This window comes from Numenius arquata, chromosome 16, assembly GCF_964106895.1.
Source record: "Numenius arquata chromosome 16, bNumArq3.hap1.1, whole genome shotgun sequence".
In the NCBI taxonomy this organism is placed as follows: domain Eukaryota; kingdom Metazoa; phylum Chordata; class Aves; order Charadriiformes; family Scolopacidae; genus Numenius; species Numenius arquata.
This window is the reverse complement of record NC_133591.1, coordinates 13,162,964-13,233,431: the sequence shown is the minus strand read 5'-3', so window position 1 is coordinate 13,233,431 and position 70,468 is coordinate 13,162,964. Positions and strand designations below refer to the sequence as shown.

General features: G+C 49.9%; 1 protein-coding gene across 1 annotated transcript; it reads left to right on the top strand.

The window, feature by feature from the left end:
* The first annotated feature begins 18,165 nt into the window (after positions 1-18,165).
* Positions 18,166-60,095, top strand: TBX5 (T-box transcription factor 5). Its single transcript, XM_074159380.1, has 9 exons — positions 18,166-18,799; positions 21,378-21,553; positions 23,304-23,398; positions 26,297-26,416; positions 27,321-27,468; positions 29,763-29,915; positions 39,244-39,335; positions 50,041-50,267; positions 58,982-60,095. Exons 1-9 carry the CDS (start codon positions 18,781-18,783, stop codon positions 59,563-59,565), a joined length of 1,614 nt encoding a protein of 537 aa, XP_074015481.1. The 5' UTR covers positions 18,166-18,780; the 3' UTR covers positions 59,566-60,095.
* Positions 60,096-70,468: the final 10,373 nt, after the last annotated feature.

The following is a 70,468-nucleotide window of genomic DNA, read 5'->3' as shown; positions in this document are numbered from 1 at the left end:
CTCAGGGAGGAAATTCCGCAAGACTGTAATGGTTGGTGACTCAACACAGCAAAATAATCTCCTAGTCAATGCTGTATTAGATTGATGGTTGTGTTTTACTTACTGCAGAAGCTCTGTGGTCTTGCTGAGACATGTAGATGTTAAGGCAGGTGGATGATAGCAGAGCCCAGTGGATGCTGCAGACTCAGGCTGGTGCTCAAGGCTTGTATTACCCCCAGACCACCTTTCTTAAAAAACGGTGACAAACAGATCTAGAGCTTGTCCTGCCAGAAAAAAAAAACTGCATTGCATCGCGTTCTGCCGAGACCAAGCCTTCGTAATGCACACAGAAAATCACTGCTGGGTAATTCCACCAGGAAACCGAAAAACGAAATCCAAACACGATGAACACCTCCAAAGCCCTTCGGCATTGATCTGCGCTGATCAGTAAGAGCTGATGAACGAGGTGTAAGAGAGGGGGCTAGAGAGCTCCACACCCTCTCCCGTGTGGTTCTCTGGACACGCATCGCTGAACTCGCTGTGTACAGGACTCTTTGAGAGGGGAACGCATTTGTGGATTTCATGCCTGTGAGCTTCATGGTTCCCCCAGTATGAGCAGAATAAAGGAGGCTTAGAAATGCTGATGAAGTTAGTTAGTATACTGGAACATTCCTGTAGATTTCTATAAGTTCAGAAAAAACTGTAGAAAATTATACTCTCTAGTAATTTCCAGGGCTTAAAGTCTGAGCTCACATCCAGTAGTGCAGCTGCTGTAAATTTATACTAATTAGCAGTAGTCTGAGTAATTTGGGGAGTAGTTAATGTTTTGGCATTTGTATGCTTGTTTGTTTTTCTCTTTGGAGGATTAGGGGGAAATATATCTGTGCTGCACATTGGATCTGGTAGCAGGAGAGGGGGGGTTTCTGTTGCCAATTTTGGACCAGATTTCCCGACTGTGCAGAGCGTGTTTGTAGAAGCAGAGCTCAGGACACAGCCGAGGACTGGAGCACACAGGCCCCCTTGATGCCAAGCAAGCCTCGTGGCTTAGTACCAGCAATGCTGTCCGTTGGGTATTTTGTGTTTCTGAAGGCAATCTTGGAGCTGTCTGTGTCCTCTCTGGGTGGGGAAGCGTAGGGGTCTAAAGGAACATGATGTGCTTTAAACAAAATCACTGCTGTCTGCGAGAGGCGGATGAGACAGGAGTAGCAGCAGCACCCAGATATGATGCCTCATCCATAAAGTATTCCTGATCCACAGGCATCCTTTTTGCCTGGGCTGAAATTTAGCAATTTAGGACTGAGTTGCCGTGTAAGATGTCTCTCATTTCTGTTACCTTCCACTCTTGGAAATGGCCAGGGCAACAGCATCTGTCCTACTCTTTCTGCACGGAGACCTTAATAACATAACCAGGGGTGAAATATATACCCAAATAGATACCCCTGGGTCACAGAGTGAGAGGTTTCAAAGGTCTTGCACTTAATGTGGATGGATCTGTTTGTAGGAGTAGGAGAGCTGGAGACCCAGCCAAGCTCAGACTCGTGGCGCTAAGCTCATCGAATGTATTAATCAGGGCTAAGAGATCCAAAAAGTAGATACTTAGTTTAACCTGGTTATTTAGGCTCTCTTCATTATTGGTAGATGCGTAGGGACAAGTCAACCCTACCGTTGCAGGAAGGTATCTTAGGACTAGACACAACACCTTTCTTTTGACTTCAGCGGGAGCCTGGGGTAACCAGCGCGGTCTAAATGCCCAATGGAGGGAGCGTGAAGGAGAAAAGGGTCCCACGTAATTGCTCTGTCAGCGAGACAGGAGCAGAGCCCAGGTTTCATAATTTCCCAGTCCCAGCACTTCCACCTTGTTTATTATCCTAATATCCCCTATCACCTTCGTTTATAAGCACCACACTTCGAACAAGAGAAAGGGGAGATGTCACACGTGACTACGCCGCGTGTGTAATTGCCAAGGTAGTTGGATGTCAGAGCCCTGCTACTGGAAGATAAGGGAGGGTTGACAGCGCATGAGAAGGGACCACCTGCCTCATCGAGTGCAGGCACTCACAATTACAGGTGACCATGTAATAGCCGCTTAATCCAGAGGGGTCCCCAGAACATCCACCGCATACGCTGCAGGCCGTAAAACACTTCCCAACACCCTATAACAAATTTAAGACCGCTAGTACAAAAGACCAAAAGCCACAAAAACTCCAACATGCAGGAGAGATCAAGGGCATTGCCAGTGTCCCGGGTCCCGGCAGTAGCAGGGAAATTGTTAGGTGAAAATGTCCAGATGATCTTAGGAAGTGGACCATGGCCCACCCTACAGAGGAAAGCAAGAAAACCTTACCAGTCCCTGCCAAATCTGACCCGAGGGGAAATTCTTTCCTGAATACAGGCCAAAACCCAAAGTAATTGCACATGTACTCTTTAAAAATGGATTTTATTTAGGAGAAACACATTGTCATCATCATCCTGTAAACTGCGCCAAATGTGTGCTAAGGACTTCCCATAGAAGTAGAAGTGGAAAAGCTATCGGGTTTTTTTGGAGAAATGCTGCAATGGGTGAGGTACCTCCATCCCACCACAACCTGATCAGTGCTAGATGGAGGACCCTCTGTAGATACTCCGGGTTTCTTGGGGAAAGAGGCATTTCCTCGTTGGAGCTGCTTTTTTTTTTCTTGCCGGAGTCCCCAGACAGCTGTGGTATATTGGATTTATGGCTTATAATCAATCTCTGTCTTTTGAAAGCAAGAAAAAGCCTTTTGGAGGGTTTACTCAAGGTCCTGGCCTGAGGAACCTTGCTCGGGGTTGGTACATCCATCGTGGGTGATTTAGCATAATGCAGCTACTCTCTGCCTCCGGTGAAATCCTCGCTGATGCACGGGGCTTGTAAAAGCCCTAAGTACCACTTAAATCCAGCTAACGGATACTGAAGGGCTTGTTCTCATGGCAAATTTGCTTCTGTTTCCTGCGGTCCCAACCCAGTTTCTCTCTTTTCCATCTCTGTTCCCTTTGACTCGACTTTCTGTTCTCGGTTACGGCAGCAGTTGCGGGGAGAGCTATATCGAGGCTGCAGTTTAACTGTGTCTGTAAGAAGCAGATGGATTTTAGAGCGTTTGCCAGTAAGACTTACCCAAATTAGAGGGCTGACGAGTTTCCAGCCTTACTAATGTAGCCAGCTCTATGCTCTGGATGGAATTAAGAGAGGGGCCGGGAGGGAATAAATAGGTGCTCGCTTGGTCTCTTACATCCTTTTGCAAAGTTGTGTGATGCTGAAGGCCCCCTATTTCCATGGCGGACGAGCCCACCACGGGATCTCAGAGTACTTGTCCTAGCCAAGACCATAATACTAAGTCACGCCATCATGAAAGGCATCAAACTACTCCACCGTTTTACAGATGGGCCCATCGTTGTCAAAAAAAAAGGCCCCAAATTGAGCAACTAGTCTTGGACTTTTCATGCTCCTGCCCAGTGTGTGAGGCCCAAAGATGTTGCTGTTACTGGGTGGGGGGGATCAGGGCTGACATGACCCATCTCCCCAGGGTACTGCTGTGGGACCATCTGTGAGCGTGGGACACGCTGCTGGCCCGGAGACCACGTGGTGTAATATGGACACTTATGCACTAGGGACTGCACAGACACCACCCAACCAGTTCAGAAGCTCCCAAAGGGGGTGAGCAACAGCTCTTACTCCCAGGGTTTCAAAAGCTGTCAGAAATGTAGGTATTTTGCATCCCACTGACGTTGAAGTGGACGCCTAACTCTCCTGCTCCGGTCCCATGGTTGTGTTGTGACAAGGAACTAATATTTCCAGCTCCATAGGGAGGAGAAGTTGGGGCAGGGAGGACCTCAGCTAGGGACTGCCTTAGAGTGAGGTCTTAGCCCTGTGACAGCGGTGCGTGCCATGGGTGGATCCATCCTCCCTGCTCCACCCCAATGACCGTGCCTCTGTTCTGGCTGTGCCGAGGAGCCTCGCTGGCCCCAGGAGGGTGGCTCATGGGCAGCCTGGTCAGTGGCTGCTGTTCGGAATCTGGCAATGTGCTGTTCCTCTGAAATCTGGTGGCAGAAAAGCCTTTGGCAGAGGGAGTGCTGTGAGATGTTTCCATCACACCTGGCTGACCGGCAGAGACAGTCCAAGACAATTGGTTCAAGCAGCTGCAACTTCACGCTTCTCCTTGGCCCTGAAACTCCTCTGGGTGGACATCCAGAGCCAGCCTCCCTCAGAATTCCCTCTCAGGAAGCTCAGGCTGATTTCTGAGCATGCCAAGCTTTCTGGCAACTTGGGTTTGACAGGAACCTTGCTGTAGGCTCCCTTCTCAGCCCCGGTGAGAGCCAGGAGGAGCGAGGTCCATGCTCAGAGCCGGGTGCCAGCCCTCCCAGCCAACAGAGCCCTGCCCAGTTCCCGCCAGCGTCCTCCACGTGAGCCCTTGCTCATCCAGTTGTCGTTGCAAAAAATAAAACAAGATTTAATGACAGCTAACCTGTTAAAGCTGAAGAGCCAAGTGTTGCTGAGAGACTGTTGGCATCTATTTTTTTTTAATAGAAGGATTTTATATAAATATATGTATTTGGAAGAAGCAGGTTAAAAGCAAAAGCCAGTGTTAAAGCGTGCATGAAAGAAATAAAAATAGCCCAGGTTGGAGTAAGTGAGGAGAAGAGGAGGTTGCACTAGTTCCATTAAAAATGACATTGAAGTGGAGAGTGAGCTTGAAATTTTGACAGGACTGTGTACATCCCCTTCGGAGCCTGCTCCCGTAGTGCAGGGGTTTTTGGCACTTCTTCTCAATGATTGCTTGCTGATTTGGGTGTAGGGAAAGTTCACTGAAAAGAGGGATCACGGGATATTTTCTGAAATGCTGGTATCAGAATCAGCTCCTACAGACGAACCACTCTCCTGCTGGGGATTTGATTTGGGAACTAACTGGTGAGCTCCTCGTTGAGAGGGGAAAAAAAGCATTAAAGGACGTGCTCGGGTGCCGCCCCTGTTTCTGAAGATCCATGAACAGAGCATGGGGCACTTGTCCGGACTTTAATAAAGCCCAGCTCCTCCACGCTTCAGCACCTGCTGAGCCTCAAGGCCAGGGCAGAGCATGTTCACTGGGATATTGGTCCTAAATCGCCGCATGGCAGGGCTGGGACTTTGCCTCTCCCCATGGAGCTTGGCTTTGCCCCACGCTCCCGGCTGCAGAGGCTCCAATGGGATGTGAGCAGATGCTTCTCCTTCCGAAACCACTCTAGGGAAACCATACCAAAAAAGTCATGGAAAGGCAAAAGGCACGAACACAAGGGGAGGGGGGGGGAAAGGCAAAACCCAAACTAAAACAAAAAAATTCCCACCCCCCTTCCTTCTCTCCATGACTTTAAATGGATGGTTTGAAGCGGTGAGACTTGTTTTGACTCAACCAAGCAGGACCATCCTGCTGATGTTGCCATAACGGGGCAGAGCCTGGTCCATCCCCACGGGCCCTGCACCCCAGGGTGGCTGAGGTGGCCGTAACCCCCACCCCACGGGTTCGGCCGGGACAGGCAGAGCCCTTGGCAGGCATTAATAACCCAGGGGAAGGTTCATGCTGCTCTGGCCAGAACAGGCCTCGCTGCGCACCGAGCCCCGAGCCAGTCGTAGGGGTCAAGCTAATGCTGACACTGGGGCCTTTGATTGTGTTTGATTCATGTGCGTACACCACTGGTAGGTCAGATGGGCCGTTAATCCCCTGGTCCCTTCCCCCTTCCTGAGCCAAAAAAAAAAAAAGGAAAATGAGAAATAAGTTTAGCAGGCGACTTCCCGGCTCGCTTCAAGGCTTGGGATGCGAGTTGGCTGCCAGGTCCGGGTGTTCAGAAATGTGTTTCCTCCGTGCTTTGGTGCGGTTTTTTTGGTAGCCTAGTGAATAAAATGCGTTGGAGGGGAAAAAAAAAATCTCAGCTGATGCATGGAGCAGGGCTGGGGCTGGCGGCAAGGTGGTCATAGTGCGTTTCAGGGGGATCCGGGCTCTCTGGGAAGCCATGGGAGAAAGGGGGTGACCCAGATTTGCTTTTTTTTTGTATTTAATCCCAGGGATTAAATTTCTATTTAATCTCGGCACTTGGTGGGTCAGAGGAGGCAGAGTAAGTGCAAAACTGTGTGTCTCCACCCGTTACCCGTCCGTAGGAGAGAGCTTTAGCCCTGCTCGAAGGTGTATTCGTACATGATGCAGAGGTTTTTTTCTAGTTGATAAAATGCATTTTTGTTGCAAAAATAGGGAGTTTGTAGGCGCTCTCAGACAAGACACGGAGGGTGGTTAGTGGAACCGGACTGCAGGGACAAACCCTCCTCGGTGGGCAGTCCCGAGGGAGTGATTCCTGAGGGGAAGATGGGGCTGGGAGACTCTCCCCCGAGGCTCGATGCCCCGGAGGGTCTCCCCCGGGGTGTGCGGGGGGCCGCGGCGGCGGCTCTGCCCTTGGCCAGGGATGAGGGTCTGCCCCGTCTGTTCCATCCTCAGCGTGTGCGCGTGGGTGGGAGTGAGGAGAAGCGATGTCGGAGGATTTAGGAAGGGAACAGCCCGGGGAGCAGCAACCGAACGGGGTCCCGGGGGCGCGACACCCCCCATTGGAGGCTGAAAATAGCGTCTGCCGGGCCCCGGGCTGGGGAAGCTGCTGTGGGCAAATGACCAATTAGGGAATCTTTGTCAGATTCGGGAAAGCCGAGATAAGTCTCTTTTATCAGCCTATAAAAATACCACTTTCACTTATCTGGAGCTACCTACGCCGCCCAGCTGCGGGAGCCGGGAGGGGGGAGCGGAGCCGCTCCGCAGACAGAGGAGGAGTTACGGATGTGCTTGACAGCGGAGGGGGGGTTTGGAAAACCATTTTCTGCTGAAGAACGAGCCTTCTCCCCTTTTCCCCCTGGAGCCCACCCGCTCCCCCGGCCGCAGGCTGCCCGTGGCGGGGAGCCCCGCACCCGTAGGGCCCCGCTCCTTCCCCAAACCTTGCCTTTCCCTTTTATTTTCCACCTTTTCTTCCCCCGGCATCGTGCCGAGTGGGGGGGGGGGGGGAGGGGGGGGGGGGTCGGCCAGGCGGCAGAGAAGCAGATGGGTTATTAGGGCAACGCCGATGGCCTGAGCGCAGAAGGAGCACCCACGGGCACGGGGGGGTGCTGTGCCCACGGGTCTGCCAGCATGAACCCACGGGGTGCAGATAAATACACCCATGGGAGTGGGTGGAAGTTGGCCCTGCGCCTATTTGTGCGCCTGTATTATCTGGACATCCTCAGATCCACACAGCTCTCCTCGCCCGTAGCTGCCACCCCGAGGCCCGTGGGGATCCCACGTCCGCGGGTCCGGGGGTGTTTTCTTGACACCCAAAGGCATTCTGCATCTGTGCAGGATCCGCCCTGATCCAGCATCTCCGGCTGGATACCCCCACACAAACAGCGGATCAAGACGTGGAGAGAGTGCTAACATGCATTCCTACTGTGGGAAAACATGCTGCACTTTGATTATTTTCTCTGTGGTTTCCAGTCTCTTCGGGCTGTAGGAAAACGATCAGATAGAGCATGGAGGGGGGGAAAAAAATCCCATTAGGCAACTCAAATCAAATCAATGCTTTCTAGGTTTTTGGTTTGGTTTTTTTTTTTGGAGGGGGGGGGGGGGGGAAGGAGGGTGTTGGTGGAGAGAAAAATGCGGGGGAAACTACGGTTTTGGTTAAAATACAGCAAGTAGGTTTGGTCAGGTGGGGCAGCGCGGAGAGGTGCCAGCTCTCCTTCCTCCCTCGTCCCCCCAAGGTCGAGGTCCACAGGACACCCCCCACCCCCCCGCATTATTTTTTTTTTTAAGGCGGAACGAGCAAATCTGGCTGGCACAAAGTTAAATCTTCTCTACGAAGCCTTAACCCACGCGGGATGAGGGCGTTTGCTAACCCTTGGCTGTGGTGCGTGGGGACAGACCGGGGTGAAGGTCTTCTCCTCGGGCTTGGGCAGGCGAAGGTTTGCACCAGAGTTTTTCTTGCGTCGTTTCTCTTTCGAGGAATAAACCCGCGGGTGGGGAGCAGGATGCTGCCACCGGGGCGGCCCTCGGGGGGGGGGAGACGGAGGAGGGTGCTCAGGGGAAGGGGCAGCCCCCGGGGCAGCCTCTCCCACCGGGTCCGGTACCTTTCGCACAGATTTGCTGGAAGGGTTTCCAAATTCTTTTCCAAATATAGCCCCGGGGCGACCGCCCGCCTCCCCCGTGTGCCCTTCACGGCTCTGAGCCGCAGCCGAGGGACAACCGTGACTTCCCCCCCCGCCCCTACCCCGAGCCGTGCCCGGCAGCCGGGAGGAAACCCGGTGCGGAGGGGGTACTCCCACGCAAAACACGCGTGGAAGCTGCGGGTCCGAGTCCGGGTCCCTCCCGCGGCTGCCCTCCACTTTCCCCGGGTTTCAAGCAGTTTTTTTGGGGAGGAAACGGGATATTTTGGTCCCTTGTCCCCTGCTGTCACCTCCGGTCCCTTCCCGGAGGAAGGGATCTTCCCTGGCTGCCCTGACGCGGAGACGAGGACAAGGGCCAAGGATTCCCGCTCCTGCCCACGCGGCCTAATAATCCAAACCTGGGCATTCCCACCCAAAACGCCTTGGAGGAAAGTTGGGGGGGGGGGGAGGGCACGAAGGAAGGGCTCAGCTCCCGCAGGAGACGCCCCCACCTTCCAGCATTCCCGTCCCCCAGTGGAACCTGGGCTGGGGGAAGAAGGCAAAGGCCGGGGGGCTGAATACCCCGACCGGCATCCGGGGGTGGCGGGGGGGGACACCCTGTGAGCCTTCAAAGACCATTTTAACAGCGATAAGCGTGATTTCCCCCCCCCCCTCCATACCCCCCTTTCCATTATAAAAGGCTCCGCCTGGGATATTTCTCCCCCATCACGGTTTTATAGCAAGATCAAGGACAAACTTGTTGCGTTGCGGTGGCGGGTCCTTGGGGTTTGATTTCTTTTTTTTTTTTTTTAATTTTCTTTTTTTTTTTTCTTTTATATGGTTTTTTTTTTTTTTTCTTTCCAAGTGCTCTTCAGGGTAAAGCTCGGCGAAGTTTGCAGTTCTCCCACTGCAATTAAGAGGGAGAGGGGAGCGAGATCTTGATTGCTTCTGCTCGTTCTGATCGCTTCGGAGGTGGAGAAGGGGGGGGGGGGGGGGGGGGGCGGACGACGGGCGGGAATTGATTTTAGATTTCTCTTTTATGTCGGGTCTGGTTTCTGGTGATTAAATTTCTCTCTTATGTGGACTGAACCTAGGGATAACTGATTAATAACATGCCACTTGGCGCCAACACGGGGTCTCGAGGCCTTTAATCGGCAAGATGCACAAGAGAACAGAGAGAAACACAGAGCAGGACAAAACTCCACCAACTATTTTAGCCTGCCGGTCTCTGCCTCGGCGGATTTTTTTTTTTTTTTCTTCATCTTTTCAGTATTTCCTGCTAAACTCGTAAACTTTATTTGATTTACAGCTATTTCATGAACCTGCTTAAACTAACATATGTTCCGTCTTGTCCAACTGAATCATAAAAAACAATCTTGGATCCAAACGAGAGGGGTTTTTTTCTTTTTTCTTTTTTTTTTTTTTTTTTTTTTTTTTAAGAAACGAGTTATTAATGACAGAAAATAGACATTGTCTTGAACGGCGGCTACTCCGGCCCCCGGAGCGGGGAGGTTTGCGGCCGGCAACCCGGGGGGGGGGGGTGAGGGGGGGAACCTGGCTCGGCTCCGCAGGTACCGCCCGGGCTCCGGGCTCTGCCGAGGGAAGGTTTTGCGCGGAGATTTCAGCGCTTTATTTTCCCCTAAAAAGAAGTATTCGTTGGAAACGAACGATTTCCAAGCGTACGGTATCCAAAATGTGCTGGCGAAGGCGTTAACCTGTAGCCCCCTGTGCTGGCAGCCTGCGGACACGCCACCGCAGCAGGTAAAGTGTATGTTTGTCTTCCCCCCCCCCCCCCCCCCCCCCCAAAAAGAAAAACCCCAGTCAGGCACGAAATGAGCTCCTCATAATTTCTCAAACGCGTGAAAAAAAAATAAAAAAAAAAAAAAATAAAAAGGATTTTCTGTACCCGCAACCGCTTCTCCATCTGGATCAAAACAGACGAGCACGCAGCCAGCGCGAACGCTTAATTTACGTGGAAAAGGTATAAATCGAGAGCGATAAATCGGATTCGCCAAACTGAGTTGCCAACACCGGCATTAACCCGCATCCAAACACTCAGCCCCGTCCCCGGCCTCTGTTTGCGTGGAAAAAACTCTTTGCGGGGAAAGCTACCTGCCCCCCCCTCCCTCCCCCCCCGGATTCGGAGGCAGCAGGATACGGCCGAGGCCCACCGCTGGCAAACACCGCTTTTTGTTTGTTTGTTTGTTTGTTTTTCCCCGCACACCCGTGGGTCTCTGCCCTTCGGAAACCGGTTTCCTTTCTGCCTCGGTTGCCGCGGCACCATCCGCGGCCGCGCAGCGCGGCAGGCCTTAAAATCTTCAACTTGCGGCCTCGTCCAGCCCTGGCACAAGGAGCGAAGGGGGGGGGGGGGGGGGAATGCTCTTCCCCCCCCCCCTTTTCTTTTCCTTCTGTGGATAGTTTTTGCACTGAATAATTTCTGAAGACGACAACGACAACAACAAAATAAAACTGTCTCCGGCTCTATTTAGGTGATTCCCATAATCCGTATTTTCCCCGCGCAGATAAAAGATGGTTTGTTTTTTTTTTTTTTTAGGACGCCCGTGACATCCGCACGAAGCGGGGTTAACGCGGTTCCCATCCGCGGAGCGGGGCTGGGGGGGCCTGCAGCCCTCCTCCGTCTTCCTGGGAGCTTCTCCGGCTCCCGAAATTTGTGGGTGTCCTGTGAATACAAAGGATAATGTGGTGACAAGGGATCGGCTGCGCTTTGGCTCCGCGTTATTTAGGGCAGGGGCAAAGAAACGGAACGGGGGAGCGGGAAAATGGGGGGGGGAGTGGGGGGGGAAGGGGGAAAAGGAAGAAAGAAGGCAAGATGCATTGAGAAGGAGGGAAGAGAGAAAAAGGAGTTGGAAAGAAAGGGGAGGAAGAAGGTTTGCTGGGGTGAAGGAGCTGTGCGGGTGCCCCGGGCCACCCCCTCTTTCCTCTCCGGGGGAGCCGGGGCACAAGCGGGGCCGCGGGCCCGTCCTGCCGGGTGCGGGGGTGGCTGGGGAGGAAGGGAAGAACCATTACAGGTGTCGCTTGTGCGGCCTTTTTTTTTCTTTTTTTTTTTTCCCCCCAGCTTTTTCAAAGCCTTTCGGTTCGGTCTCCTCTCCCCACACCCCTCACACCCACCCCCCCCCCCCCGGTCCATCCCGCCCCCCAGCTCCCCCTTCAAGGTCATTGCAAGATCACTTTCAGGGAAAGGCACGGGGCTCTGAGGACTTTCCCCCTCTTGCCCCCATTAGCTTTCTTCCCAGGGCGAGAGCGAAGGCCTTATCTGCTTTTATTTTCTCCTTCGGGCCGCGATAATGCCCTGATTGACACCCTGTTTGGCAAAGAGCAGATTAGCCTGGCTGTTCTGGCATCGATAACCCGCCCCCCCCCCTCCATCGGGAGCATCAGTCATTGATCGGCGCGGGGAGGGGGATCCCATGGGCGCCCCGTGCCAAAAAAATCACCCGGACTGGTTCCCTGAGATGGGGGAGAGAGAGAAACGCGACCTAATTCCCCCTTGCCCCGGTGCCCACAGGAAAATTTGGGAAGGGGGCCGAGCCCCGCAGTTAATTCCCGGGGAGATGCCTTTTTGGAGGCAGAGAGCGGAGAAAGAACAGGTCCCTCTTGCTCCAGGGATGCTCCTAGCCTGATTTTGGGACCCTCTCAGCCCTTCCCCGTTTATTATCTGGGAGAAAAAGGGACCTCCATCCCACGGGCACGCGTGGGGGGCTCCGAGGGACAGCGCTGTGCCCTCTCCACGCCGGGCTTTAAGCCCTGCCTCTGCCCGGCTGCTTATTTTTCATTTTCGTCACCGTTTTAAAGCCTGGAGTTCGCCTGGGAAATTAATGGGCTGAAGGTGGGGAGGGGGGGGGGACGGGGGGACGGTTTTTAATTGCAAACTTTTTTTTTTTTTTTTTTTATTTTTTCCCTGATGTAGCCAGAAGGGCGGGAAAAAAACCCGACCCGAAACCACAAACTTTAAAAGAAAAAACGCTGTTCACCTGTAAACGCGGAAAGGAAAGAAAAGAAAAGGTTCGAGCCAGGTATCTACCCCCGAAGGGTCTGAGCATAGAAATTCTAGACCCCTAAATGCAGGGGTTTGTAATGGAAACACTGGCACGAGGAGAGCTCCGTCGGCGTTACTTTGACACAAACATCTTGTTGATAAACCCTCAAATCAATGCAGTCAGTCACCGCTGCAGGAATTTAGGGAGAAAAAAGGAAAAAAAAAAAAAGAGAAAAAAAAAGAAAAAAAGAAAAAAGAAAAAAAGAAAAAAAAAAGAAAGAAAGAATAAAGCAAAAAAAAAAAAAAAGTGAATGGACCGAAATGCTTCCAGAGAGGATGATTATTTTAAATACTTGTTTTCTCCCAGGTGTGTACTTCGCCAGAGCGGGGATGCGGCCAACGAAAGGGAGTCAGAAATACAAGGAGAGAGAGAGAGAAGTGGTCGGAGAGGGAAAGAAAATTACCTAAAAGTGGAAAGGGGGAGGAAAAAAAAAAAAAAAGTTTCTGCTATGGGGAGCTAAATATCTCTGGGTAAAAAAAAAAAAAAAAGGAAGAAAAAAGAAAGGAAAAAAAATAGAGAGAGAGCTAGAAAGCCCAAAATGCCGAAGTATCTGTGTTTTCCAAGCAGGGGGCGGCCGGCGGTGCCCCGTCCCCGGGCAGGGTGGCTGCCGCGGAGCCGCCGGCTGCGGGCGGAAGGCAAAAGGCTTTTCGATTTGGTTAATCCGCCCCAAGAAGTGATTTTTAAAGGGTGTGCGTGGGGAAGTGTGTGTGTGTGTGTGTGTGTGAGAGAGAGAGAGTGAGTTCATGCTCGGCACTATTTCTTACTGCTGACACCTCGACCCCACTGCAAGCCAGCACCCCGGCCACCCCCCACCCCCCCTCCCTCTGCCTCTCCGGGGTAAAATCCGAGAGGAGAAACCTCCAGGGCGAGTGACACCCAGGGCAGAGGGGCTGCGCAGGGCTCCGGCCATGCCGTCCCCAAAAACGGGGGCTCCCCGCGGCCTGAAGCCCCCGGGCTGGGCGGCGGGGCCCGGGCTGCGCGGGCCTGATCCTGCGCTCCCCACCGCGGCGAGGAGCTGAGCGACAAGGGATCGAGCCCGGGCCGGGGGCTGCAGGGGGCCCCCCCCCCTCCGCCCTGCCACGCACCCCCACACCCACGTAGGTAAGTGCCCACGGTGTGGGTGTTGGGGTCCGTGGCTGCTGATGGGTGCTGTGGTATTTCTATGCATGCGGGAGCGCTTATATATATATATATATATAAAATACAGTGTATAGGCGCACGTTTATCCACTCGGCCGGGGGTTTTGGGTGCGCGTAGACTTGCGCACCCTCGCCCTGAGCTGTGCGGAGGGTGGGGGCAGGCTGATGCTTGCGGCCACCCAAAACCTGCGTGGAAACCGTAAGGAGAACTGTAAATATTCCCGCCTGCGCCTGCTGGAAGGGGGCACGGGTGGCTCAAAACTTGCAGAAACGCTGTGGTGCGAGGGTGCGTAACGCCCTCGTTTTACCCGCAAATCCACGCGCGCGGGATTGCGCGGTGGGCGCCGGTGTCTATATATATATATATATATATATATACACGTATATAAACGGGCGTACGTGTTGCACGCGTTATCTGTGTACTGCGCGTGTTTGTGTTGCGCGCTCAGCTTAATGATATAAAATTTACTGAGACGCTTGAGCAAGGAGAAGGCATCGCGTGTGTGTGTGTTTCCAGGCTTATATGTGCATGCACACCTATATTTTTATATATATATATATATATTACGCTTTTATATATATGTATATACACACACACACGGCTGCATAGATAGGTGTGCTGGCTTCCCCACCGCCTCTCTTCCCCCGGTGCCGGCCGGTGTTCGGGGGCCAGCAGCAGCAGGACACGGTGGTCCTGGGCTCGGCTGGTTCCCAGCCAGCGGTTCCCGGAGTCGGGGGGGGGAAGAGGTTCCCTCGGGGGGGAGGGGGGGACGGACACACACCTCAGGGGGCACTGGGGTGAGGGGTGTGGGATGCAGGGGGAGGCTTTTATTTCTGATTTGATTTTGATTTCTGCCTTGGGCAGGAAGGTCCTATCCTGTTGTGGCCGCGCCAGCGCCTCCGGGCAGGCAGTGCCAGGCTGGCTCCCCGCAGGAGAAGGCGTTGCAAAGCTCACCATCATCATCCTCCGTGGAGTCTTCCCCCCAAACCCGCTTATTTTGGGCGGTGGGGGGGGGAACGACGACGGGGACGACACCCCGAGCTGAGGAGGGCGGCCGGATCCAGCGCTGCACTGGGGCAAACTGGAGCAAGGGCGTCCCTCCCCACCCCCACTGTTTTTTGTTGGTTTGTTTTTTTAATTTTATTTTTTTCCTGGTGCTTTTCGCTAAGGGCCTGGCTTCCCCTGGGTGTCTCCAGAGCTTGGATGATGGTGGGGAGAGCCCAGCCTGGGGAAACTGGGTAAATCCAGGCAGGATTTTGCCGGCCGGGATGGAAAGGCTGCTTGTAGCCCCCTCGGCCGGAGCAGGGCTTGGGGGGGGTCCCTGCCTGGGAACACTCACCCTCTGCAGTGTCCAGCTCCTGCAGGAACGTCTCTCTCTTCCTTAGGTGTTGCTCTTTATTTTCTCTCTCCCTATTTCTCCTCCTCCTCTTCCTCCTCCTCTCTTTTTCTGTTGGAGGAAACAACGTTTTAGCATCTTTTTTTTTTTTTTTTTTTTTTTTAAGTGAAATCCTTCTGCAGCGCCCGCGAGTGCATCCCGAAATCCCTCCAGGTTGAGGGAGAACTGGGACGCGGAGAAGTGCCGGAGGCTCCTCTGCAGCCGCTGGCTGCACTTGGAGGGATTTTAGGGATTTTGGGTGGGTGTTTTTGTTGGGTTTTTTTTTTTTTTTTTTTGCTCCCTTGTCAATCTCATTTGGCAAATGATCGCCTCGATTTACTACTTTTTTTTTCTTTCTTTCTTTCTTTTTTTTTTTTTTTTTTTTTAATCAAAGCAAATAATTGGTTCCCGAAGCACACTTGAATCCGTGCAAATAACCAGGTTATCATTTACTATATATAGCCCAGCGTGTTTGCTTCCAGAGGCGCCTGGGCATTCATTTGACAAGTTTCCTCTCCCTCATAGCATTATTTTAAAAAAAAAAAAAAAAAAAAAAAGAAAAAGAAGTAAATTAAGGTGAATAACGCCAACACTATTGAATTAACTGGGCTGCTCCTAGTGAAGCGGGAGCTTTGCTGCTGGTTCCTCCCTTTTCATTCCCGAGAAAGAGTGGGTTTTCCTGGAGTTTCCAGCGGCTCCGTGCCTGCTTGGGTGATACACACTCGTATATGATACACATTCCCTCACACCCGCGTATGTACATATGTGTTATGTGTCTCGGCGTGTGAATACGTATATATTTATGTGTGTATATATATATATACACACACACGCATCTATATAGAGAGGTTGCACACACGGAGCCTCGCTGCATTTTGAATGGATTTCTTCGGGTGGGGGGGGGTTGGGAGGAAAAAAAGCAGGAATCTCACTGATAGGGCTTTAAAAAGAGGAGAATAATACAAATTAACCTTCCATTACTGCTGCAGTCAACCATGACAGAATAGGCCAGTTGCGTGGTTGGTGACGTCTCCGTGTCCTATAGGAGCAAAGCTCGTGAGATAGCAGCTATCGCCTTGAACTCTCTTTATTTTATTGGAGTATGGCTGGTAATAAACAGTAATATTTAATTTGTCTGAGACCACAAATCGGCTTCTAGCTGGAAGGCTCCTTCGCCTTGACATTACAGTCCTAGAGAGCCTGGACTTGGTCCCTTTTTTTTTTTTTCCCCCCTCCTTCTTCATCCCCCCCCCCCCCCCCAACCTGCAGACGGAAATAAATTCGATTTATTTGCATCGTTTTCGACTTGTCTTCAAGGTGTTTGAGAGCTAGTTTGGCATTGGAGAGGTGAGTGCTTTTCCCAGGCAGCGGCCGTGCTCGGGTTCGCTCTTCCAAACTTCAGGGATTTTCACTTTTGCCTTTCTTTCCGGCGCGGGGAGGGAAGCTCGTGTTCTCTCTCCCGAGGAGCTGCGAGAAACCTTTCTCCTCGCTGCTTTCATTTATTTTTCATATTTATTTATTATTTTTTTTTAAGAAAAAACCCTCATCTTTCGAGGCAGCTGGATGTCTGGGAGGGTGCTGCCCGGCGCTCCATCTGCAGAAAGCTGACCGCCTCCTTTATTTTTATTTCTCCCCCACCTCCCCTCTTTTTTTTTTTTTTTTTTTTTTTTTTTAATTCTTTCCTCTTTCCTCCCCCCATTTGCACCTTCCAGAGCAGCTCCCGGGCGATGGGAAAGGTTTGGCGAGAGACGCCCGGTGCCCGCTCGCCCCAAAAGGCCGGAGCCGGGGCCGCTCCCGCCGCCCGCCTTCCCCGGGGCAGGGAGGGGGGAGAACCGCCCGGTTCGCTCGTTGGTTTGTTTGTGTTTGGAAGGGCTCCACGGCTCCTTTCCCCTCTAAAAATAAGGAAATATGGGACAAGCTTTGTTCTGTTTGTTTAAGTAGCGTTCTCCGGTTTATTCTCCGCGGCTACAAGTGCAGTTATGTTATTATTCTTATTTGCGACCGTTTACTGTTGCCTGTTTCTTCTCAAGTAGTTGTTCGAACCGGCGAGCACATGGGAGAGGGTTTGGGAGATGCCCAAAGGAACACCCATCCCACGCATCCCACCCCAACACCCAACACCCCCCCCCCTCCCCAACTCACCCCCCCCCAAGACTTTTCCCTTCCTCACCTCAAACTTTTCCGGGGGCTCCCGGTGTTATCGCGCCCTGCGAGAGCTGGAAGCGCGGGTGGGTTTGCTGAAAACTTCCGCGAAAAAGGCACAAGAAATGAGAAGAAATGCCCGAGAAGGCAGAAAAAAAAAAAAAAAAAAAAAAGAAAAAAAAAAAAGGAGTTGAAGGATTTGCGGAGAGGGGGTGTGTGTGTGTGGCGGGGGGGGACGGGGACACGACGCTGAGGAGAAGAGGGTGGGGGCCAGGAGGAGGAGGAGGAGGAGGAGGAGGGTGGGCAGAGCAGATCTAAACCATGCCATTTATTCCGAGTCTTATCAAAAAATCCGCCTCGCCAATCTGGTTCTCTTCAGCCTGCAGAATGCGACAGGGAGGCTGTTTACCCTGCGCTGACCTATTCAACTTTACCCTCCAAATAATACATTAAAAAAAAAAAAAAAAAAAAAAGAGAAAAAAGAAAAGAAAAAGGGAGAGAAGGAAGGTGCAGATAATTCCCTCCTCCCCCCCCCCCCCATCTCATCCCATCCCATCCCCGCTCCTCGTTGACGGTTTGATTATTTGAGCACGGCAAAGAGCTCCGGGGGGCTGCGGGCCTCGGCCTTGGCGGTGGGGCCAGGGGGCGGCCGGGCAGCTCTGCGAGGGGTGAGGAAGAGGATGGGGAAGGCTCCTGGATGCCTCCAGAAGTAGGGACGAGGGGGCCACTTCCCCTGGCTTTCAGGGTTTCACACCCCCGGGGGGGGCGGGGGGCACCTTCCCTGGGTTTCGGTCCCACTCCGCCGCGGTTCATTCCTTTTTTTCTTGGGTTATACCCATTTGATGAGTCCACTTTGGGGGGGGGAACCATCCCCCCCACCCCCAATAAAAGGCCTCTGTGAGCACTAGCAAATATAGAGCTGGGTTTAAATCCACACGTTTAGGCTGTTTTTGAGGGCGGGGGGGGGGGGGGGAACGGGGACGGGGGTGGTGCGAGGTTAGCGGAGCCAGCGGTTTATTTAAAGGGGTGAGGGAGGGGAGTGAAGGGGGGGGGGGAATATTCCCAGGCGCTGAATTTTCTCTTTGGTTGGGAGAGATGGATGGAGGAGGGAGGGAGGGAGCGGGGAAGGAGGTAAGGGAGAGGGGGAGGGTTGCTGGGGAGTTTGATGATTGTCTTTGTGCCTTGTTCTTGTTTGCCGGCCAGAAAAATAGGCTGGAAAAGGAGGTTTGGGGGGGGGTAGGGGGGGGGGGAGGGGGCGGGAGGGAGGGCTGTGTGAGAGAGTGAGTCTCTCCGGAGCAGGATCCCAGCTGGTTGGGCAGTGGGTCCCGGCACTTGGCGAGCGGAGCTGGACGAGCCCACGTCACCTCCGCGCTCCGCTCCGCCGCGCTCCGCGCCCGGCTCCGCGCAGCCACGGCGGCAGCGCCGCGAACCTGCCCGGAGGAGCGGCGGCTGCCAGCCCGCCCGAAACTTTTTTTTTTTTGTATATTTTCCTTCTTTTCCTTTTTTTTTTTTTTTTCTCCAAGGGGGTGCTGTTTTCTTTTTCCTCTCTCTCGTCCTCTTCCTCTTTTTTTTTTTTTTAAATTACTCTTATTATTTTTCTTTTTATTATTATTCTTTTTAGGTGAGGAGTAGAAAGAGCGGGGTGGGGAAAACTGTATCTTCCAGATCAGGCTGAGAAAGGGTTGGGGGTGGGGGCTTTATCTTGGTCTCAGGATCCTTTCTAGTGCGTCTGACAACCTGGAAGTGTTTGGAGAGAGAGAGAGAGAGAGAAGCAGGCAAGCGGGCTTGCATTGGATAGATTTTTTTCTTCCAGGCTGGGTTTTCACATGCTGATCCGCAAATAAATAAATAAAAGGAAATATGCACACGAGAAGCCCGATCCCATTGTAATTTCCAGTTGCAAAGGGGGAAAATAGACACATACACTGTATAGATGGAGATGCATTGATTGCATGGAATTCAACGAGCAAGGTAACAGCTCTTCCATTGCCATGTATGTCCGTCGGTGTCTGTAATCCGTGCGTGCGGGTGTGCGACCGAGGGAGAGCGAAAGTGGCTGGCTGGGGGCATTGTTAGACACAAATTGTCTTTGCCGAGGAGCTGCGAGGCCTCGGGAGACGTGGGGTGCCGGGGAAAGAAGGAAGGGGGGGGGGGGGGAACTCTCTCCCCAGGGCTCCCGCGGTTGTGTGTGGGGCTTAGGGGGGCCGGGGCGAAGCTGGAACAAAAGCAGAGGGTGGGTTATTTTTTTTTTTTTTGTATTATTATTATTATTCTTTTGCTTTTTAAATTTCCCCCCTTCGTTTTTTTTTTTCCCTCTTGCAAACCCACTTGGTGCTACTTTAGCAAGGGAAGATGCATTTTTCATACAGCCACCGCGGCCTGGTTCTGTCAAGCTCCATTTCTTCTCAGAAGCTCTTTAAAGGGGAAAAAAAAAAAAAAAATAGAAGCCACGGATCTCCAATTGCTCTTAGTTGTTGGGTTATTTTTTTTTTTTTGCCGTCACCTCCCCCCCCCCCCTTTTTTTTTATTATTATTATTCTTTTTATATCTGCTTAATTATGTCTCGACGCGGAGAGCATCGGGGAGGCTCGCTGGAGCCGGGCTGCCCTGCGCTGCCATAGCTGGGTTCCTCTTTGTTTTAATAAACATGCTTTATTTATTTAATTTCCAACCCCCTCCCCTCCTCACCCTCCCCTTAACTTTGCCAGCTCAGGGGGAATAATAGCTCCAAGCTGGAGGGAAATCGATTAAAAAATGGATAACCGGCACTTCCCAAGCTGCAGGAAGGAAAAAAAAAAAAAAACACACATCACCACAGTCTAAGGGAAAAAAAAAAAAAAAAAAAAAAAGAGGAGGAGGGGAAGAGAAAAGCCTTAAATGGTCCCTGGAGCTGCGGCTCTGCCCCCGCGGGCTGTGCCCGGGCCCGGGGTAGCCGCTCCCGCTCCCCTCCGCGCACTTTCCGCGCTCGTAGCGGTTTTGCTTCTCCCCGAATTCAGTCACTTACTGCCCGGTGCCCGGCTGGTGTGCGGTGGGAAAAGAGCGTTTGGGAAAGGAGGGAGGGGGCCACGGGCCGGTTCTGTACACGATCTTTAGCTCCAGAGGTGTGGACCTGGAGTCCCTTCGCTTTTTGTCCTTTTAAATTATATATACGTGTATGTATATATTACCCACCACTAGCAGGGAAGATCATTTTCTCCCCCCTCCTTTCCGCTCCCAATTTTCCTCTGCATTTAAAGGAGAATTGCCTTTTTTTTTCTCCCCTCTTTTATTTATTTTTTTTTTTAAACGGCTTTTAAATATTGTTGCAGGGAGAAGGAAAACTCATTTCAGAACATTCTCATGTACTTAAAAACAATATTGTCTCCATATGGCTGGCCTTTCAAAAATGAATCCTCTTCTTTGAAACATGCAAGAGATTTTTTTTTAAAGCTACTAAAACTCCAAACTCCTTAAGAACAAAACCTAACAGATAATTCAATTGCTTTTATCTTTTTATTATTATTATTTTTTTTCTGCTTTGTAACTTTTACCATTCCTGATAAAGCCTTTAAAGCTACGTCAAAATACTGCTTTTAAGACTCACTGTGGTTGCTCGGATCTGATGTAAACCCTGTATTTTTATTTTTTAAGCTCGTTTTCTCTGCTGGTGCAGTTTTACTCTAAATGTTATGGCTTAGTTCACTTCAGCCCCAATTTCACCCCCCCCACCCCCGTTCACCAGCCCGACTGCGTGTTACCTTGCACAGTGTCTCGATCGATATTTGCACTTTTATATTTTAATTATCTCCTCCATCCTTTGCATTACTTGCAACTGTCCGGGGTGGGGTGGGGGGGGGAAAGGCTTTATTATATTTTTTTTTTAGTTTTTTTTCCCCGAGAAGTTGAATTTTCTTTGAAAATTGGGGCCTCACGTGTCGGTGGCATTTGCCTGGTCGAAACTGGAGTGGGGTGAAAGTTCCCACTTCCCTGGGAGCAAACTGGGGGGGGGGTGGATTTAAGCCCCCTCGGTCGCAGCGAGCCCGGGGGGTTGGAGGCGTTCAAGGCCCGGGGCAGGCTCTGCCCCCCCCCCTCCTCCCCCCCCCACCTTTTGCCCCGGACCCCTGACTTCCAGAGTCACTTGTGTGATGAGTTGGCCAGTCCACGGCCCCCCAGTGCCTTGCTCCCCGTGTCCTGCCAGACAGACCTAAAACACGCTGTTTACCTTTTCCGAAAGATGCATTTAATAATACCGCCTCCCCCTTCCCCTCCCTCCCACCCCCTTCAACACCCCCCCTCTCCCCCCCCCCCCCCCCAAATCCTATCATCCCTTGCGGGCTGCGATAATAAATAAAAGTCTTTATTTCTCCCTCTCCCAAAGTTAAAGGGCCTTGTTCCCTCCCCGGGCAGCTGGAAGTGAGTTGCGGGCAGCGCGGGTTGGTCAGGCATAGCGCTCCATTGCATATGTGTATATATATATATATATATAAAAATATATATATATATTTTATTAAACGTCAGCATTGACTTATGCGTCTCTTATCTCTGCTCTCTCCCCGATGTGTGCCTGCAGTGGGGGATTCAGCGAAGGAAGCTCGTAACATGGCGGATAGCGAGGAAGGCTTTGGGCTCCCGACCACGCCGGCCGACTCGGAGGCCAAAGAGCTCCAGGCTGAAGCCAAGCAGGACGCTCAGCTGGGGGCCACCAGCAAGTCCCCCACTTCGCCCCAAGCAGCCTTCACCCAGCAGGTAAGGACCCGCGCTCTTCTTTCTCTCCCCCCCTGGCTCTTCTTATTTTTATTTTTCCCCTTTCTCTGCGTTTTTCCCCCCAAACACCCGCTCAGCTGGGTGGCTGCTGCTGCTCTGGGCAGTGACGAGTCATTTTAGGCCCCACGGGAGCGAAAAGTCTCACCTGAGGCTGGGCCTCATCCTGTTTTGGTGTTATTTGGGGCGGTATTCGAGCGCTAAACCTGCGGGGATGCCCACCCGTGAATATTGGGGTGCTTGGAGGGGCACGCGGGGAGCAGCACCCCAAATAGCGGGGAGGGGTGCCCGCTCCGGCAGCGGCAGACGTGCACCCACGGGCGTCCACGCGTGAGTGTGCGAGCGCACACGCCAACACACACACACGCACACAGAGACGGCTGCGTGTGCCTGTATGTATTTGCTGTGGACTTGAGAACACCCGTGGGTATTTGTATAGGTATAAATAAATATATATACGTGTGTGTGTGTGCGTGCCCGGGTGTACGTATGTACAGGCAGATACAGCCGCACCCGTGCACACACAGCTCTGCCCGCACCCCCGCAACGGGCCCTGAGGGCTGGCAGGGGGTGTCACGCGTGGGCAGCCCTGCAGAGACCCCGGGGCCAGGCGCACCCCGGGGTGCCCCTCATCAGCCCTCACACCCCCTCCACCCTCCCTTACCCGACGCGACCCGGGGGCCGCGTGTTACCGGGACACGCGTGGGGGCCGGGACCCGGCGGACCGAGGAGGGCAGGCCGAGGCGGCAGCGGGGGCCAAGGTCGCCCCTCGGCTTCTCCTTCCCGACCCGGGCCGGGCGGTGCTGGGTGCCATCCCCCGGCCCTCGGCCCCAGCCGGCTCCGGGCAGCCAGGGGAAGCGGGGGGGAAGCGGGGAGAGGGGCTTTTCCATCGAGATCGCCTCTCCATCAGCGGCCGCGGAGCGCCCCCCCCCACGAGAGACCCGCTGGTCCCCCGGCAGGTAAAACCTCGAGGTGGGGGGGAACCTCCGCCCGCTGTGGATGCCGCCCACGGGGGTACCGGTGCCGGGCTTGCCCCGGGGCCACCGTGTGCATTTGGAAATCGTCGTCGTCCCCCCCACAACCCCGAAGCGTTTGGCGGGACCATTCGGCTTCATTTTCGGGGGGGGGGGGGGGGGGGGAATATGTGCTTGGCTCTGGGGGGGTGGGTTTCACTCTGTTTTCCCACACCCCACGGGTGGCGGGATGGATCGTCCCCGCGGTGTCCCCCAAGCGTGGGGTCCCGCTGCGAGCAGTCCTTGGGGGAGGGTGGGCTTCGGGGAGGGGGGGGAAATAAAAGGATAGGTCGAGGGGAGTGAAGCTGGCACCCCACGCCTGCAGAAGCGGGGCCGGCCGGGTGTAAAGCACTCACCGGCGGGGCGTACATCACCCCCGGGCTGACCGGGCCGAAGCGCCGGGGTGCTGCTGCTCCGGGGGCGGCCGGGCTGGAGCCGATTCCGGGTGTTCCCTGCCTTTCCCTCCCCAGGAGCACCGAGGCCCGCAGAATCCTGCCCCAGGCCCCCCCTCCTCCCCGCCCTTGCCCAGCATCACCGGGCTCCGGCCTGAAATCCCATTCTCCCCGGTTTTGCGGCCGGATTTTCCCGGGAATGCCGCGAGCTCCGGCTTCCAGCTCCCGGCCTTTTCCCTCCCGGGGCCCCGCTGCCCCCTCCCCGGTTCTCTCCGCATCGCTGACGGTTTGTGCCTTACCCCCCCCCCCCCCCCCGCCCCTCTTTCGCAGGGCATGGAGGGGATAAAAGTGTTTTTGCACGAACGGGAGCTGTGGCTGAAATTTCACGAAGTGGGGACGGAGATGATCATAACAAAGGCCGGGAGGTAAGAGGCGAGGGTGGGGGTGCGTGTGTGGGGGCCACATCCCCCTTGCGTGGCTGATTCTGCCTCGTTTGTGCATGTTTTCGGGGAGGGGGGGGGGGGGGGGCAATTGCCTATGCGGGAGGGGGGCAAAGCGGCGTGGGTGGGGGTGCGTGTCCGGGGCCACAGCCCTGCTCTCCTTGGCATTGGTGCGGTCACGTCTCTCGTGTGCGAGACAACCCCCTCCGTGTGTGTGTGTGCGTTTCTGTGTGTCACGACCCCCCCCGTGTACGTGTGCCACGGCCCCCGGGAGCCGCCACAGAGCCCTGCCCGGCGATGCCCCGGCGGGGCCGGCCCTTGCGGACATCCCTCCCTGCCGGGATATATTCCCAAGAAATTGTTTCTCCTGGCTTCTTTCTTAACCAGAACAGTTGGATCGTTAATCCCAATTTCAGGCCTTTGGAAGCTTTCCAGGCGAAGGCGAGCTGCAACCACTTGGCCCGAAAGCTAACCTTGTTTAGAGCAGCTCGCCGGGCGATTTCGTTATTGTTGTTGTTATTATTAATTATTATTACTACTTTTAATTAAAAGGACCAGCTCTGCGATTTTGCAATGCCTGGCGCTGTTTACAGAAGTTTCGCGTTTATTTCGCGCACGCTGAGGCGAATATATCCAAACCACCTACGCCGCCCCCTTTTAAAAGTATATGCCGGCTTAAGCTACTGTTTATATACTGGGAGCAAGGCTGTTTAGATGCGGAGATAGACGTGTCCGCAAATAAGTAGCGTGCGGATCTAACCGCGCCCAGATACGCGGTTCTATACGCGCGCGCGTGTGTGTGTGTCTGCGTGGGTGTGTAGAAAAATATACAGCCTCGCAAATCCAACTTTATTGGGGCTGCGCGTAATCGATTCCATGACCGGCTTAGGAAACCCGATCCATGGATATTTATACGTGTACGAAGCGATTTAACGTTATCTTTAATATTAATTTAATATTAATATGTTAGAGGACTGTTAAATTGAGGAGCTCCCGAGGCAGCGAGACCCACTAAAATAGTCTCTCCAGTCCCATCAGCAAACTGGGGGCAGCCCGAGAGAGGCTCTTTTCGTTGTGATTTTTAAATTAAAATCCTCGGAGGAAGCGGAGGGGGGGGGGAAGAAAAAACCCTCCTCCACGCGTAGAAATTGTAGTAGCTTTAGATTGCAAGGGCGCAATAAACAACGCGGAGTCAAACTTTCCTTTGGCTCTGTCGCCTGGCATTTGTTATGGTCTTCCAAAATTTGCCTGAAGAGGGAGAAAAAAAAAAAAAAATAATAAAAATAAATACCGAGCTGGTTGTATAAAGTTTTAGCGAAGAGATCTGTCTCCCGGCTCGCCTTCCCCTTGAACCTCGCTGCCGCTGGGGGAAAAAAAAAAAACCAAACCCAAAAAATCGGTTTTAAAGAAGGGTGTTGTGCCCGAGGGGAAGCGGTACGAAGAGGAAGAGGGGGGAAAAGTGTTGGGGCCGGGGTCCCGCCGCCCCCCGCCGCCGGGACACGGGCTGGGGGAGCGGAGGGACCTCTCGAAAAACCCCAGTTCCCACAGAAAAAAAGAAAAAAAAAAAAAAGGCAGCTCACGGAGGGAGACATAAACCACCTTGCAGAAATTTCAAACAAATATGGCAGTGGACAGAAAGCTCATCTGGAGAGCAATAAAATAGACATTTACAGCGCGGGGGCTTTAGGGGAGATACGGGATAGGTTTCCTTATTTATATAATTCCCCATGTTTATTGTTGGAGAAGTCCGTGTTCTTGCCGGTCAGGTGTTTTCGATGGAGTTACAGATCATTCCTCAGGTGGAATTTGGTTTCTTCTCCCTTAAAACGTTGAAGCTAAATACCCGCTTTCTTCGTTGGTAGCGTTTTTCCAACCCCCCCCTCCACCCACCCCATCCCCTCCAGCTTTTTACAGCTGAATTAAAACCCAGCCCAGATGCCCTATCGCAGAGATAAGAGCCCGAGCCTCGGAGAGGAGCGCAGTATTTTTAGAGGTGTGGGGTGTTTTTTTTTTTTGTTTATGCGTATTTTAAGTCCAGGGATACGTTTTCATCTGCTTTATTTTTAAATATTTGGAAAGCTCAAAACTAAAATAACACCGGTGTTTTAAAGTCCCTGCCTTGCAGTAATGGAAAATATTTCGAAAAGCCCCTTGTCTTCAGTGTGTATCCGAGTGGTTCCAAGGATTTGTCAGGTGTGTTTGCTGATGACTCTACACGGATCCCACAGATTTGGTGTCACACCTGAGAGCGTGTAGGGTGGGGGGCTTTTTTTTTTCTTCACATAGAACCGTTGATACACATAGGGGTGGTTGAAATATATGTATTTTAAATATATATATTTATAGAAATATATATATTTACTTTTTTTTTTTTTTTTGGCAAATCTCCCCTCCTGTTCCAGCCGTTTATGTCTAGAGGGAAGTAACTTGCTTCCCAAAGTTCTCACGACCACATTTGTTCGAAGAAGGGAGAGTCGAACTCTCGGCGAAACAAATAATTAAGAAAAATAGGAACGGGCGAGCAGGCACACGAGTAGGTGAATAAATAACCCCGCCAGCCTCGGAATTACGATTCTGCCCTGATAAAATCGCCTGTTTCGCCTCAGCTGGGACGCGGGGGGGGTACCCGGCGGCACCCAAACATCTCCCACATCCCAGGGGAAGGGTGCACCCTTTCTCTACCTGAGCCTTTCGGGAAGGTCCATCCACGACCGTGGTGTTGCCCCTTTTGTTAAATGTCTCCCCCCTCTTTCTTCTTCCACCCGGTCTCCTCCTCGTAAGCACACACGCGAAAACCACCTTGGAAAACTTTCCTTTCTCCGCTTTTATATTTATGTACTTACTTATTACTATTATTATTATTGTTATTTTTTTTTTATATAGGCGTATGTTCCCCAGCTACAAAGTGAAGGTCACTGGACTCAATCCAAAAACTAAGTACATCCTGTTGATGGATATTGTACCAGCGGATGACCACAGATACAAATTCGCAGATAATAAATGGTACGCACCCACGGAGGGGTGGGGAAGGGGAAGGAGGAGACCCCTGTGTCGGGCTTTTTGGGCTGACCAGACCTGGGCAGCCCAGGTTGGGAGATACCCTTGAATCCAGCCACTCATCCTTCTTCTTCCTCCCCCCCCAGCAAAGGAGAGATGTTGGGCTGTAGGGGCTTCATCTGAGCCTCTCGGGATGCTCCCAGAGTCCTTGGGAGAGAAATGCGGGGGGGAGGGGGGGGAAGGGGGAGAAAAAAAACCTGTCACAATTAGCTACCGATAACTGTAATCCTGTTTGACGATGGGACTATTGGCTATTGTGGAGCCAATAGTTTAATTATATTAAGGAAGGGCATATCTCCGGGCAGCAAAATCTTTAAGGATTGGTACACAGTCCGTCTTTTACTCCTGGTTTGGGTGCTGGTAACGGGGGGGGGGGGGGGGGAAGGGGGGAAGGATGGGGTTAAACGGGGAAACAAGGAGAGCGATCTCCGACGGGAAAGGTGCCAAAGATCTCGATTAATTCCCCGAGCAGTGTTTGGAATTGTCTTTTTTTTTGTTTTTGTTTTTTCGCCCCCCCCCCCCCCCCCCCCCCCAAGAACGGTGTGACCGACCGGTACCGCGCTGCCTCCGCATATGCGTATACCTGAGCGGGTGGGAACCCACCGGGGGCGGTGGTGGTGGTGATGGAGATGGGGGTGCAGGAACCCACGGGAGGGGGTGGAAGGGGTGCAGGAACCCACGGGAGGGGGTGGAAGGGGTGCAGGAACCCACAGGAGGGACCCCACCGAGGGGGATGGATGGGGAAGCAGGAGCCCACGGGAGGGACCCCATCGGAGGGGATGGAAGGGGGTGCAGGAGCCCACGGGAATGTCCCCCCCGCCCGGATCTCATTACCCGTGTCCCCACGCAGGTCGGTGACAGGGAAGGCAGAGCCGGCCATGCCCGGGCGGCTGTACGTCCACCCCGACTCCCCGGCCACCGGCGCCCACTGGATGAGGCAACTGGTTTCCTTCCAGAAGCTCAAACTCACCAACAACCATCTCGACCCCTTCGGACATGTAAGTACCGGGGGCGGGAGAAGGGCACCGCGCCCGCGGAAGGCTGCCGGGGGCCCCACGCGTGTCGTCCCCCCCCCCCCCCGCCACCAAGGTCGTGGCGACGCCACCCACCCGTTGTGTTGGTGGGGTGTTATTTTCTTCCCCGAGAGAAGATGAACCCAAATGAAGGACACCCTCCTCCCCCCCCCCCAAAATGGAAGCGTAAACCTTAAAAACGGGCTATTTCACAGCACTGGGTGGGAACTGATGGCAGATCCCCGGGGCCTGGAGTCCGCGAGTGGGCGAAAATTGCGCGGCTTAATTGAGTATTTAGCTACCTGGTTTTAACCACACGGAGCGTTAAAATCCGCCCGTTGCCCCCGCGAATTTGGCTAACAGGTAAAACCAATCAGGCATAATTATTCGGGGAAATAGGACCTAAACCCATGTGGATCCCTCGATCCACCAAAAAAAAAAAAAAAAAGGGAAGAAAAAAGCAACAATAATTAAAGATAATAATAAAAAAATTATATATTGAAATCCCACTAGACCTTCTTGGACGTAAAAAGGTCTTTGCTAGACCCTTGGGGCCGTGAAAGCTTGTGTGAATTCTGCAGCCAGAAACAGCCCTCCTTCGAAGGTCTCCAAAGATGCGTGTTCCTCTGAGCAAATATATATGTGCGTGTATGAATAATATATATATCTATAAAAAATATATATATATAATTACTTAAGCGGGTATGCGAATCCAGATCCCGCCATCCCTTTCCAAGAGCGTATTTTTCTCCAGTCTCATTTCAACACTTCAGTTTCATTTTTTTTTTCCAAGGGTGGTTTTTTTTATTATTATTTTTTTTTTCTTCGCTTTTTAATGATAAATCTTGTGTTATTAAATCCCTGCCCACGCGGTCGCTGAGAAGCGAAGGGGGGGCCCCGCAGGGCAGAGCGGCCAGACGAGCCCCCAGCCCACCCCAGTCCCGAGCATCTTTTTCCCCTCCAGCTGGGGGGTTGATTTCTTTTTCTATTTTTTTTTTTTCTTTTTATAATTTTTATTTTATTTTTGCCTGGAGCTGGTGGTAAAACGGTTTGCAAGCGCTGCTTTCCAGGGATCAGGACCTTCCCCGCTCCCCCGGGAAGCGGGAGGGCAGAGCGGGGACTCCGCAGCAGCGCAGCCGAGGGGGGAACCTCTCCTCACCCTCCCCGCCCCCCCCCCACCCCCGGGGTGGTTTTGGGGAACAGTCCCAGGGGGTGGGGGGGGATCCGGCCCGGGGGGACGGGGCCAGGCATCCCCCGCTGCGACCAGGCGGCTCTGGGGAAAAGTCCCTCTAAACAAACCGAAGGCGCTGAGGGGACAATAAGGGACTTCAGAGGAGGAGCTGCACCAGGAGTCTCTCAATTAGAGTCGCTGTAATGAAATTAAAAACCATTAGATCGTTCACCGTTGATGTCTACGACTTTCCTGGATGTCAAAGCAATTTGCTTAAACCCCCGGGACGGGGGAGGCGGCGGCGGGGCGCGCTGCGTCTCGCTGTCGCCAAGGTCCGGCAGTCATTATCGTGACCGAGAGGTCCCCCGCCGCCCCCCCCCCCCCCCCCCCCCCCCGCCACCTTCCCCCGAGATTACCCGGTACCGAGCAAGGACCGCTTTTTATCTTGAACACAGCGTGTCCCGTCCCGTCCCCCCACCTCCCCCGCTACCCTCCTCTCCCATCCTCTGCGGGTGGCTGGCGGGGGGGACACACACTAAATCCCTCCAGTTCTCCTCTTCCTCCCTCCTTCTTGCCTCTTTGCCTTCCTGGTGGGGGGGGGGGGGGGGGGGGGGGGGGCGTGTGTGTGTGGGTGTGTTTGAGATGCCCGGGCCATCGTGGTGTTGAACTGGGAGGTTTGGGGGGGGCGGGCGGGCTGTGAAGAGCCTGGAAAGGCGGAGAGCCCCCACCAGCAGCAGGTTCAGGATGCCAACACCGTGCTGGGGCAGGGCAGCTCCGGCCCCCCCCGAGGGGGGGCGGGTGGCACAGCAGCACAGCCCAGGGCTGGCGGGGGCGGGGGCAGAGGGTAAGAAGCCACTTTTTGTCGCATCACCCGGCTCTGATGGGCTCCTTCGTTGGGGGGGGGGGGAGAGAAGGGGGTTTTCTTGATAGATTTGTCCCCCCACCCCAGCACCTAAGTCTGGGGCAGCCCTAAGGAGGGTGAAGATTTTGGGGAAAGGGGGTGCGAGGACCTGAGGGCCCCTCTCCCCCTCCCCGGGCAGGGGGTGGGTGCGTCGCGCTGTATCCCCTCCATTCCCACGGGATGTCCTCTCCTTCTCCCCTGGCCCAGATCATCCTGAACTCCATGCACAAATACCAGCCCCGGCTCCACATCGTAAAAGCGGACGAGAACAACGGCTTCGGCTCCAAGAACACCGCCTTCTGCACCCACGTCTTCCCGGAGACCGCCTTCATCGCCGTCACCTCCTACCAAAACCACAAGGTGAGGGGCTGGGCCGGCTCTCCCACCGGCAAACTGCTTCCCCTCTCCTGCCCCCCTCCCGCGGCTCCTCCCGAGGGCATCGGCTCCCCTTACCCTTTTTCTCACACACCCCCCCGCCCCCCGGGCCTTCTTCTTTTCCCCCTTTTTCTCCCCTTCTTCTTTCCCCCTTTCCCCACTTTTTTCTCACCCTTTTTTCCCTTCTTTCCTCATTTTTTTCCCTTCTTTCCTCATTTTTCTCCCTTCTTTTCCTTCTGCTTCTCCCCTTTTTTCTCCCCTTCTGCTTTTCCCCTTTCCCCCCTCTTTTCTCCCTTCTTTCCTCATTTTTCTCACTTCTTTTCCCTTCTGCTTCTCCCCTTTTTTCTCCCCTTCTGCTTTTCCCCTTTTTTCTCCCCTTCTTCTTTCCCCCTTTCCCCACTTTTTCTCCCTTCTTTCCTCATTTTTCTCCCTTCTTTTCCCTTCTTCTTTCCCCATTTTCCTCCCATTTTTCTTCCCCCCTTTCCTTTCCACCCTTCTTCCTTCTCTTTTTCTTTCTGCCCTTTTCCCTCCCCTTTTTCTTTCTGCCCTTTTTTCTTCCCCCTTCTTCTTCTTTTCCCCCCTTCTTCTTCTTTTCCCCCCTTCTTCTTCTTTTCCCCCCTTCTTCTTCTTTTCCCCCCTTCTTCTTCTTTTCCTTTTCCTCTCACCACACACCCATCCCATCCCCTCTGTTATTCCTGGCGACACAAAGCGCCTAAAGACGGGGCTCAGGGTGAGCCGAGGGGGGAATTAGCTCAACAGGATGGTTTGCTCAGAGAGGAGACGACCAAGTGAGGAAGTTGGCTTTATCTTCTTTCCCCCCGCATGGGTCAAAGCCTTGTAATCTGGAGAAGGGAGCCCGGCGCTCCCCTCCACGGCCGGGGCGCTGATAACCCGGGCTGCCCCCCTCTTTGTCCGGGGAAGGGCTCCTGCCCCAGCTGGCCCTGTGGGGAGGGCGGCGGGGGGCTGCGGGCTTGGCAGCGAGCAGGCTCTGGAAGGAAAGGGAGGCTCTGTGCCTGAAATCAGCTCCCCGCCTGCCCAAGCAAAACAAAGCAAAAAAATATACATGTTAAATAAGGTTTTTTTCGGGGTGCTGCTGGGTGGATCCTGCTGTCTCCCCCCTCCACCCGTCCCCTCTGGGAGGACCCCACTGCAGGGCTGCTGCCCCATCTCCATACCCTGCTAGGCTTTTGGGCTTCCCCACCCAGCGAGGATGGAGGAGGATGAAGGCTCAGGGCTAGGGTAGTTCTCAGCAGATGTATTTAGCGATGCCTTTCACCCTTCTCTAGGGTAGAGCCCCATGAAAAGCCAGTTTTCCTTTGGAAAAAAACCAAGCAAATTCCTCCCCAAATTGCATAGAAAGTGGCTACTACAAGCTCTGGTACTTACGGGCAGGTAGGATGGTTCCTTTGCGCTTGAGAGAGAGAAATCATGCACTTGTTTTTTTTCAAATGGAGAAAGGTCATTTAACACCCCGGATAAATCCTGGATGCTTTCCTGGAGATGTAAGTAGGAAGCTCCTAAACCTGTGCGAAACGATTGCGTTTCCCCCGTCCATCAGCTGGCAAGGGAGACGCAGAGAGCAGAGGTAGGCTGGAGAAGAAAGAGTGTTTCACCGTAACTAGGGAGAAAAGAAAATACTTCCCTGCCCTTTAAAATAGGAGCTGTTGGCACAACCAGGACAAGCAAACCGAATCCAAATTGAGTCCTCGCCAAATTATGCCTTAAATTATAACTCCACTGTGGATGCTATAAAATCAAGTTTAACTTCTGCTTGATGGATTCGGAGAAAGAATATAATATTAATAGAACTGGGAGTTAATAAAACAGGACACACGGCTCGTTTTAAAGGCATTTCCCTATGAGAAAACAGACCCGAATTTAACTGCTTTCCTTTGAAGAAAAATAGGACTGTTTTATAGAAAAAAAAAAAAAATATTATCATGCAAATAAAACAAAAGCAAAGCAGAAACATGTAAGTACAGTAGTTTGGGAAAACTGCCATATTAGGAGGAGCAGGAATATTTGATTGTAAATCAACAACATCTGGTTGATAAGAAATGACATCTGCGTATCCGTCTCTGTCAAAACATACGCACTGACAAACGCATGAATCCCTACAGACACACACGCGCTCGCATCCCGGCAGACACATGCACACGCACACAGACACCACTACATATTTTACACACCCCCCTACACATTTTACATGCACTTACATCCCTCAACGCCCCCATCGCCCCCCCAATACACGCAATTCTTCTTCTTGCTGCACGGAATCGTTGGGGGAACAAATAAAGAGTGGCTGTAGCCCCAAGATAAAGACCCAACTGAGAAAGATAGAGCCGTAAAAATAAACCAGGGGAATGATCTACCCTAAATGGCATCTCCCTCCAGGGAAGGGAATAAAATTTGTAGCTTGCCCCAGTGCAGATGGAGAATAATACTGGGGCTGAGGCGGCTGCAGCTGATGCTGCTGCAGATGCTGGCTGTGCGGAAGGGGTAACATCCTTCGGCTCAGCTCAGTCGAGTGGCAAGTGGGGGTCCTTTCCACAGGCAGAAAGCCGAGTTCAGCTTTCACAGCTGAGATGTCGCCTGGCAAAACATATTTTCGTGTTGCAACGCAGAGTGCATTTCCCGTTGCCATAAACAGTGTCAGTCCCATGGGTCTGTGTCTGTCTGCATCGAGGTCCCCGAGGAGGCTCTGCCTGTCCATCCCCATGTCTCTTTGTCAGTGCACTACCCATTTTTTTTCCCCCATTTAAAGCCATTTCTCTCTCAATTCCACCCATCACCTGTAGCGCATCCTTCCTATCCACACAATCACACACAGTTTATACACACCGACATATTTTACACATAGTTTTTATACACCCATGTAATCTACGCACACACATATATACACGCAAACAAATTATGCGTGTGTTTTAGATTTCCAGAGCTATGTTATAGGTGAATTATATTACAGTATTAATTGTATGACTTGCCCGCAGATGCATTTGAGTCTGTGCTTACACAGCTTATAGAAATACCTGCCTGATTTCGGATCCGTCAATTTATTTCCATAGCACAGCTGCAATCCCAGTGTAGGGCTTGTGCTTATTTCCCCTGATATTTTAGGCAGCCTGAAAAGATATTTAAGCCCGCTGGGATCTCTCCCTCCCCAGCTCTGCTGCCCAAAAGGAGGCTTAAGCTAGGAAGAAAGTTTTGGTAAAGTTTTCAGTGGGGTTGTCAGCAGCTTGGCCGACCACCTCCCCCCTCTTTGCAACCCTGAAAAAATACCCCAGAAATATTGAGGTGTTAAAATAGGTCACATGCACATTTCATTTCCTTGCCATTTACACAATGGGTGCTTGCAATCAGGTTGATTCCCAAATATTAACTTCCCCTGCAGTTAAGTACCATTTTGCTGTAGCTTAAATCATTGTGTTACTAGCTTGTATTTATTAGGTACGAGCTCGCTGCTTAGGACCAGGAAATGAACCCTAATAGACAGAAATAATTAAGGTTCTGCCCTCACGAGGGTTCTTTCAAAAGCAAGAATTCACAACAATTATTCTCATTAATTTTTACAACCTACTTTCCCCGTTAGCTGGACTTGGGCTTTATATTGGTTTTCCCCCCTCAGGATATCCGGTTTTATGCTGAACTTTCCCCCCCCCCCGAAGTTATTTAACATTCTTGGTAGCCCAAATTCTTTTTAAGGAAACAATAGCCCCAGCTGGGATGCTATAGGCACCCAGAAATGCTCTGTGCACCATAGCAACGCAGAGAACCAGGGCAGGGCCTGGCTGAAGACTGATTTGATGTGCTCCCAGGTAGCCAGCGGGCATGGGGGAATGTGCCACGTGGGCTTTCTGAATATATAGCTTCATCCCATTCCCCAAAAGACCCCTGTATTAAGAGAGTGCTGTTGGGTTGGTCAAGTCAACTGGTGCTCCGTCCTGCTGAATTTTGGAGAGCTGCCTATGTTGCTCTCCTGCCAGCACGTGGCCTTTGCCACTCTGTGATAACGTCTCTCAGGGTTGTGTAGGCATAGCTGTTGCTGGAGGAGGGCAGGTCCTTGGGATCGGGATGTTTTGCTCTGAGTGCTCGGTTCTTCTTGGCTTTGGTTGCAGGTAGTCACCTCCATCACTTCAGTAGAGGCTACCAGTGTGGCGGCCCAGTTGGCATCCCATGGAGTGCCTCTCTGCAGAGACTGGACCCAGTCCAGTCTCCCAAATCAGGCCTGCACTGCTGTGTCCCCCAGACCCTCCCTGCCCAGCTGGGGGCCATTGGCCCTGGGAGAAAGGGCAGCCTCTCTCTGTAAAGGCAGGCTCCTCTCCGAAGAGGGGTCCCCCAAGCGCTCCCTGGGGTTAAGTGAGGTGAGACATTGTATCTCCTCTTCATCACTAGGACTGGTGGCTTCTCTCCAGCCCTCGGTCACTTGGGGACCTCAGTAAGCTCTTCTCTCACTGACCCTCATCGTGGCTCCTCGCATCTCTATTCTCAAATGCTTAGTCCTGTTCTAGGCTTTGTTGGGTGAATGCTTCCTTCAGGAGGTCTTGTGTCCTTCACAACCTATGTCTGAACCAGTCCTGTCTCCCTCTGCCCCTTTGTCCTCAGTCTTGTCCCTGCCTCCCTGGCAGCCCCGGGACAGGGTGCTCAGCCAGCCCCAAGCCCCCAGCCCCTTTTGGTCCTTGATCAAGGCCCCCTCTCCAGGCTCTGCAAAGACACTCTATCTCTCTCCCGCCTCCTGACCCGTTTCCTTCCCCCCAACCCAACACTGGGCAAGGTCTGTCTCTTCTCATCCTCTGTTCTTGTCTCCCAGTTCAGCCAACAGCTTCTTCAACGAGCCCTTCTGTCTCACACCAGTACCTCCCACCAGCCACTGGCTCTCAGTCCCTCCCATTTCCTTCACTGGCTTCTGGGTTTGGCATCTTCTCCTCCTTGCCAGCAACCCCCGCCGGCTTCCCCTGGCCTTTACCTCAGGCTCTGAGTCCCAGCTCCCCATCCAGCTCCTCTGTTTGGCCCAGCCAGATGTATGTAGTCTCAGCAGGCATCTTGTCTTCATCTATTTCTTTCCTTCCCCCTGCTCTGGTTTGGCTTCCTCCTTCATGCTGACTTGGTTTCCACCTGGGGTACGTGAGAGTGCAAAAGAAAGAGGCTGTGTGCTTTCAAGCCTGAAGCCCAGCCTCCCAGTTTCTCCCAGCACAGCTGGCTGCAGTGGTGGCAGGGATGGTCCTGGCCAGTCTCTGCCACCTCTGGTCACCTGCAGGGCAGGGACAACATGTATCCCCACAGCACAGGGAGGTCCATGAGTGCTCAGCTCAAGGGTAATGACCTCAACCTCTTCATCACTAAGTGGGGTGACCCGAATGGTGATTTTTTTTTCCCCACTCAGGTTTTTAAGTTGTCCAAGAGGGGTAGATGGTCACAAGAAGAGAGCTAAGGATCCCCTCCTTGCAGAACATGAAATCCCTTTTCCAAAATGGCCAGCCTTTAGGACAGTTTCAGAAGAGCCCAAGAGGGTCAGGGTGGTGTGTTGTCCCTTAGCTGAAATGGTCAAAAAACATAGGACCAGTTGATATTAAAATAAGTAAATAAAAAGGAGCCAAGGGCAGACACCTGATGTGGAACATTTCAGCCCTAGCAAAGTTTTGTGAAGTTAGAAGCAATTGAGAAAAATTTTATTATAGCAAGTGCTTGACAAAAAGTAATACTAAGTGGTAGTTTTGTCCCTGGCCATATAAATATTCATGAGCCTGTAGACACACATACCCATATGAATACATGGCTGTGCCAAACAACCCAAACCTAAAGCGTCTTCCCTCAATCTAACTAGATGCAAAGCTAAATTTTATCATGTTGGAGCTAAAGATGCCGTTGGAAATGTCTCAGCAGAAGCGCGTTGTGGTCAGTTAGCCCAGAGAAAGGAGCGCAGAGGAGTGGCGCCGAGATTTCAGTGGGAACTGTCGCTTCCCGTTAAAGTGAAGATGAACCCATAGGTCAGACAAGCCCTGGAAAGTGTAAATGTGGAAGGCTTCACCCTGGAAAGCTCTCATCTCAGAAGGGTCTGCAGCAGCTTTAGAAATCAGTGGTCAGAAGCGAACTTTGCCATCGGTTTCTTTCAGTAACAAATACGTAAACAAAGCCCTACAGTTTTATTGACTCTGTGCTATATAATTTAGCCCTGGGCATCCTGTCTTAATGACCTTGCAGGACGTTGTATTATTTTTATTTTTCATGATGTAATTGTCATTTGACTTTCTGACAGCTTTTTCTTTCTCCCCCCAATGAGTTACAGTCAATTAAACAGAGTTTCGCTGTGGCAAAGTTGATCCAGAAGAAGGTTATTTCCACCCAGTTGTTTGCTTTTCCACCTCTGAAATAGTTTGTAAGTCAGACAAAAACTGGCCAAACAAAATATCTTCCACAGGTTATTTTCTAAAGCAGGGATTCACCAGCTTTTTTCTCTATTTTCTATTTTGTTTTATATGGTTTTCTTAAATCTGGCTTGGACTCTCCTGGCTTAGTACTAGGGCTGGTGCCATGAGTTATCTAGAGAAACTCTGTTCTTGAAAGTTCCTGCTGAAATCCATCTGATATACACCAAAGAGCTGAGATTTAATTAAAAACATGTAGTCCCTGGTTTCTAGATGCCTCCAATCTAGCAGATCTTTAATTTTAAGGAGGCTGAAGTTAGCTGTATTTCATGTGGGGCTTTCTGCCACCAACATATATGTTAATGCCGTTGCTTGTAAGAGTCTTCCTGATGAGGGCTGGAGGACTTCTCTACTCCTAAAGCAAGGTATTTGCAAGGTCGAGGTCCCATACAATATTTTGCCCGACATTTTGTGGGCGATTAAAGGCTTGATTCATCAAACAGGGCATTCAGCTGTGGTCCTTAAATTAAGGTCCTTAAATTAGCCATGTTGACGGCTCCTTCTCTGGTGAATGGAGAGCGTTGGGGACCTGTGAAGGCAATGCTACCCACCTCAGAGCCCCAGTGCCCTCTGGCAGTCCCCATCTCCCTCCATTGATTCCAGCAGGAACACCGGGAGACGAGGTTCCCAGTGCAGGCGCCTTGGTTAAAATGCCTTTGGTTAGGTTGGGATGAATCCGGCCCTTTGTACATTTGTGTGCCGGTGCCAATACTGTAAATCCTCGCTCAGTGAAGGACTTCACTTATGCAAGCAAATATTGCCATTGGGTTCGGCAAGGGAGGACAACTTGTACATTTAGCGTGCTTCAGAATGCAAATTGCATAGAAACATTCAAAAAGTTGAATAATGCCTATTATTCATTATAGAAACGCCACCTCCTCTCTCCGGTGGGAACTGATAGGCAGTTTCTTTGCAAAATACACAGCTGGTTGTCTAATTATTAGGAGCCTTTAATTATAAAATGCGCCCCTGTTTTACTGCTAGAGAACAGCTCAAATGGCAAATTGGACCAAACAGATTGTTTGTTCACCCTTCTCTGAAATCCAAAATGTGTGACAAAAAAAAAAAAAGCAATGCACTGTTTACAGACTAAATTAGGTCCTGATTTAATGAGAATGCTCATGTGGACAAGTGTAGGGGTGATGGGGTTTTGTGTGAGATTTGGGGTTGAATTGAGCAAAAATGGCAAATTTTTTCCATTTATTTTCCAAATAAATGGAAAAAAATATGCTATAAGATGAGAAAAATAGCAAAATAATCCGGCGGTGCAGACACCTGGCGGGGTTTGCTGTTGACAGAAGCCGAGCCAGCTTTTTCTCTCTGAATTTTGGCAAAGAGGTGGGTCCAGTTGTGTGTGCTTGACTTGGTGAACACGAACCTCTCTCTGTTCCACCGCCATTAATCTCCAGCTCTTTCCTTCCCCTTGGCCGACTTTCAATAGGAAGGAAGGACAGTGTTTCCACAAAACGCGGTGAGCACATGAAGTTCCTCCAATGGCAAACACAGGGTTGTGTCTCCCCCTGGGCAGGTCCAAGCGGTTCTCCCGACTCCTGGCTGAGGATTGGGACTGCCGGGTAGTGATGGAGAAGGAGAAGAAGGGGAATTGTTGCTTCTTCTGCTTGAATATTAAAAATAAGCTGAAGGCTGGTACGGGTCTTTGCACAGACCGATCCTCTCCTCCTCCAAGGCTGGGGTTCCCTGATTGCAATCTCCCCCTGTGTGCTGTGGACAGATTTATTTTGTATATGAGTGGGTTTATGGTTGTGTTTTTGCTGAATGAGCAGGAGCTCAAGCTGCCTTTTCTTTGCTGTGCCTGCTCTGGAGTGATGCTAGCACCCAATTAGGGCAGATCACACCTGATCCAGGCTTGGTCCTACTCTGCAAAGACACCAGAACATTTGCATCAAGTTTGGCATGGTAGGGTGACTTTGTACAAGATCAGCAGGGCATTGGAGGGTGTTGCTGGTCCACGGTTAATATTTGCTTAAATGACAAGCCCTGGCTTGAGAAAACCGTTGCTGAAGTCCTCAGGAGAGGTCTTTGAAGGAGGATTGTACCTCTTTGAGCAACACGGTTGCTTTGGATAAGGGTATGTTCTGTACAGCAGCTACTTGAAATGTTCAACTTAGATCTAAGAGGACCACAGGCAGGAGTCTGAGGGGGATTCATCCCAGCAAACTTTAGATGCTGAAGGTAGCCAACTAGGTGAGCAGACTAGTCCCTCTTAATTCCTTCTAGAATTAATGGGGAGATGAATATTCCCCTAGGGCATGATGGTCAGAGGTGGAGTTGCCCCCCAAGTAATGTAGGTAGTTGGTCCATGCAGTCCCTACAAGTGTGGGGCTCGTTGGGGAAGGATGTCAGATGCAGAGCAGCTGGAGTACGTTTAGCTGGTGTGAAATACAGAAAGGTGAGCCTTACCAGTCTGAGTGAGAGTATCCAGGGTCTGGGAGGTAAGGTTTTGGTCAGGGCTGCACATTGATGAGAAAATACTTATTGGTGTCAGTGAGGTTTGTTTGGGCAATGTGACTTTCATCCCTGGTCCTCTGGTCAGCGCGGCCCTTTCTGTCCCAACAGCAAAAAGCAAGTAAGTAACTAAGAAAGTAGATTTCCTCCTGAGGGAAATTTGTGTGTGTGCAGTCCCACGTGTTAATTATGGGACAAGCCTGAGAGAAGCGAGAGGTTGTTGACAGGAGATATTTTTCCAGTGGAGAGATCTAGAGGAAGGCCCATCTGGAGTGGACAATGCCTGGGCTGAAGGATGACTTGAGTTCCTGAAAGCTGTGTTTTCCCCCACATCCCTGTTGGCTTGGGTTTAATAAACAATATCCCCTCTCTCCCAGGCCATGCCTTGGACTCGCGATGAACCCGTTGCGTTTCCTCCCTTTCAGATCACCCAGTTGAAGATTGAGAACAACCCCTTTGCAAAAGGTTTCCGGGGCAGCGATGACATGGAGCTCCACAGGATGTCCAGGATGCAGAGGTAACGCGTGCCTCCATCGTGGGGACCCATTCAGGCCCGCCCTGGGCTTTGCTTTGCATGTCACTTGTGCCAGGGTTTAGTGGCCTCTGCTTGTGTATTTTACGTCAAGCCACTGAAATATCACCAGGACATGGGGCCAAAATCCAGGACTTCCCACTCCGAGGTGAACGCCCTAACTGCTAGGTTACAGGAGCAGGATCTCACTTGTGGGTTGTCCTCTTGGCCGCAGGGACCTCGTATTTCTTTCTGATGTGTCCCCATCCAGAACAACCTCTAGCTTTGTGCTAAACAGATGTCTCTGTGTCTTCATGTGGGCTTAAACCTGTTTAAAGCAACAAGAGACTTGGATTAGCTCTGGGGAGCTCTGGTCGTCAGGCTACTGCAGAAGAGTTCTTGGGTGATTTGTTTTTCCCCAGTGCTTTAAAGACAAAGCTCTCAGTCCTGTTCTGGTTTGTGAAGGATGCTCCGGATGCCTCTGGAGATCTTGGTGTGAAGCCCTACCTTGTGCTGGTTTCTGGCTTTCAGAGGGTCTTTGGCAGGAGGGGGGAGTGTTTGCTTGGTCAGTTCTGGATGTGCAGAGCAGGAGCACAGGCACGGTGATTTCAGGTTGAAGAAGGAAGGTATTAGAAAACATTGGGATCTCCAGGGCCAGGTGGCTGAAGAGGTCTTTTTGAATCTCAGTTTTGGATGTAAGTACTTAAGCTGAAAATCAAGCCTAAATCCTGTTTAAAAAACCCTGTTTAAAGTCCTTTTCTAAATGTCAGGTCCTGCCGGTAATTAGCTCCATGCCTTTCACTTCACTTGGAACTTCGTCCATGTGTCAAGTTGCTTCCTGGTGCAAATGTTTTGCAGGAACGGTGCCATACCCATGATTATACCTAAGACAGATGTAGGCGCTCAATATAGCATTTTCCATCCAGGAGGGCAGGAGTGACTCAGATCCCTTATTCTCCAGGACCAGCAGAGCTGGCTCTCGGTGGAGGGCTGTAGGGACCCGCATTGTGATCACCTTCTGGGAGGGCTCTCTCCACCACCTACCTGGGAGCCGGCTGTAGGTGGTCACTGTAGGCTGGAGAAGTCTCTTCTGGTTGCCATCGTTGGTGACCTGAGCGTGGCTCTCCGTAGCCACGTGAATGGCACTGACAGGCAAAAAATAATACCCGTGATCCTGCAAACGCTCACACCCGTAACCCTGCTCAAACGGGCAAATGTGCTCCCGTGCGCAAACATTTTCAGGCTCAGACCCAGAAAAGCCAATAAATAAATATAAATAAATATATATTAAAAAAATATAAATATATGTATAACTCTTTTCTCAATCTAAATCATCTCTGTGGTCTGCTGAATGTGCCCTGTGTTCCCTGCCTGCCCTTTCCAACGACAGCACAGATCCTGGCATAATCTGTCAATATTTATTTATTTATGGGTGCGCTACCACTTGAAATAGCTCCTCCCCACCTCCTCCCTCCTGTGCCAGCCTCCCAACCTCTACTGGAGCTCGAGTAACGATGTCCCCCCGCATATTTTTTGCTGCTAAACTACCCTTTCATTACGGCCAATGGAAAGATTTGAAGGTTTACATTCATCGTGGGTTTTTTTCGGCGAGAAGGGAGGGAGGAGGTGAAACAGTGAGGACTATTAGAAGGGCTTCATGCCATATGAAGAGCATGGCATCTGGCCATGCTGAGCTAGTGCTAAAAATTGCTTGGCATTTTTATGCGGGCCTGCGGTCGTAGTCGATGATACAGTGAACAGAAACACTTGGAATATATAAATACACCCGCTCAGGCCTGGCAGGATGGAAAGGGTTAAAATCCGCTGCGTCGACTTTACAGGATAATTTCTGATGCTCGCTTCCTTAATAACTTATCCTCTGTACAGATAGCATAGAAATGACTGTGTACCTCTACAAAGATGGCATTTTTTTTTTAAGGGAGAGCAGGATAAGATTATTATAGTAAAATAAAGGCCCATTCAAGGTTGAAAATTAGACAAATATGTGCCCACCTTTGTGGTTTTTTATATGTATCTGAATATATACAAAATTATATATATAAATATATGAAAACATACATAAAATAAATTATAGATATAAAAAAAGAAATTGTATATATAAGATAAAGAACCATTCAGGATTGAGTATGTTGGAGAAGTATGACCTACCTTTGTGGGTTTATATAGCTTTCATATATAAATATATATTAAAGTATAATTAAATATATATAAAATATATTTTAATAGATGAATGTGTGTGTATGTAGTGAAGTTGTTTCCCAGTGATGGACCTACTCCCCAGCTGGCAGGTATAGGTATGTCTACCTTGGCTTCAGTGGAATGATGTCTACTTCTGCCCTTGGAGAACGTGGTGGGAATGTATTTTTGGTCCTGTTTCTTCATCATAGAAAAAAAAAGTAGCTGGAAAAAACATGCTTTTTTAAAACAGTGCACAGCCTTTTATACCAGAAACTAGTGACCTGATGTTCATCAGGTCACTGATCATCTCATTAAGGGGTATAGCCATGGAGGGAATGAATTTTTCATGCTGCCGAAAGCTTCAGCACCTCTCTGTTTTCTTTATTTAAATCTCAAACGTTTCTTAATTCCCTGAATTGGGTTATTGCAACATCTCCCAGCTGAAAGCAACCAGGGGAGAAGGAAACCCCAGCAGAGGAGGCTGAGAGGCAGCTGGGTGCATGTGGCATTCCATTTTCGGGGAAAACTAGCCCCAGCTACAGCCTTTTAAATAGCTAAAATGACATGAGATAAGGTCTATCCTCATAGAAGGAATTGCCATCTGCCCAGCTCTGGTGGTGTCCTTGCACCTTTGGCTGCCAGAGGATGGGAGGGAGACCAGTTTGCTGGGTCCAAAATTGTCTCACTCATCTCAGAGCAGGTCTTGCAGTGGGGTGAAGGTGCTGGTGGAGACTTGACCTGACGATTCATCAGTTGAACATCTACCCTTGGTGCTGAAAGTTGTCTTTCTTCCTTGCTTCGTCTTCCTTCCTCTTTGCCCCTACCAATTCCGAAGAGTGAGCTCAGAGCAAGGTCTCGGCAAAGTCTTCAGCGAGGCACCCTTCATGTCTCCATGTCTCCACATGCTCTGGCCAGGCAAGAGCAGCAATGCTTTGGCCTCTGGGGACAGGATCTCTGCGGAATGGATGGGGATGTCTTTGTGAGTCCATCCCTCTCTTTGGCTTTCTCCCTTGCAAAGCCTCCGTGCTGTTTTTTCTCCTCCTGTTTCCCAGAAGAGAAGTTAATAAGTCTCCCCAGGTAGAAAACTTCATTCAGTAATGATATTAAGCCTTTCAGCAGCAGATGATTTCATTCAAAAAGAACAGCCACGAGCTCCAGAGAGATCCAAATTCCAGTGAGCACAGACTTCTGGTTCACATTCGTTATCCCCCCACACCCTTTCTTTCCTGAGACACACGGGAGCCTGTTAGCAGTTTCTTTGACAGGATGAGTACTCTGGGATAACAGTTTTTTTTCAAGTTTTCAGATTTCGGAGCATGAGATCAACTTTGCTATTTCCTTGATTAAAAAAATAAAAAAAAAAAAAAAAAGAAAACATGCTAGAGGAAAATATGTAGAGGGATGTGAGTTATATTGCATCTGTATCCTGTGGTCGTGCTACAGTTGAAAAACTTAAATTGAGTAAAAATTGTCTAGTTGTGATGCTGGGAACATTAAGCAAAGTGTTCCTTTCAGATCCTTTGCCCCGCTGTACAGTAAAAATTCCTTTTGTCTCCAGTTAGAACCTCTGCCTGTGCCAAGGGGAGTTTTGTGTGGAGAACAAGAGCAAAACACGCAGCAGAAATCCGCAGAGGGTGAAGCTTACGCAGAGAGATGATGAGCTCTGTGTCGCAGTTGTCAAGTGTAGGACTTTGCCCTTAAAATTCCCCATGCATGAGAGTCAACGGAGTTGTGTTAATAAGCCATAGCTATTGGGTGATTTGGAGGGTTGCATACAAGTCATAGCTTTTATGTTTTTTTTAGTCTGTGACTGCCAGAAGACAGCAGGGGAGAAGTGTTTGTGGGTCTGGGGCTAGAGCACTGTAAAAGAGCAATTCTGTTAAACCCTTTAACCAATTTTTGCTGATCATCTGCAACTCCCATTGTCTTCAGTGGTTATTATGGGTGCTGAAGAGCTTCTGGAAGTCTCAGGCCCTAGTTAGTGTTCATTCAAATTAATGCAATTAGTCCTTGAAGCTTCTTATTGGGAAAGCTTTTGAGAGGAAAGATGATTATGTGAAAGGGTGGCACTTAGTTCCCTTGATGAGTATCCTGGGCCCTTTCAAAGCGAGACAAAGATCCAGAATGATCTACTGGACAAAGGAAAGAGTGGCAGTGTAGTTCAATGTTATGTGTATGTTTTCTCTGTCAAAGACCATGAGCCATAGTTTGCTGCCTTTGGCATTAATCCACAGCAATCTTCCAGGCTCCAAAGGAATTATTACAAAGATTTCCTGGTGTAACCGAGAACAGAAACTGGGCCAGGCACAAAGGACATAAAATCAGTACCGTGTTGCAGAGCTGGCATAATGGAGAAGATGGTACATTTTTGGATGCCGGTAGGATAAATGAATAAGTTTTATGATAATAAATGGATGAGGCTCCAAAAGGATTGTCTACCCTGTCATGTTGGACTGATAGGCACTGGTCTCACCAATGCAAGTAGGTCTTGGTCCACTGCAAACGACCTTGTTCTTCTTGCATCTTCTTGTTACATCTTTATATCCACTTGCATTTCTCATGTTCTGTCGCTGAAATCTCCCAAGAGCCACGTGCTGTCTGAAATGTTTTCAGAGTGAGACTTAGAGTTAGAACATCTGTTGGAGAGATGATGCTTTCCTCCAGCAAACATCCCCAAGGAAATTTTCCTGGTCAAAGCCCCAGTGGAAACTGCAGGCTTGAACTGCACTCTATAGAATTTGATGGAATTCAGATGAAATCCAAAATAAGGTTCTACAGACTTCACTGGAGGGTATCCACAGCTCTCTTAAAGTGCAAAAGTCAGCTCAAGAAACAGAGGGTAGTTGCAGTTTCCTCCATTGTCACTTCTTCGGGGGATCTGCCCAGCAGGACCCAATCTTCAGAAGCTCAGCCTGGCATGAAGGGATGCTGATGCTCTCTCTGTTGGCCAAGATCCATTCTTCATCTCCTCTTATGTTTCTCTTCCTCCAACATGAACAGCAGAACTTGTCTGTGGGAATCTAGATTTTTATTTGCCTGATAATGGTAGCTGTGGATCTCTAACTGTTTCTTTGCTGGTTTTTGGGTTTGTTGCAGCATCTCTTTGGGCTGCACTGCTCAGATGAGAAATGGAGGCACTGGTTGTCAATACACCACGTGTGCACCCAAAGAAGTGTTATTGGACCCTTATATTCTGGCAAGAACACTGGATCTGTTGGTGGAGCACGCTGCAGTGAACAGCCTCCCTTATTTCTCAGTGGGCAGTTTGACTTGTATTGCTAGACATCCCTTGTAGGGTATTATTTTCCGTGGGGCTGGCCTGCAATCCCTGTGCAGAGAGAGCTCATATTTGATCTGAGGTAAGATCGAAGGAAGTACTCAGTAGTTTCTCTCCTCCCAAATCCTTTCCTGCTGCATTTTATCCACATCAGACTCTCCAGACAGTCTCTTGAGAGTGGTTCAATTTTATTTCAATGTGCTGGAAATGAGCTGCAATGAATGCACATTGACAATTGAAAATTGTGTTCTGGTTCATTTTTTTCCTGGGAGATGGTATATTTATTCCAGTATTCCAGTCACTTTTTTTTTTTTTCTCTTGCTCTATCTGTTATGGCTGACTTCCATTTCTTTCCTACTCTCAAGTCTCAGCAGGAAGGACAGCAATTGGTGGCCTGGGAAATAAAAACCCAAATGCCTTTGAGTTGTGTTTGCGCATCTGGAATTGGGGTCTGATTCTGCACTGCTGTATCCACGGGTGCTGGGTGGATGCAGGGGAGAGGACTGATAGGAGGACAAATGTTTGTCCTTCTGCAGTGACTGACCAAGGAGGAGTTAAAATCTCCTGGCAACCTCTGTGTTTGGCCACCTTTGGTCAGATTTTAGACTAGGAATTGCCATTGTGGACAAGATCTGAACAGTGCCCAGCCCAGGGGCTTCAAAGGATACTGCAGATAACCAAGGGGAAATCCTCTTCTGTATCACGCCTCATCTTGACCTTCAACAGGTACCAGGATGATCCTTGGGACCCAACCTTTAACAAGTCTTTGAAAGTCTTGTTACCATGAGCTACAGCAGCTCTGGAGAGCCTTCTTTGTTACAGAAATGTCAGAAGCATCTTTGAAAATAATTTCCTTAGAGTCAGTAGGGGCTGGATGCTTCTAATGCAGAAGCGTTGTGATTATAAACCATGGATCTTTGAAGGTTTATTTAACAAGGGTTTGCATCTACTATGCATTAGCTGGTACATTAGCAAACTTCAAGTCTACACATGAAAATACATTGAAAATTATCACTCTCTTACAAGGCAGTGATAAGCAAGAAAGGATGCCACTTTGTAAAGATCTATACTTATTGTTTTTCCACAGTTTTTATTAGTTTGCAGAGGCCAACAAGGTTTCCAGCTCTGACATTACAAAACCTTCTTGAATTTTCTCCTTTGAATCTTTTGCTAGATATGAATTTGTGGTATAAGAGCTCATGGTGAGGGCATGATTTGGCCAGGGGAGGCGAAAAATGTTATGAGATATGAAGATGGGACTGAGTTTACTAATTCCACCTGATTTTGGTGGAAGTGCTCAGGAAATGCTGGAAGGATTCACTTGTAAGGCCTGACCTGCAGGGTCGGAGTTATATGATGAACTCTGAAGAGGAATGTGTGTGCCGTTAGGGAACGGTTATGCAGAGCTGGTGTCTGATCCTACGGGTCTGGGAAACATCTGGCCAGGTGGGAGTTCAGGACGGAGTCCAGACTTCAGGACCGAACGCCTTCAGTGTAGACTTGGACCCCATCCCTGATTTCTTCCCCCAAGCTCTAATGAAAATCAAAGTAATGTTCTCTCCTGGTGGCTTTTCAGCTGGAAGCCCGGTGCTGCAGAAACTGTACAGCACCTTGGCAATGCGGCTCCCCCTTCCTCCCCGTCCCCCTCTGCTATCGTAATACACCGACTATGGAACTGAATATTCATCATTAGCCTCCAATAGACTTTAAATAGACCAGTGACAGCTTCCTTCCTTATAAATTCTTTCCCCAACCCAACTTTTTTTTTTTTTTTTTAATTCTAATTTTACAATTTTTAATGTGAAAAAAATGTAGCCCATTAACACCCCAATGTAAAACTAACTCACATTCTGGCCCGGGAACAACAGTCTCTTCCATGCTGTGTGGACAATTTCCTATATTGCCTGTGTAAGTCAACCTTTAATGCTTCCTCCCCGCCCCCCCCTTCCTACTTTGCTACAATTTTTTTGGACAGCAAAATTTCTGGAGACAACAGTCATTTTGTGCCAGCAGTGAACAAAACCTTTCATTCCATTAAACTGTGTCCCAGGATTACAACCAGCTATTTTGGGAATAGCGACTTTTAGGCCCTAAAAAAAAAAAAAAAAAAAAAAAAAAAAAAAAAAAAAAAAAAGAGAGAGAGGAAAAAAAGAATCTGATACATTTTTAAAGACTGAAGGACAAACTAAAATGGTAGCTGTGCACACTGCATATTGAGTGGGCTCAGAAAAGAGTATAAATGTTTCAAGATGACTGTTGCTTTACAAGGTACCAAGGATATCTCTTTATTGGAGCTCAGCTCCTATAAGGAAGAAAAAGGTAGAAATACAGAGATAACTGCCTTTGTGTCTAGAAAAAAGGCAAAGCGAAAGCAGAATATTTTAGATATTTAGTTAGAAAATACTTTCCTTCCTCTCCCTCCTCAAATAGTTGATTTTTTGGCAAAAATAGCACCCAACATGTTTTGACTGAAATGGAAATATTTCAGTCTGGAGAGAAGTCATTGCGATACCTCCTGGGAACTGCTGTTTGGAAACTTGGTGTCTCCAAACCTGTTCCCTCTCCAGCGTGACTTCCCCTTGCTGCTGTGTCCCCTGCAGGGCATCACGGTCCCTTCTTACAGCCATGGAGGCTGTTGTGTCTCCCAGGAAATGCAGTCTGAAAAGAATTTGGTCCCCAGTACACGAGAGTGTGGGATGCTGACACTACCTATGCTGGCACTTCAGGGTAGAAATATTGCTGTTTCAGGCATGCAGCTCCTTTATGGAAAGGAAATATTTTTTTATCAAGAAAAAAACAATTGTGTCGTTAAATTTTCCCCTTCTCAGCTCTCCATTGAGACAGAGAAAGCATAGATTTATGTGAGAAGTATCTGGGATGGGGACGGCTTCTCAGTGCTTGTGTGGTGCTTCGCACAGTGAAGGTCTGATGTTGATGGGGTCCCTGTGAGCTGCCCTGAGAACTTACTGGAAGAACTCCTCCATGCAGATCTAATCCCATGTGTGAGCGGGGAGAGGGTGACACTGCCAAAGAGACATCCAGTTCTTCCCCCACCAAAGCAGGGATAAACCGTGGCAGTAGTTATCCCTACATCCTCTGAAGGAGCCACATGATGTGGCGTCATGCCATGGTACGTCCCTGCTCCTCATCCACCTTAGCCCATAGGTACTCACTGACAAAAAAAACCCCAACAGGCTGTGCCATTTCTTGGGGGGTTTGTGGTTGTTGATGCTGGAGCTGAAGAAGAAGGAACCAGCAGCCTTTTAATAGGGAGGAGAGCTAAGGGTAAGGTCTGTGTGTCACCTCCTTGTGGCTTGCTTCCTTGGAAGGGAAACATGGTGGGGATGCAGCTTTGGGGTGTTATGTTGATACTATTTCCATAAGGATCCCTGTGTGAAGGTGGAGCATGTCAGGAGCAGGCAGCTCAAAACTGTGGCCTGGTAGGACTGGGAGACCCACTAGAACCTAGGAGATCTGAAGGCTGTAGCTCTTGACCTTCTTGAAAAGCCACCAAAGCTGCCCTCCAGCAAGAGTTCCTGGGATAGAAATGCTAGTGCTGGGTGTCCACAGGCAGAGAGGTCCTCTGAAGCCCACCTTGTGCCCTGGCATCCATTGCTGTCCTGTGCATCTGAGGGATAAGTCTCTACTTCCTCCCAGTCCATCTCTCTTTTTTCCTTGTGCACAGCCTGGACTTCAGTTCTGGGAAAAAGCTGCCTGATCAGCCAGTCCAAGTGGGTGGAAAGCCCTGCTCCTGTGGGGAGGAGCTGCTGGGCTTCCAGGGAAAGAAACCCCACCTTTGGAATAGGCTCTGCTTGGCAAGCCACCCAGTGCCCAGGGTTTGGAAAGCTTCCGTGGCACAATGAGAGACACATTTATTTGGTTTTGAGCTCCTGGGTGAGTTTCCCCTCCATTACAGCTCAGTTGCTGATGTTTCTGGCAGCCACCACAGCAGTGGTTTGGATGAAAGCTCCCTGCTGGGAGTAGGTTTATATAATTGGTATTGTTAAATTTTGTAAATAAGTTCTGAGCTGCTACGGTGATAGGTCCTCTCTAAGGGGTGGAACTGGGGAGTCAGTGCTCCTCCTCCATGTGGAAGTGGCCAGGTGAGCTTGTTGACGGGATTTAAAGTTCTGTCCTTGCTCCAGCATAATGGTTTGGGGCAGGTGGGTAGGATACCTCAAAGCCAGCTTTGTCCAATGGTTATAGCCTCAAAGAAGAAAGCTTGTGTTGGAATCTGGGCTTTGGTTTGTGGCTGCTCTGAGCCTGGTGACACTTTGTGAGGTGCTGCCATGCTGCCTCATCTTTAAACATTTTAGCAAGTCCTTGGGTTCAGAGACCACTCAGTTGTCTTGGAGACAGCCCAGGAGGAGGCTTGCACCTCGCCTGAAATCTCTGGGACCCCCTACTCAACTTCAATTCTCCCCCCTGCAGAGCAGGAATAAAGCAGGAATAATCTTGTCCAGCCACGTTGCCGAAGTGCTTGGAGAAATGTCTCCAAAACACACTGTAGGGTCTTGTAGGAGAGGGGACTTTCAGCCAGTGTTGGCAAAGCATCCTCTCTTCAAACCAGATTTCAGAGCAGGGGAACAAACCAGACTTTCCGTCAGCGCTCTCCCTCCCAGCCTGGCTCTGCTGAGACGTGTGGCTCTGGTGTGCATCAGGTCTCGGTGATTTATTTGTTTCTCTTGTTTGAGCGCTCTGCAGCTGGGCTTGTTCTCTGGTCCAGGGGTCCCCCATCCAGGACAACCAGGCTGGCAGACCCTGGGGAAAAGGAATGGGGACAACTACCATAAGGGGAAAAAGTAGACGTAAATATTTAATCCATCTCCAAGTCAGCTTGGCAGAAATGAGGTTTTTATTTACATGCATGTGCACATCCACATATACAATATAAATAGTATATAATTTATAAATGCTATCATAATATGTAAATATAAATCTTGTGTATTTCGCTATAACTGCATCTATCTGTTCTATGTATGGGTGTCATATAGCAGTTGTGGTGGAAGATGCACGAATCTAAAGGGAAAGATATTAAAAGGAAAGTGAAATAGAAGAGTGCTCCATGGATAAAGTGTGACGGGGCTGCAGTCTCCTGGGAGGGATGTCCCTATTTCCCTGAATGTCTAAACAAACACCATGACACTAATGTGCTGCCTTCATTTATTAATCCACTGATCTATTTATTAATTGATTGCTTCTCTGCCTTGTTCCTTTTTGTTTCTTTTCTTTTAGTAAAGAGTACCCGGTTGTTCCCAGGAGCACAGTGAGACAAAAAGTGTCCTCGAATCACAGCCCCTTCAGTGGCGAGACCAGGGTCCTTTCTGCCTCCTCCAACCTGGGCTCCCAGTACCAGTGTGAGAACGGGGTGTCGAGCACCTCCCAGGATCTGCTACCACCTGCGAACCCCTACCCGATCTCCCAGGAGCACAGCCAGATCTACCACTGCACCAAGAGAAAAGGTCAGACCTTGGCTGCTCCCCTGCTTGGGGCTTTCCCCTTCCTCACATTGACTATCAGCCTTGTTTTCTGATATCTCCCCTTGCCCACAGGCTGGACTACCCCAGCCTGCTTTACGGTGGTGCTTGAGGATGAGCAAGGGATGAGGGTTGTGTGCTGGAGGTGGGCTGCTCCCCCAGGATGGGCTGGGAAACTCAGCCTGGAGAAGAGAAAGCTCTGGGAAGACCTTACAGCGGCCTTCCAGTACCTAAAGGGGGCTACAGGAGAGATGAGGAGGGACCTTTTGTCAGGGAGTGTAATGACAGGATGAGGGGTAGCGGTTTTAAACTGAAAAAGGGGAGATTTAGATGAGATCTCAGGAAGAAATTGTTTGCTGTGAGGGTGGTGAGACAGTGGCCCAGGTAGCCCAGAGAGTTTGTGGCTGCCCCATCCCTGGAGGGGTTCAAGGCCAGGTTGGACGGGGCTTGGAGCAACCAGGTGTGGTGGGAGGTGACTCTGCCCATGGCAGGGGGGTTGGAACTCGATGATCTTTAAGGTCCCTTCCAACCCGAACCATTCTATGATTCTATAAAACTCATCTCACCAGTGCTAGCCTGAAACCCCGTCTTCTGCTGGGCTGGGAGCAAGCTGTTTGGAGGGGTGGCAGTGCTTTTCACCCAGGTTGAATCCACATTCAGTAAGATAGCTGGTGCCAGAGATAAAGATGACTTATCTGTCTCTGTAGCCCCTCAGACAGGGTTAATCTCCCAGTGGAGATACCTTGACAGCTTGGATTTTGCACAGTTTTCAACTAAGATTCTCGGCTGGGAGACAGTTGTCAGTATGCAGAGAGCAATTCCACTTAAATGCTCGGTCTAATGAGCGGGCCGTGGGATTGAAAATAATGATATCCATGTTCGTTCCCCTCTGGTGCAACTGACCTGCTTTGACAGAGCTTGAGGGATCAAACTGTGAGGGCTTTACACTGAGTGCTCAGCTCGTCCTGGCGTGAAGAGCCCCATGGTATCGATGGGATAATTGTTCTCAGGCAGGAGCCAGCGGTTTGCAGTCTCTCCCTTCCTCTCCCAAAGCAACGGGAATGCTTAGGTGAAGACACACTTGCAGGACTCGGAGAGCAAAAGCCTCAGATCAGCTCCACCCAAGGCACTCAGAAGAAAATTGTGAATTTCCAGGGCTGAATGCAACCCTGTGGGGTGGACAAGAGGTGGTTGCTGCTATATCTGCTCCCTTTTCTCAGGATTTGGTCCACATTGCTTGGGAAAAGCTAACGGGAGTCAGCCTGCACCATGGCATTTGAGCACATCAAGAATTTCTCCAGCCCGGTAGCCTCTCCTCACAGCAGACCCCTTCCCGCTTCCCCACACGGTCCTATCAGTCAGCCACATGTCATTATTTTTAGTAACGTAACCCCTGGGGCGCTGGGATGTTGGGATGTGCAGCCCAGACACACAGTCAAAGGTAGCTGGTGCTGGGAAGTGGCAGGGGCAGGAAGGCAATGGAAATCTCCCTGGCACCCTTGGTGAATCCCTTGAATGTTGTAGGAGCACATGTGTGGTTGTGTACAAGTTTATCCGAAAAACACAAAAAAAGTTGATAAATCTTACTATTTTCCTGATGTGAGATTGAGCCAAACAGTGGAAAACAGAGGCAACATTTTCTGACTCCTCCAGCTGACCCTTGTGCTCTAAAGAGTCTATCAAAGCTATGATTGGAAATTGTGATGTCAGGCTTGAGCTAGATGCAAGGAGTTGCAGTGGACTCCCAGAGTGTCCCCTAAGGTCGGAGGTGGGTTGTGTGGCCCTTGGCTACCCCAGTTCTGGTGCAAGGCTTTAGGATACATCCAGGTTGCTGCAAAGCGACGTTGACGATGGAAAATGGAAAGGCAGGTCCCATTCACCCTTGGTGTCCCTCAGCCTGCAACCCATCCTCGGAGCTCCTTTGCCCTGGGAGCTGAGCTTTCACTGCTCCTCTTCCCCTTTGCAAAAACTAACCAAAACAAGCTGGCCCAAATGGCAACAAAACCCTTTGGACAATCTCCGACTGCTGCGTGTCCCCGCACCGCAGGGCAATTCATCATTCGCCTCCACATTGTAACGTGATAAGGAATCAACAGAGGTTTCCTTCCAGTTTTGGGATTCCCGCTAAGCGGTGTCTCCATGGGTGGTTTCCCTCAATCCCCCAATTATCTCACTTCCTCTTATTGTCACAAAAGAGACGACTATCTGCCCTGTAATAAGCTCCCCAGCCCCTTTTGGCCTGCGTGGCCCTTGCGAAAGTGCAGGAGACTGGCAAAGGGAGTCCTTGTCTGCAAGGCTGATGGCCCCTCATTATCTCTACGATGGCTTGAGTGGCACAAGCAGTTAAGGGCCTTTTATCAAAGCCGCCAAATGCTTTAATCAAGGAGAAGCAATGTCCTGTCCGATACCACCGGCTTCTTCCCGTGAAGCTGTACATCTCAGGAGCCTGAGTCTCTGCTTTCCTCCCTGTGCCTTTTTCCCCCCTCCCCAAGCATCTAGTAAATCGAAAACAGCCACCAGGGCTTAAAGAAAAGAAACACAAAGTTAATGGGAAACAGAGAGCCAACATAAGCTGCCAAGCAGCTCTTTGCAAAGTGAAATTAATTAAAAAAAAAAAAAAGTCACTAGAGATGAGCAATTCTGTTCAGATAAATCAGAACGTGATCCAAGGTTTCGTCTCAAACTCAGACCGAGTGTGGCACTTTCTTCTAGCGCTGAGCGAGGTTCCTTATTGAACTCAGGAAAGTAACTTCAACTATAACTTTCCTCTTTTTCTTCCTTTTCCGGTCTCTCATTTCTAAGCTAAGTATTAAGTTTTTCCTCTCAGCTTTCCTGCTTTCCTACTTCTCTGCATAAGTTTTAACAAGCCTCACCACCTAAGAAAAAAATGAAAGCAAGAGCGTGCTCACTCCTAAGGCACCTCTGTCCATTTTCTGGACTGGGACCATTATTGATTTTGTTGGATCATCAGCTTCCCAAACATGGACCCCTCCTCAGCCAGTTTAGGATTTATCTCAAGCAGATTATTTCCTTTTCCCAAGGCTGCGGTTATGGATAAGTGCTTGCAGGGGCAGAGGGCAACTCGACTGGGTTTGAGACCAGCTGGTGTCTGTATCTTCTGTAACAAATACCACCGCGGTTTTCCAAGATAGTCTCTCAGATATGGCTCCTTCCAGCTTTGACATGTCATGATGTTTCTCCAGCTTTGACATCTCATGGTGTTTCTGTGTTTCCTTTCTAATCAGGAGGTCAAGTCTTGGTTTAGGCTTGGTTAAGAATAGGTCTGTATTTGAGCAGCTCAAAGGCACCTTATTCTACTTCTACTTCCTTGGTGACCTAAGACGAAGATTTAGGTCTGTGGTTGACAGTGTTGTTCTTAGCTGTCAAGTCAAGATGGATTCACTCTGGAGATCTGATATGGACTTACATTAGGGGAGGGCAGCAGGGCTGCGAGGGGATGTTATCTCTGAAGGCTCCTCTGTTTCAGGGAGCTGATGATCTTCTGGGTGAGGAAGGAAGGAAGGACACATCCCAGAGCCCCAAATCTGGCAATTCCTGGTGTGCGGATGGGAGTGGGAGGTCGCAGCATTGGGAATGACCCCAGCGTGGTTCAACGGGGTCGCCGCTCCAGGCACCTTCTGAACATGCTGGAGGCTGTCTTCAAGGCGAGAATCATCCTGCATTGTATCCCAGCTCCACACTGAGATTGCTTATGGCATTTCACAGAGAGACTGATCTTTAGAGGATGGATTAGCTCCCGTCCTGTATCCTACCAAGGAGTGCCCTCAGTTTTTGATGTGGATTTTTAGGCTGCAACAAAGACCACTTAGAGCTTTGCCTTTTTTCTGGTTGTTCTCCACCTCTCCTTCTGTCATTGTTGTGCTTGGAGAAGCCCAAAAGGACATACCAGCAGGCAATTTGCTTTCTGTCTTTCATTTTAGCCCCATGTCCCATTTAGGGCATTGGGGCTTGTTTTCCCTTGTGTTATCCTCTCCCTCAGACTTCCTGTGAACTAAAAAGTCATCTTTCTAAACCTCTGCTCCCTCCCAGCCTTACACAATCTCAACCACTTGGCAGATTTCTGGGATGCTTGTGATGCTGAACAGGAGGCGACTGGAACAGCCTCTCCCTGGGGAGGTTATAAAAGTTGTCATGTTGGCACACTGAGAGAGAAGAGGGATGTGGCGGAATCCACTGGCTCCAACCAGCGAGGACCATATCCTTCAGCCACCTGGCTTGGACATGGCCCTGCCCATGGGGAAGAATATATCTTTTTGTCTCCATCCTGCTCTGCTGAGGTTGGTGGAGATACAGCAATGCCTTTCCCACTTCTCCACAGGAACAGGCACTGTTAGGGTGGATAGATCTCCTCGTTGATTGAACTGATTTCTCCCTCATCCCACTCAGCTTTTCTTTCACTCAAAGAATCTGTAGGACAAAAGCCAGGTATGGGATGTCTTCTTGGAGTTCATGCTGTTCATCCTGCTGATGTAAGGAGATGTAATGAGGTGGCCAAGGCTTGAGCTATGCTGCAGCTGGAGGTGTGTGCAACTTGGATAGATGCAGTGGAGCCCAGGGCAAGGTGGCTGCTGAGGCTCCAAGGGTGAAGAAGAACCTGCCTGCATGGTGGGGAGATATTCAGGGGGCTGGTGTGCACCCAGCTTTTACTGTGCAGCCACATTGCTTGGGGTGCTATAGATTCAGCAGCTTCATGTAAGCATCCCTCTCTCCCATCAGGAGGTGCCTCTGCAGACAACCTGCTGCCTCTGGAAGAGGTTCCAGCTCTTGGCATTGGATTGTCTCTGTCCCACAACTGTTTCTGTCGTGTTCCCCTGTGATGCAACACAGCCATATTGCAAATGGTGTGATTGCTGAAATAACTAGTGTATCTTAGGTTTCATGTCTTATTTGCCCTTTAGGGATGCCCGTTTTGGTTGAATCCATCCTTTTCTTCTTTGACCCTTGTCAGCCTTGCACACTGGTATTGGCTATTCAGGCTCATGCTAGATTCATACTGGAAACCAGACTGGCTGAAACAACAATATTAGTGATAATCACCCATTGTGTCTCCTTCACAAAGTCGGGATGAACCTACTGTAATGCCCTGGAAGTGTGGGTGAGGTTTAAAAACTAAAACAATCGGGTCCCATTCTTTGTTGTTTTCTGTCCCAGGGAGCTGATTGTCATGAATTGGAAAGGAACTCTCCTGATTTACACCAGGGGAAGAGGTGGGCTCAGTGCACCCTGAAGTCCAGAGATTTTGCATGTTTGCATTTCGTTTTGGATGGCCCTAATCTTGGAATTGGGAAAATTCCATTTAAAAAGCCATTTGTGTGGTATTTACAACCCAGCTGGAAGTAGTAAATACCGGAAATCTTGGAACTGCTTTTGCTCTCGCTCAAGCTCCTTCATTAGATAGATCATCAAATTCCTTGTGAGGGAGCCAGTTTCCACCCCATTCTGCAGGCTCCGTTTTCCTTGGATCCACTTCGGAGCAGCTTCTCCCAAGTGCTGGCAGCTTCCCCTGCTTGGCAGAACCTTTTGCTTTTTGAGGTTTGAGGGAGTATTGAGGGGCTGGTCACAAGAGCTGATCATCACCCATGGCTTCCAAGAACAGCAACAAACATGGAGGATGGTCAGCATCTCCCAGAGGTGCCCAGCACCTCCTAGGCCTCAGTGGCAACAGGAAAAGTACACTGAAGTGCTATCAGAGAACCAACATCAAGAATCAAACCCAGAGCAGACCAGACAGTTACCTCCTATGTCCTGCTTGCACTGATGCTGAGGAGGTGGGATGACCTTCAGGGGGAGGATTATGGCCTTGGGATGCACTGTCCAGGCTCCAGAGCAGGTGGGGTGGACTTTAAACTGCTGCCTCCAGCATTGCACGAGAGCTTGTCGTCCTTTTGTCATTCTCTTGAAGGTGTCCCCCTCCCACCCCCAGATCTGCCCCACACACCGTGGGGATGCATTTCACCTGCTCTGTGCTGGTCCCCTCTCCTCTGTGAGGAGTGGTGGAACATTGCTAGATCAGACTGGAGAGCCTGGACCAGCGTAAATTCACCAGCTGAGGATCTGTGGTCTGCATTATGCCATCTGATGATGAAGATGGACTGTTCTCTTCCCTCTCCAGCACTTTGGGGTTACATAGATGGGAAAAGCACCATGAAGAGGGGCCAGAGGATGGGCAGAAGCCAGTAGGGTAGGCTGCAATCCTTCATTGGCCACTGTGTCCTCTTTGGAGCTGGGTACGGTCTCCTCACACATCTTAAAATCTGGAGTGATGGTGCCCTTTCCACATACGACACCAGTGAGCCTGGCTCTAGAGAGGCCAGCAGAGCGACCACGAGAGCTTGCCGAAGAAGAGAGGGCACCTATAGAGTTTCCACTGGAAATGCTGGTTGTTTTTTGTTTTTCTCTCTTCACCTGTGAGGAATTCTGGAAGCGGATCCGTAGCTGCAGCTCTGCCTGGCTGGGCTGTGGCAGGCAGCGAACCGTCTGGGCTGAATGGAAAAATCAGCAACCTCAGGTTGTAAGTCAGGCGCATTTTTACACAACGGAAAAACAGAGTTTGACTGTTTTGTGTTGTATATTTAAAAAAATAAAAATAAAATAAACAGTCAAACCCCAAGCCAATGATCTCTAATGCCAGCAGAGTAATGCGGTTTGATGCTGAAAACTTTATTAGCAGAACAATGCTTCATTTTACAAGACATTGTTTTTCCACCCTAGTGTTCTTATTACTCAGTGGTGGGTTAGGGATCCAAAACTTTTAGGCTGTCTGTAAAAGCTAGAGCTCGGGCTCTTCTTCCAGATGTACTTCCTGTGACAGACCGGTGTTCAGGTGGGTGCTCAGACCTGTGCATCCAGCTTCTGTCCTTCAGGGCACTACATCCTCTCCACTGCTCCTGTGTACAATAAACCTGGTCAGGATTAAGGTGATTCATACACTTTTGCATTTCTCTGCTTGCTATTTCAGCTATTTTAAAGAAGTGGTTGCATCGCTCGCTTATCCCGTCCTTTCTGTCCCCATTTAAAGAGGAGGAAGATCAGTTGATTATCAGGGCTCTGTGTTGCTGGGACAAAGGAGCTGGGTTTCGTCATTTTCAGGAAGAAAGCATGAGATGGGACTGTGGCTCTCCAGCTAAATTTAGGGGCAACGAAGCCAGAGGATACCAAGGGGAAGCGGCTCGTGTTGTGTGCCTCAGTACGCGATGCTCTCCAGGGTTCTTGGGCCAAGGAGACGAACAGCAGCGGTTGCTCCAGCTGGGCTTGGTAGACACCTGAGTGGGAGTAAGGGGTTATTTTACAAGGGGGGGTGTGCACCTTCCAGGAGAAAGCCCACGGCTATTTATAGCGATGAGGGTATGTACATGTGCGTCCTTACGAGAAACAAAAGTTGCCTGCACTGCCCATCACCACCTCCTGAAGGTGAGATGTGGGCATTTGAATTGGAGCAACCCAGCAGTAACACCTCTGTTTTGGCAAGTGCTTCTTGGGAAGATGTTTTTGGCCCTCTTTTTTTGTGGAACTGTTTTGTTTTTTGTTTTTTTTTTTTTTTTCTCCTTTTTATTTTGGCTGTGAAAAAAAATAATTGCAGCTCAAAACATGTTGGTTGCGAAGATTTGGAAAGGGCCATTTCTTGCCAGTGTTCTTTCAAATGTTACCCCTGTTGGAAGGGGCTTTAAGCAAAGTGGGATGTTTTTCTGCCTGCACCAGGAATCCCGTTCTCGAAGCAGCAGCAAAGTTAATCTGGGTCAGAACAAGCTCCCCTTCCCTTGCCTCACTGTCCTTAAAATCTCTTGGTGAAGTGCTTGTCCCTGGGAACTCTGCCATCCATTCCAGCAGAGCTGGATTTCATTTGATGACCCTGCGAATGAATAAATAAGTGCATATTCATTTATTCATTTTGCTTCACCCTTGAGATTTCACCTAAATTGTTTATCTCCTTCCCTCTCTTGGCCCAGGATGCTGCAGGAAACAAAGGGCTCTGCAAGCTGTGTCTTGTTGCTCCTAGCTGTGAAATTTACTTTTCTTTTTTGTTACCCTTGGCTCCAGCACACATCTCCGCATGGATTTATGTGCCCAGCTCCCTTGGCACAGCTAAAGACCGGGGCTGTAAAACTCCAAATCTGATTGTCCCAACCGTGCCATCGCTGATGCTCTCCCGGGGGGATTTTTATTATGATCTCCATTTTTGTCTCATTTATCGTGAAAGTGTATCGCTGTAAAGGCTTTTAGTTAACAACATCAGCTCTGAACCTCTCAGCTGGGAGTGGGGACCTCTGTTAGGTGCCCTGTATCCACAGGCAGATGTTACCCCTCTGGTCAAAGAGCTGGCAGCAGAAATGAGATGAGGAATGCGGGGGTGTGTGTGGGTTGTCACCAAGCAAGCTAAGCCTCAGGGTCCCTCCGGCATCTTACAGCCCTAATTTTCCTGCAAGGGCTCCTTAGTTAATCCCTCCCCCAGCCCAGCAGACAGGGCCAAGTGCAAGATGTGGTTTCAGCAGGATTGATTCAGATCGAGTCCAAGGAAGGGATATGGATTTACACTGGCATACACACTTCCCTCATTTACACTGAAGGAAGTGTGTGGATCCGTTCTGTGCAGACCGTGTCCTCGGGAAAGTTGTGGAGAGGGAGGTTCAGCCAAGGGCATAGTATTGTTGTTCGCTACCAGGAGTTTTCTCTCCCAACAGATGAGGAATGTTCCACCACCGAGCATCCCTACAAGAAGCCCTACATGGAAACTTCTCCGGCAGAAGAGGACCCTTTCTACAGGTCCAGTTACCCCCAGCAGCAGGGACTGAACACTTCATACAGGACTGAGTCAGCCCAGCGCCAAGCATGTATGTATGCCAGCTCCGCTCCCCCCACGGACCCCGTGCCCAGCCTAGAAGACATCAGCTGTAACACGTGGCCGAGCGTGCCGTCCTACAGCAGTTGCACAGTGTCTGCCATGCAGCCGATGGACAGGTTACCCTACCAGCATTTCTCTGCCCACTTCACCTCGGGGCCGCTCATGCCCCGGCTCAGCAGCGTGGGCAACCATACCTCCCCCCAAATCGGAGATACCCATAGCATGTTCCAGCACCAAACCTCGGTTTCTCACCAACCCATCGTCCGGCAGTGTGGACCTCAAACCGGCATCCAGTCCCCTCCCAGCAGCTTACAGCCCGCAGAGTTCCTCTATTCCCACGGCGTGCCTCGAACCCTTTCACCCCACCAGTACCACTCGGTCCACGGCGTGGGGATGGTGCCAGAGTGGAGCGAGAACAGCTAACAAGGCGGTGGGGAAAGCGCCAGAGCATTAGCCATGGGGAAACAAAGGAAAAAAGAAAAAAAAATGGGAAAAGGAAAAAAAAATAATACCCTGTCGATAATAAAAGCGAGAGTATTTCTCAAGACTCCTTTAACTGAATGTTCACCGATAGCACTCGAGAGGGACGGACACTGATTGAAACCACAGACGAAATAGTCATCGGCCTCCGTGTGACTTGCCTCCCCTGGCCCTTCCCCTGCCTCCCCCTCGCCCCCCCCCCTCGCCTTTTTCTTTTGTTTCAAAAGAAAAAATAATCAACAGATCGGCACACTTCTCCCCTGCCACGGTCCCCACCCAGTTTGTGTTGCTGCCACCGCCAGCCCCCTGCCCTCGTCCCCCCCCCTCTGCCCTCCTGCTCTTTTTGTTCTCCAAAGGACACCAAACTCCTGCTGCCTTTCTCAACACGGTCAGAGTGCTTGAACGAAAACAACTAGGATGTTACTTTTTTTTTTTTTTTTTTTTTTGTGGTGTTGATGTTGACGATGTTATATAATAAATAATAATATATATATTTTTTCTTTCAATTTTCTCAAAAAAAAAAAAAAAAAGACACCGGCCCTTTTTACCAAGGGTGGCTTTGGAGTGGTGTTTCTTTTTTTTTTTATTTTTTCTTCATTAGTATTATCATTGTTAATTTTCAACAGAAAGAGGTTTTACAAGCCCACAAATGAGCAAAGCAGGTACCTACCTCGCCCAGGTGTTGTACAGGAGTGAAGTTGTTCCCCGCAGGGCTCTGTGTTTCCTTACAAATGCCCCAAAAATGCGTCTCCGCAGGAACCAGCCCCATAAATTCACCTCCGCTTGCGTGCAATTCTCTCGCTCTTCTTTCCTTTCCCATCTCCTGGTCTTTCCCAGTCCATCAGCTATCTCCGATGGAGGCGCGGGGTATCTTTCAAACTTGAAAACATCCACTGCTTGTCTCCTGCCGAATATTTTACCGGCACGTGGAAAGCGAGGCTCTGAGCCAGCTGCGAGGGGAGGGAAAAAGGCGGGGGGAAGAGGATGCAGACAGCGAAAGGAAAAATTTTGCTCATAAAAATTATGATGACGCTTGTTTGCAACCCCCGACTTTCAATTTGTCATACGTTCTTTCTCTTCCTCTCTCAAAAAAAAAAAAAAAAAGAAAAAGGGATTCTGGTCTCGGTACATTAAGTGAGATATTAAGTAAAATATATATAAAAGGAACAGAAAATGATCATGAGAGGCTGGGAGCGGGGGAAGCGAGAAGAGAAGGAAAAACAAATGTGTGTAAGTAAAAATGTCTACTGCGGAATTTTTCAGGTGTAAAATTTCCTGGTACTATTTATTTATACATGGGAGTTCAAATAACTCATAGGATGTCACAAAGCCAGCAAAGCAGCTGATTCAAAGGGGTTAAAATTTTTATTGAAATGGAAGTTTGCTTTCTTTTCTTCTTTTTTTTTTTTTCTCTCTCCAAGCTGTGCACACTCTATATAATTTACATATATTTTTAATTAAAAGTAATTCTAATTAACAAAAGAGGTATACCTGTGTGTCAGCAACTGAGAATGCGGGTGTGAATGCGTGGGAACGCCGGTATGTGCGTGGGAGGGGTTACAGACAGGTATCCAAAGCCGTGTAGCTAAGAAGAAGAAAGTAATCCCTACCAGGCTACTCCTTCCTATTCTTGTGTGCCAATTTATGTCTAATAAATACCACATGCTCTCAATGGCAAGGGACCTGCCCACCTATTTTTAATTTTTTAAAACGGTTTCGGGGTGGATTTTTTTAGTTCTTTCTGCTGGGTGCCTGTAAGTTTGATTTGTATTTATTTCTGGTACGGCATCCCAGCGGGAAAGGCTGTTGGGCAGTGATGGCTGAGGCTGACACTGCTGTCCGTTTCTCCGCTACAAAACTGGGTCCCTCAGGTCCTTCCCACCCAGCCCGTCCCCAGGGCAGATGTTCTCCTGGGGTCGTTTTCCCATTGAGGCAGATTTAGAAGCGACCTTGGGAATCCAGGTGAGTGGTGGGATGGCACCCGGAAGCCCTTGTGGAGGTGGAGCTGCCCCCTGTTCCCACATGGACGGGGTTGGTGGGCAACGTCTGGCCCAGGGTAGGTGTGGGGCTATGTCCCAACCTCAGTGGAGGAGGAGAGGATGCTGGATGCTTCGCAGATTGGAAATAAGATGGGAAAATCAGCTCCAGAGGAATAAAGACATTGCACCCGAGAAGCCCAGCAGAAAGGTCTCCTCCATGTGGCTGGTGAACCATGGCCACCCCAGGGACCAGCATGGCCAGGTCTGGGAACGAACCAAGAAGGTGTCCCCAGCCTGTTCCATCAGCAGCAGCTCCTCTGGCAGCAGCAGTGGCACTGCCAGTGTGTGGCCAGCAGCCTTGGTGGCCTCCTGTGCACCAGAGATCTAGGGACACTTTGCAAAGTGATTAGGATTAGTGGAGCCCCTTCACGGGTGACGCTCCCACCCAGTTGTCCCATGGCAGGTAGGACGTGGGGAACAGTGTCTGCTGGGGCCGTCCCAGTGCTGGCCTCAACGCAGTTTTCCTCCTTCGGCTGGTTCTGCTTTTACTGTCTTCTGCTCCCAACAACCGTGTTTCATAAATGTTGGGTTGGACACAGTCACAACGCGATGCTGCGCTACCCCGGGTGCTCGCTCTGGGTATGGGCCACATTTGCAGGCAGAAGGAGATGTAGGCACCGCATAACCCTTCTGCGGGCACGGTGGGACCTCAAGTTGTTCCCAAAGCTGTTTGTCTTCCTGCAGCCACCCCCAGGGAGTTACTCAAATGTTGCGTTGCTCAGTAAATCACATGCTGTTCCTACGGAATATGCAGTTGTCCAAGATTAATGACCAAGAAAATTGCATTTTGACTTAAGGAATAAGGAACTACACTGTATTTAGCTGTCAATTACATTGTACTTTCCAGGCTTCGTTATCCCACTGCTAATCATGTAATCATCTTATCACTATATGGTAATTTACATGTAATTAAATGGCCAGTGGTTACTCTCTAAGTAAAGAGGTCTTACCAGAAATGTGTGCCATGCATCTCAAAGAGTATTAAGGAAACTAAACCCACATGGTAAATTATTTCTCAGGCTTCAGAAGGAAAGCCTCAAGCTTTCAACTTGACTAATTTCCTCCGAGTTCCTCGCGTTATTTTTTGGGAAAGCCGAGGCTCTTTGGTGCAGTCTGCGATGTCGCGATGGGCTCTGATCGTTGGGTTTTGCCTGCTGGAAGGCCAGGTAGCTCCCCGGGGACACAGCTTTGTGGAGCCACATCAGCACGAGGAGCAAGGAGGCCATCAGTGGCAGGAGGATGGACCTGTCACAACATAAAATCTGGGATGAAGGCAAAGTTGGGTGGGAGGATGCAATATAGCTTTCTACTCCTCTTCTTGAAGAGTTTGTTGCTGGCTACTGCTTCAATAAGGCATTTCTGGGCTTTGGTGGCCCAGTTATGCTGTATGAGCACAGCCTGCTCTTCCATTTCAATGACCAGGACTGTGAGGGGTCAGACAGGACGTGAAAGAAAAAGATGACTTGTTCAAAGGCCCCTGGTGACTCCCAGACTGGATGTGAACGTGCCTGGTCTATGCTGAGCCTTGAGAAACAGCTTGTACTTCTTCCCAACTGGTCCAGAACAATACTGGGAGCTGCCAAGGAGGAGGGTGTTCTCTCCCTTTGGTTGTGATTTTATGTTCAAAGCGCCTGAAGTGATTTCCTTCATTTCTCTTCTTACAGACTTATTCCTTAGCAGAGTATGATAATGATGACAACAACAATAAACAAACAAACAAAAAAACTAGGGAAAAAATTATATAGGAGTCACTGTCATTGAAAGACTCGGACAAAAGAGGTTGCAAAATTCACCCTGTTCAAAGCTAAACTGGCAATTCATCTGTAAGCAGCCTTGAAACTTGAGGAACACCATCCCAGTGTTGTACAAGGGACCAAGCACGGCCACCACCAGCCTTTCCCTTCTTCCCTACAAGCCCCAGGAACCACCAAAAAAAAAGTCCTCAGCATTGCCTGGTGGTTTCCCATAAGCATCACTGAGGATGCTGGGGGTGGGCTGGACCTGGGGTGCTTCTGCCATGGGCCTAGGGATGGGTATGGTGGAAGAGTCCAGGACTTGCTGGGGGGTGAACCATGGGTGAGGAGGCAGCTGGGCTCCAAAAGGAACCCCAGCAAAGCCAGTGGGGGAGGAAGGATGGTGTGGTGGGTGGAGAAGACGGTGGTGGCCCATCCTCCTCCTCATGGGCAGGGGACCTCCCTCAAACCTCTCCCTTTTGGTGAGGAGCCTTGGAGCAAGTTCACTGCTCCGGCAGCATGGAAAGCAGCTGTGAAACATCACCAGGCAGAAGAAAACCAGGGCTTTATAGATGAACCATATTAAATAAGAGCAGGCTGCGCAGTTCCTTCAAGTGGAGAAGGAGAGAAAGAAACCCAACCTCTGCTAAAGACATCTTTTAAAGAATGAATGTGAATTCCCAGGCTGTGGTCACAATGCTGTTTTTCCAGCTGCCTTCCTGGGCTAAAATACTCCCTGCAGTTACTGTGGCTCATACCTGGGGAGGCTGCAGATGCCCTGAGCAGGCACAGGGAGCTCTTTGTCTGCCCCTATCAGCTCACCTCCATGTTTTAAGTGTCAACAGCCAGGATGCTTGCTGGTTTCGGGAGGTGGCTTTGCCCCACCATGGTCCCCACAGGGATCAGCAGCTCACAGATCTGCACTGGTGAGGTTTTTCCCTAGGGACAAGGATGCTCAAGAGGGGCAAAGTCACCCCTCTCCTGCTCCGGGCTGCACTCCCAGGGCAGAGCTGACCTCCCGAAAACTGCCTTTGTGCCTTCAGGGTTGAGGGGAAAAAATATCCCAAAGCCTCAAGATTCTTGCTCATAAATCCAGCCCACAATATCATAGATTTTACGGTGCTGCCAACTCTGACAATTTTATGATGGGTCTCATGCGATTTGAAAAAGTGTTTTTGGTCGTGTCCCCCCCCACCCCCCCGTTTTTTTTCCTCTTAAAGTTTCCAGTTCCTGGAGTCCTGTGATTATATGAAACTCTCAGGGGAGTCTGAATCTTCCCCCTGGCTCCCATGTTTTTTCTTCTTTGTTGGGTTTTAGGATATATAATAAAGTTGGAAATTTTAACAGAGAGGAAAGTGAGGCAGAGAAAAGAAACGGCTTGTCTGGAGGTGGGATGAGAACTCATCACCAGACAAAAAATATTTCGCCTTTTTTTATTTTCTTTTGAGTTCTCACTGGAAAAGTGGATGCCTTTGCTGCGTTTTTTTGAGTAATAAAATTTTCAAAGTTTTAAGCGAATGGAAAATATTCAGAAAGTGGCTTGAATAAATTCCCACCCCCAAAAAGGAGAAATACTTTGTTTACATTTAAAAGATTTTACTCTTTTGAAATTTCCAAGGAAATTTTTCAACCTGAAGTAATTTCAGAGTGAAATACTGATGTGTTTCGCTTGGAACCCACCACACCCGGTGGCTCCGATGTCTTCTCATTCCTTTGTTTGGTTGAAACAAACCCTGCAGCTTCAGCGGCTGCTTCTGACTGTGCTTTGCTGGGGGTTTTGCAGGCTTTACCCTGCACCTGTGAGGACTCGTCTACAGCAAAGTCTAGTTAAAAGTCAGCAAGTGGCTGCCATGGTTCCTCAATGAGAAGAATAAATAAATTTAGGTGTCAATCAGAAGGGCTGGTGGTGGGGCAACACTGCTGGTTTGAGCACCCTGGTCAGCTGTGCTTTTAGCATCACCCCTCCTCTGGGAATCATAGAATTGTTTAGGTTGGAAGGAGTCTTTCAGATCAATGAGTCCAACCATCAACCTAACACTGACAAAACCCACCACTAACCCATGTCCCTCAGCACCACATCCGCCCACCTTTTAAATACCTCCAGGGACGGTAACTCCACCACTTCCCCGGGCAGCCTGTGTGTTTGACAACCATTTTGGTGAAGAAATTTTTCCTAATATCCATCCTAAACTTCCCCTGGCACAACTTGAGGCCATTTCCTCTTGTCCTAATCCCTGTTACTTAGGAGAAGAGACCAACTCCCTCTTGCTACACCCTCCTTTCAGGGAGTTGTAGAGTGCGAGAAGGTCTCCCCTCAGCCTCCTTTTCTCCAGGCTGAACAACCCCAGCTCCCTCAGCCTCTCCTCACAAGACTTGTGCTCCAGACCCTTCACCAGCTCCGTTGCCCTTCTCTGGACATGCTCCAGCACCTCAATGTCCCTCCTGCAGTGAGGGGCCCAAAACTGGACACAGCACTTGAGGTGGGACCTCCCCAGTGCCCAGTACAGGGGGACGGTCACTGCCCCAGTCCTGCTGGCCACACCGTTCCTGATACAGGCCAAATTCCTGGGCAGTGCCCATCAGCAGGAGGAGAGTTCTGTGGGGTCTGCAGCTGCCTTGAGTTAGGCAGCAGCAGCTGGAGACACTCCCCAGGGCTTCCCACCAGCATCACTTCCACCTGGATAAGCCCTCCCACCACAGGCATTAAAGGCAGAGACAAGACCAGGGTTGGGCTTTGCCATAGAGGTTTTACATCAGCAGGTCCTCATGATGATGTCGGCTCAGCAGCGCTGCTGCTGTTGGGACTATATTTAAGTATAAGTAAGTAAAAAATGGGGATGTGATGAGGAGATGGAAATTGGTCCCTATGAATGGGTTTCTATGTAACCTGTGCAGTGCTCTCACTCAGGGGTGTATAGTGTGCTACAAGTCAGGGGGGGTTTGGCCTCTGCTTAAGACCCAACAAATGACTTATAATCTGCCTCAAGGCAAAAAATGTTGCTTGAATTATGAACAGAAAGTACAGCCCTAAATTGGAGGGGGGAAGGGGCAGAAACCTGCTACAGCCCACAGTGAGGTCTTTAATAGCAAGGGACTAAGGGCTCCAGTAGTACTTATATCCATAAATGCTGGTGTTGAGATGTTTTTGTTGCATAAGGCCAAACGAGTATGTTATTATTTTTATTGTCATGATGATAGTAAGGTGCTGATGCTCTTTCTCTGCTTTGTGTGATCTGGCATGTGGAGAACACTGTTACTAATGTGTGTCTGTATCGCTGTGGGGCTTAGCGGTGTTGTGATATCCCCATCGCCAGCTCCAGGGATCTCAAAGTCATCAATATTTCACTTCAGGTTTTAGTTAGAACTGAGCAGTGATGAATCAGAAATTTATTTGTTGTCCCTGGGGTTTTCACAGGAGCATTCTCATCAAAAGGTGATGAGGTGGTCACAATGGAGTCCTATTTTCCTGCTCTTGGTGTCAAAACTTCTGAAGAAATCCTTTATGATTGTATCCATGGATCTGCTGGCTATGTTTCTGCTCATACAGTTTAGGCTTCAGCTGATCTTTCCTGCGAGGTTGTGTGGTTGGCTCCTGCTCAACTTGTTCACCAGACCCATCATGTCCTTTTCTGCAAAGCTGCTTTCTAGCCCCAGCCTGTCCTGTTGTATGGGATTGTCCATGCCAGAGGCAGGGTTTTGCTTTTGAACCTTTGAACTTCATGAGGTTCCTACCATCCCAGTTCTCCAGCTTGTTGGGATCCCTCTGTGTAGCAGCTGTGCCTTGGTATCACCTGTGAACTTGGTGAGAGTGTGCTCTGTCCCATCATCCCAGTTATTAACATATTAAGATACTAAAAAGTATTGGTGCCAATACTGATGCTTGAGGGATGCTGCTAGCAGTCAACCACCAGTTGGACTTTTTGCTGATAACGATCACCCTTTGCCCCTGGTCATAGAATTATCTGGATTGGAAGGGACCTTTCAGATCATTGAGTCCAACCATCAACCTACCACTGACAAAATCACCACTAAAACATGTCCCTCAGCACCAAGTCTACACGTCTTCTAAATACCATCAGGGATGGTGAATCTATCACTTCCCTGGGCAGCCTGTTCCAATACTTGATAACCTTTTTGGTGAAGAAATTTTTCCTGATATCTATCCTCCCTGCCCCCCCCCCCCGGTGCAACTTGAGGCTGTTTCCTCTTGTCCTATCACCTGTTCCTTGGGAGAAGAGACTGACTCCATCTCACTACACCCTCCTTTCACCTCTAGTTCTAGAGAGCGAGAAGGTCTCCCCTCAGCCTCCTTTTCTCCAGGCTGAACAACGCCAGTTCCCTCAGTCGCTCCTCATAAGTCTTGTGCTCCAGACCCATCACCACGGTCCAGCCAGTTTTCCACCCTCTTTGTTGTCTACTTATCCAGCCCATACCTCGTCAATTTGGACTTGGAGAGCACTATGGGAGACTGTCAAAGGCAGTTGCAGGTCCTGATGTTCATCAGAAACTTATGCTGGGGGGTCCCCCAACATTTTCCATCTCAAGATCGCTGTAAACCTGAGGATGTCTGCATGCACCTTCTTCATCAGAGCTTTTAATTAGAAACTCTGCAGCCCACTAAAACACAGGATGGTTTCTGTGGGGCACATTTCTGGGGAAAGCAAGGCTAGCTGAAGCCTGGCTGAAAAGCTAGATTTGTGTGATGTATTTGCTGCTGTTCAAGCAGTCTTGGCTGCCCTGCCTGAGCTTGGTGTTTGGCGTGCCCAGGCAGGGGAGGAGCGGTAATTCCAAACTTGGAGAGCTTTTAATTTAAGGCAGAGGGTCGATGGACCATGGATGGTCCACGATGCCGTAAGTGAGCGGTCTGGAGCTGGTCAGTGAGTTATGAGAGCGTGCGTCTGTGCACAGACGCTTTAACAGCCTCAGTGAGTGACGGGCACCAGTATTACCATTGGGTCGATGCCAGTCAAGGTGGTGATGACAAACCCAGCTTGGCAGTGACTGCGGCGCTTGCCTACATGGGGAGCAAATAATAAAACCCTATTTTGGTTCCTTTCCAGGTGTCCTACCCTGAGATCGTGTGGCAAGGGAAGGAGGCAGCACTGCTTAGCCAAGGGTCACGGGCCACCGATGAGGCAACCTTGTGCTGCTGGGTGACCTTCAAAGCTTCCAAAAACGCTTTGTAAAGGAAATTAAATGCCACTATGGACCACTGTGGGTAACTACCTTTTTATTTTTTAGGTGTTTTTAACCAGCACCAAAACACTGCTTAGGCTTGAATGACATCATCTGCTTACTTACAAAGAAATAATTGTACTTTTCCCTTTTCCCTCCATTTTTAAACAAAACACCTGAAACAATAATGTATGTTTCTATGTAAAGCATCTCCTAGAATAGGAAACATCTAAGCTGCTTAAGCTTTACCATAAAACATTGCTGCTGGGATGGGAGGTGAGGGCAGTTCTTACAGCAGTTACCGAATCCTTTTGTAAGGGCAATTTGATCTAATCTGCTTCTTTTTTTAGTGGAAAAAACCCTCAGTTCTCACCTCATGCCAACTCACCATCCAAAAATGTTGCTCAGTTCTAATCAGTATTCAAAAGAAGAAGGAAACATGGTAAAGTCAGGACTAGGAACCAAAAGGGCCACCTCATTCCTAGCTGTGCTGTAGCATTAAATAAAATTAATAATCTGAAGTCTTAAATATTTTCCTAATGTCTGTCTTCCAGACATGGGGATTCAGTCTATGCCAACATTTGAAGACTCTTGCATGTAAGGAAGTGAGCTCTTGGTCTGAGCAGGATTATCACTGTCACAGGGTATTGCTGATCCTTATATGGGATTATTTTTAATGGTGGTTTGCTTGGATTTTGCTCGTATTTACACAGCTGTTAATAAAGTACGGGAAGGCTGCGTATGATATCTCCTTTCTCATCTGATTGTGGCAGCTTTTAGGACAACTTTAACAAGTCCATTGGTTACTGATGGATGGGGCAAGAACCCTCTTGGTTCGTTAGCTGGCTCCAGACTGTAGTGCTGTCCCTGAGTCCTGCCGGTTGGCAGACGGTGGCTGCTCTTTCCAGGAGGAACCGACTTCCAAGAGCCGGAGAGGTGGCCCTATGCCTGAGAGGTGCAGCTAGCTGAGACGTAACAGTGGCTATATATAACCTAAATTAAGACTTAATCTGAAGCCAAATCTGGAGGCTTTGTGAGCCAGGAAAAGTTTAACAGGTACTATTTAAAGAGTGAACTCGACTTGAAAAACTCTTCAAGTTCAATGTCGTCTTATTGAGGACCCTCAACAATATTCAACTTGAAATTTTGAATTCTGTCTTTTTGTTGACAGCGGTTGAATTTGGCTCACAAAGGTAAAAAAAACTCCCAAGAGACAGCTGCAGTGATTTGATTAGGCTCATTTCTTTAGGAAATTAAGCTACAACATACTCTGGACCATCTAGCCCTTATCCAAAGGGGTTTATCCATCAGCCTTGTCTGCAGCAGGGCTGCTATTGGGATCTCAGTAGGAATATTGCTGTAGACAGGCTACATATGTGCCCATGCAGGGTTAGGCTGCAAAAAATGGTCTTGTGGGTTTTTTTTGAGCTTGAGCCATCCTGATAAAGTTCAGTGTAGTGGAACTGTACTAATTAAATCCTGTGCTGCTGGGAGTCTGTCTTCCTGCAGGACAGATGAGTGGGATAACTGGGGGGATAAGTTATTTGTATATTAATGATAACAGAATGTGCAGCCATTGTCCAGACCTGGCTTGTGCAGCTCGTTGCCTGCATTGCTTGGAATTCAATCAAGGACGTGGCACTTGCCTGGAGAGGAGGGATGAAATGACAGGGTAAAAAGAGTAAAGCGGCAAAACAAGGAAACTCCCCTCCTGCCGCAGACTCTAGTAAAAGCAAACACTGCTTTATTCTCACAGTTTGGGGTGACCCCAGCACCCAGCAGTGCCCGGGGGGGGAGATGCTCCCTTGTACCTCAACCCTTCCAAAGTGCTTAGTGCTGCTGTTTGTGGCAAGCGAGCAGTGTCTTGGTGACACAGCCCTGAGCTCTCCTCTGCTCCCG

Coding starts and splice junctions, on each gene's coding strand:
- TBX5 (XM_074159380.1), top strand. Junction 27,469..29,762: donor ATCTCGACCCCTTCGGACAT/GTAAGTACCGGG, acceptor CCCCTGGCCCAG/ATCATCCTGAACTCCATGCA. Junction 29,916..39,243: donor CCTCCTACCAAAACCACAAG/GTGAGGGGCTGG, acceptor CCTCCCTTTCAG/ATCACCCAGTTGAAGATTGA.